We start from the raw sequence: 72,089 nt of genomic DNA, 5'->3' as shown, positions 1-72,089 counted from the left end.
TAAATAAATAAATAAAAATAAAAAATAAAAAAAATAAAAAAATTTTTGTTCTTATAGGCTTGATTCATGATTCTATATTAACTCTCGGAGAGAAGTGCTTTGTCCTTAAAATGACTTTTCTATTTTAGATTGAATTTTTGAGATTTTAGGCAAGGTAATAGTAACTTTAATGATGGATTTTCCTTCTTATCCATACCATAAAGCAATTTTTTTTCCTGCATAAATCATTTAGGCTTGATTTAATGGTGAAATAATTAGTTATGTGTGCTTTAAACTAGTGTAATGCATATTTCAGAACTTTGTTTAATCTATCAAGGCACTTTATAATATGTAAATGCATAAATTGGGGGAAATAAAAGGTTGAACTTGAAAATTGCTCCGCTATTTTAGTTAAGCAAACTAACCAGGGCTCTTCATGAACTCCATGTCGATTCTCAGGCTAAAAGCTAGCTAGGATATGAGCAAGGTACTTTTCTGAAGGTGACGGTTGAGAAAAAAAAAAGTGATAACTGTGATAAGAGAGAAGTACCAATTTCAAATAATTAAAAAAAAAGGGCATTTCTATCTCCCTTAAGATTTGCAAAGATCTATAATTGTTGTGCCTTGATAAAATTTCCTTGTATTTTGGTATGTATTGACTTAAAATTTTATGAAACTTTAATTGTGTGAGCTTAATTGATTTCAATCCTTTTGTTTTGTGTTGGAGAATTATTGATATAGTTGTATGGTGTTGATGAAATTTGTTGTGATGCTTACTATCTGACTTGCCTCTTCTTTCAAACTTTTAATCTTTCATTAGAGAATGTTGTGATAGGGTGAAGTTAAGGAACTTCTAAGTGGAGATTGATTGAGAGTTTAAGTCATGCTTGAGGACAAGCATGGAATAAGTGTGGGGGAATTTGATAAGTGCATAATTTATTAATTTTACTTTCATCACATTTAATGTTTCTAGGATATCTTTATGTCTAATTTAGTTGATTAAACTATAATTATCTATTAGGCATATATTTAGAGAGTTGTTGAAATAATTGTGTTAAATGGAGAAATTATTAGCATTAGCATTAATTTGGCTCTTGCTGCATTTTTCAGGATTTTGGTGAAGTCCCAGAACATAGAAGTGTGGAAGGAAGCTTGGAAAGGTCGAAGGATTGAGAAGCATTAAAGAAACAAAGTACACGGGTCGTGTAAACACAACCACAGACCCGTGTAACATTCTGCCAAAAGAAATCCAGAGAACCGAGGAAGAGACAAAGTACGCGGGCCGTGTAACTTGACCTGTGTAAATCTTGGAGACCCATGTAACTTTCTGTGCCATTACGAAACCTACCCACTCAGCTCCAGTAAGTTACATGGCCCTGGGCCGTGTAGTGATACACGGGCTGTTTATCTGTCGACAGTTAGTTTTCTGATTTTGCTCCAGTTGAAGTTGATGTGGCCCGACCGTAAGTGCATGGGTCGTACAAGTAATATAGAAAAGATATCGTTCCCACGAGGAGTTGTATTAATGATCAAATTTTTTATATGAAAATTGCCTAATTTGAACTATTTTTGAAATTAAAGTAATAAATTGATAAATATTGAAGTATGAAATCTATATGTGTAAAATTAATAATCTATTCAACAATGTAATGATTTAACTAAATTTGCATCAAATTGAAATAAGCAAATTGAAATATAGCAACATTTAAAATGGCAAGTAATTAAATTCAATTAAAAATTAACAATGATAAAAAGGGCAATTCCGGAGTTTGGGAGTTCATATTCAAGCTATTTTGGGATTTTTAAATTGGTTATCCAATCTTATGGAACTTACGGGTTTTAAGGAGATTAATTCTTAAATCCTTTGAATACCCTTTCGAGTGGGACAAAGAGTGCCTTAATCAATCTAATCCTACTTTCGTGGAGTTAAAATTAATCAAGACCCATTAAATTCCTTAATTAATCTATAAATCATCTTAATCCTTAGTCTATTTCTAGATCTAAGTTAATTAAGTCCAATTTCTTAATTATCTATCACAAGGTTTTCTCCTTTCGGTGCTTCAACCATGGATTAAGAACAACAATTAATGGGATCCTACACAAAGCATGTCATTGAGCACACAAGTAATGAATAAAACTTATTAAAACCACAAAATATGGATTACCCAATCAAAATCCACAAAATATCTCAAATATTACATCCCAACTCTAGAATCTAATGAAAACTACTCACTATCCATAATATTTACAAGAAATTCTGAGTTAATATGGAAATAAATCTTAAATCTAAGCTAAGAACTAATAAACCCAACACAAGAAAGGTAGGTAATAGGGAAAAAGGGAAGAAAACTCCAAATTTGGTCTAGAAATAGAGAGGTGATGTTTTGCTCTCTATTTTCTGACTCTTCCCCTGCTGCTGCTCCCTTTTATGTCTCCTCTTCCCTTTCTAAAATGAGATAAGGGCCTATTTATATCTTTTTTTGACAAGTAGCCCTAAAATAGTGTGTTTGAGGTATAGTTTTCATGAGAGAATCTTCTGCTAGCTCATTATGAAGACTTTATGAAACTGTATAAGTAGACTGCATATGTTATGCAGTCCCTTATGCAGTTTTCGGTAGGTTTCTGGGCCCTCTGTGTGAAGTTGCATAAGTAAGGAGTAAGTCTGCATAAGTCATGAAGTGACTTATGCAGATTTTGGCAGGAATGGAAAAATTGCTTCTTCTCCCTGTGCAGAACTGCACAACTTATGCGGCAAGTTATGCGCAATTTGGCCACTGCATACTTCAACTTTCAAACTTGTTTTTGATATCTTTGGCTGTGGAAATCACTCATCACTGGCATTTCTTTTTTTAGTCCCTCAAAAATACCATTTTTTCTACAAAATAAAGTAAAATTACAAATTAATCAAAAAATTGACAATCATGAAAAACTATCTAAATAACTAATAAAATTAGCTAAAAGTGACTAACAATCAAATAAAATGACCATGAAATTAAACCTAAATGACTATGCAAAATGCATGTATCAAGTACCCCCAAACTCAAGTCTTTGCTTGTCCTCAAGCAAACTTTAAAATATAATACAATTTTTTGGGGTACCTTGTCCAAAGAGCTATGAAAATCACTTATTAAAGTAACTTAACATACCTTTAGCCATACCAACAATTCATATACTCATCCTTCAAGATATAAAGAATCTAATGCTTATCCAAGCTTTCACCGCTTAGCCATCAAGTCAATTATCATCCAAAATTCCCAAACCAACCAATCAAAAGAGAGAATCATGCTCAAAAGGAATTCTAGAACAATCAATAGCCAAAGTGTCTCTATATAGAATGATGGAATTTAATGAGTGAATGGATAATTTTTCAATCCCATAGGCAAATTCCCTACTCCTATCTCCACTAATGTAGTAAGTACTATCAAGAGATCAAAAGTCTTTTTAGGAATGTAATGGGGCTATGGGGTTCAAAATGAGGCTAAGAAGAAAAAGGGTAAAAAGGATTCAAAGCATGAGAATATTTTCAATCTTGAAAGCATAAGGTACACTTCTTATTACTCTTTTATATATATATATATATATATATATATATATATATATAGAGAGAGAGAGAGAGAGAGAGAGAGAGAGAGAGGAGAGAAATACACTATGAGAATTTTCAAGTGTTAGCATATTTTACAAAATATGTGTCTTGTATATGTTTCGTCAGTTCATCTAAAACTAATGTAAAAAGGTAAGGGCTTATGGCTGATCCTTGGTGTAATCCAATTGAGATCGGAAAATCTCTTGGTGCATGATGTTTGCGGATGATATTGTTCTGATAGATGAGACACGAGAAGGAGTCAATAGGAAGCTAGAACTTTGGAGAAGTGCTCTAGAGTCAAAGGGTTTTAAGTTAAGTAGAACGAAGACAGAATACATGCATTGCAAGTTCAGTGAAGGCTAAACTGGTGATAGGGAAGGAGTTAGTTTGAATGGAGTGGCACTGTCCCAAAGTAATCACTTTAAATATCTAGGCTCAGTCCTTCAAGTAGATGGGGGATGTGAGGAGGATGTTAGTCATAGGATTAAAGCCGGATGGTTGAAGTGGAGACTTGCCACGGGAGTTTTATGTGATCGTAAGATTCCCAATAAATTAAAAGGAAAATTTTACTGCATGACCATACGATGGCTATGCTATATGGTAGTGAGTGTTGGGCACTGAAAGAGTCCTACGCATCTAAGATAAGAGTTGCAGAGATGAGAATGTTAAGGTGGATGAGTGGCCATACTAGACTAGATAAAGTTCGTAATGAAAGTATTAGAGAAAAGGTAGGAGTGGTGCCAATTGAAGATAAGTTGAGAGAAGGGAGATTGAGGTGGTTTGGTCATGTGAAGCGTAGACATACGGAGGCTCCAGTTAGACAAGTAGAGCACATTAGGCTAGAGGATAGAAAGAAAAAAAGGGGTAGACCTAAATTGACTTGGAGGAGAGTAGTACAGCATGACTTAGAAGCATTACACATTTCTGAGGATTTAACCCAAAATCGTTCAGAGTGGAAAAAGCGAATCCATATAGCCGACCCCAAATTTTTGGGATAAAGGCTTAGTTGAGTTGAGTTGAGTTGAGTTGAGCATATTTTACAAAATACATAAAATGGAGGGACACTTTGATACTTTAAACTTGTATCTTGTTTTTTCTCTTGATGATTGTCCCTAAAAATGCTACCCCCAAACTCATTTCCTTTAATTACTTTGGGTGGATTTCTTTCAATTTGAATGACAATAGTGAAAAGTATGTATACTAGCACTTTTACCAGATGACAAGCATTTCTTCTCCCTTTCATTATTATATTTTTTTTCTTTTTTTCTTTTTTTCATTATGAATATAAAGTGTAACTAATATTATAAATAATTATTGTCATGAAAAGGGTTGGAGTGTTTGGTTCATTGGCTAGGTAGCAATAAGGGTTTCAAGAAAAATTAGGAATATAAAGGCTCAAAGGGGTTTGCAAGGGTTAATTTTAATTAGGGAAAAGGCCAAAGGTTTAAAATAAGAAAGTTTAAATCAAAGAATGCCTAATCATCTCTCTTTTCAAGAACAAGCTGGTATTTCGCCTTGAAAGGTTTAGAAAATTTGTTCTAGGATTGGTGAGACATTACTTGACTACCTTATATCCAATAACTCCCTCTAAACACTCCAATCTCTAAAAGGACTAGTTGGGTGGCTTTTTGGCTAAGAAGATATAAGCAAGGAATTAACACTTCAAAACTTTGCATCTCTTAGGAAACTTTCAATCCACAAACCCAACTTAAGGTAAGTCAAATCACTCTCATAGGCAACTTTTCATTACTCAAGGGATTTGGCAAAAGATTTTATTTCATGGATGCATGATTTCTAAAAATGAGCAATGCATTAACTAAATGGAGGAAATCTATTTGTGTGCAATGTGTACAATTTCTAAGTGATGTATAATGTATATGTGAATGTGTTATGTATATGTATGTATGGATGTGTATGTAAAATATTTACAATATATATATATATATATATATATATATATATATATATATATATATATATATATATATATAAATGGAATGGGATGAGATGTTCCTATACTCAAAATATGAAGAATATAGCAAAAATCAAAATGCACACACCCCCAAACTCAAAATTAGACATTGTCCTCAATGTCTAAGGCAGTACAGCATGAAAACTCAAAGCAAAGAGGAATAACTAGGAATAGTTAAATTTAAAAGCAAAAGAAAGAGTTACCTGGTATAGAGCAGTGTTTTATCATCTAAAATGTGAATTCAAAAGATGATGATGATGCATAAGAAAGCTGCACAGGTTATGCAGAATAAATGCTTTGCAGAACAAGTGCATAAGGAGAGTGCATAAGCTGTGCAGTATGGCATGAGTTGCATAAGGGACTGCATAGGCTATACAGAACATTTGCATAAGGAGTTTCACAGCCTGTGTAGTATATTGAAAAGCTGCAGCATAATGATATATCAAGGAAAAACTTGCAAACACTAGCAGAAGTATGTAAATATATACAGTGTATTGACAAGTATGCACAAAGGGCCAGCAAAGGCAATGAAAAGCAATGAAGAACCAAAGGAATAGCCATCCAATTGTATTTCAAGAAAATAGAATTCAAGATAGACTAAAATTATTTCAGCACATCTAAAAAGAAAAGCTCCTAGAAGTTGAACAAAAGAAAGATAAAAACTAATCTAATTCTATGATTTTGCCCTTGTCCAAAGGTGTTGCTAGAGGACTGGATGGAGCTGGTTGCTGCTGAAGGGGTGGTTTTGGAAGAGGTGATGGAGGTGGAGGTGGCATTTCCAGAAAAGCCATGAGCTACTTCATCATCTCTTTTAACTCTTTCTGCTTGTCTCTGGTTTCCATAACAAGATCAAAGAGTTGATCATGACGATCTTTAAAGGTATCTAGACCAGATTCAAGCTTCCTATCCACAAAATATACATCATCACTAAGCCTCTCAAGATAAGTGAATAAGGCTTTAGTGTTGAAAGGAGGAGGTGCTGTGGATGAAGAGGGTCCAACTGCAGATGGTGTTGGCTATGCAGATTCTGCTGGGGTATCTTGTGCAGACTGAGTAGGTGGTGCAGGTTTAGCAGAATGTTGTTGGACTGCTGATACAGATTATGCCTCTAGTTGTGCAGATGGTCCTGTATTTGCTATTGGTTGTGCAGTGTCAGATGATGGCAAACTGAATCCAGTTTTGGATAAGTGAGTAGCATCAAAATATAGAGTGTCTGAAAGTGCTGGTAGGGGATGCTCTTCAAGATCAAAACCAAAATGTTTAGCTATAACAGTTATGAGCCCACCCATGACTATATCACCTATAGATTTGGTAGCAATGTGCAACACATGTTCACAGAAGAAGTAACCAGGAGATATTTTGACTTTGTGAAAAGCATACCATAGCATGAACAAGTCAGATTTTCCATCAGCACCAGAACTAGTCCCTCGGCCCAAGATAGTGCTAGTAATAAGCCTATGGATAAATCTAAGTGCTGGGTCTATATTTGGGAGGTCTTGGATCTGCCAGCATAAAAACTCTGAGATTGGTTTGTAATACTTCTCCAAAACTGAACAGCATTCCAAACCCCTTTATTTGCTACCTCTATGCTTGTATATGGGACCCTAAACAATCCATCAATAGCAAACCTAAAGATACTGTGAAATTAGTCTAATGATAGCTCTCTATCTTGCCCCAAGCACCTAAATTTCATAGTTGGCTTATAATCTATCTCATGTAATTTCAGAGTAGCAGAGAATGAGGAAATAAATTCCAAAACTAGGGCTGGATAAACTAATTCTTGTTTATGCACAAATTCCATCCAACCTAGACCATCAAAGTAGGCAATAACATTATCAAACAAACTAACAGATTGGAGAGCATCTGCAGAAATATACCTAGTGGGTTGCACTTTTCTGTCCTTTAGCCTCTTAAAAGTTGCCTTATGGGTTACATCAGGAAGAGGCCAAGGTAATTTGGATACCTGTGTTGCCGCTGCTGAAGGTTACTTCTTACTAGAGGAGGGAGATTTGGCTTGTGGGGTAGAGGTAGAAGCACCAACCCCTTGTCATGTGAAAGCAAAAGTTCTAGGGATTTTGGGTGTAGGCTCTAAAAGTGGAGTAGCAGATGGGTCTTTTCATTTTGCTGGAGGTGGTACAGAGACTATAGGTCGGGTTGATTTAGATCGGATTCTCCTTTTATAGGTGGATATAGGAGGAGGTTGAGGGGTTTGTTGTGGAGGAGAATCGGGATTGGGGGCTTGCATTGCTAGGGGCGTGACTTGGAGAGGAGAGCCTTGAGGGGAAGGGATTTCCATGGTGGTAGTCGTCAATAGTGGGAATGAAGGAGGGAAGAAGAAAGTAAAAGAGATAAGGGGAAGTTAGGGTATCGGTCGGCGAAAAGGGGTGTGGGGAGAGGGATTGATGCCGAGAAAAATGGAAATGAGGGTGGTTATGAACAGTAATGACGGGAAGTGGGAGGTGGGAAAATGGGTAGTGCAAAAATTTTGATTTGCACAGGATGTGCGAATTTGTGCATAAGGGGAAAATGGGTGTGCATAAGTTATGCAGGTTCTTATGCAAGTTTCGGCAAGAATAGGAAGTCTGAAAAGTTGGTCATGGAAAAGTGCATAACTTATGCACTCTTTTATGCAAGTTTCGACAGGAAATGGGAATTCTGAAAAGTTGATCATGCAAAAGTGCATAACTTATGCACTCTCTTATGCAAGTTTCGGTAGAAATGAAAATCCTAGAAAATTTGGTTATGCAATAGTGCATAAGCTGTGCACTTGGTTATGCAAAATTCGGCAGAAATGAAAATGTAGGATTTGAAGTTATGCAAGAGTGCATAAGTTATACACACACTTATGCAAGTTTTGGCAAAAATGAAAATTGGCAAAAATTTGGTTATGCAGGATTGCATAAGTTATGCACGCCCTTATGCAGATTTCGGCAAGAAATGAAATGGCAAAATTTTGGTTATGCAGGATTGCATAAATTATGCAAGAGCTTATGCAGGTTTCGGCAGAAAAGAAAAATGGCAAAAAATGAGACCTGAAAACTGCATAAGTTATACAGTTACTTGTGCACATTTCAACAAGATTCAGATTATAATAAAAAATGTTTTGGAAGTTTGAAAAATACACTAGAATGAAGAAATGTAACCCTGTGAAGCATAAATCATGAGAAATTATCATAAAAAACACATCAATATATGCAGAATCCATCACAATTGCACCATACAAGCTTGTAGAAGTAAGTTCTGCATAAGAGACATATGTGAATTATGCCATTTCAACTCAAACCCTACAAATTAACATTCTAGCACATTAAAGCTCAATAAAAATCTGCACAAAATTGCACTTATCCATAAAAGAAAATAGACTCTCCAAGTTATGCTAAGAAAATGCAGCATGTGCACATTCAATCACACAACTCAATTAAGTTCAAAACCACTAAAATGACCCACTTACCATCATATTAACATGATAAGCACAAATACATAAAAGGTACACACACAACCTCAACAAAGAAGCAAATAGCATATGCTGCAGACCCTTTTGCTGAATTTTTTTTTTTCTGCATAAGCCAAGAAGGGGTCCTGCATAAGAAGCAATGAAAATAAACCAATCTTTAGAGAATTAATGGATAAAATTTCAGATTAAGAGTAACTCCCCAGCAGTGCAACAGCCTTCATCCATTGAAATACATCTACAAAAGACAAAATTCAACAATGCCAAAAATTGAATTTGGGGAGATTTAAGACAAAAACAAAAGTAATACAAATAAAAGTAAATCAACAAAAGCAAAATAAAAGAACTTGGGATGCCTCCCAAAAGCACTAATTTATAGTCCTTAGCTAAACTCTTGTCATGCATTTCACTAAAAAGGAGGTGTGGGATCAGAGAGCTTGTAACAGCTTGCTCCCTTTATTGGGTCTCCAGTTATGTAATGTTTCAATCTATGCCCATTGACCTTAAAATTCCTAGATTTTTCACTCCAAATTTCAATTGCTCCATAAGGGAAAACTTTAGAAACTCTATATGGACCAGTACACCTTGATTTAAGTTTTCCTAGAAACAATTTCAATCTTGAGTTGAACAACAAAACTAAATCACCTTCTTTAAATTCCTTTTTCCAAAGATGCTTATCATGCCAAACTTTAGTTCTTTCTTTATAAATACGGGCACTTTCATAGGCATCCATCCTCAATTCTTCAAGCTCATTAAGTTGCAATAGCCTCTTCTCACCAGCTTGCTTGAGATCAAAATTCAAGGTCTGAACGGCCCAATATGCTCTATGCTCTAGCTCCACAAGTAAATGACAAGACTTAACATACACCAACCTAAAGGGAGTAGTTCCTATAGGGGTTTTGTAAGTAGTCCTATATGCCCATAAAGCATCATCTAGTTTGATAGACCAATCTTTCCGAGAATTGCTCACTGTTTTCTCCAAGATATGTTTGAGTTCCCTATTAGAAATTTCAACCTGTCCTGAAGTTTGAGGATGGTATGGGGTAGCTATCTTGTGCACTACACCATACTTCCTCATTAATCTCTCAAATTGCTTATTACAAAAATGTGAACCCCCATCACTAATCACAGCCCTTAGAGCTCCAAATCTACTCAAGACAAATTTCTTCAAGAATTTCACTACCACCTTAGCATCATTAGTTGGAGTTGCAATAGCTTCTACCCACTTTGACACATAGTCGACTCCAACTAGAATGTATTTATTACCATATGAAGGAGGAAATGGGCCCATAAAATTTATTCCCCATACATCAAATTATTCCACCTCAAGATTATCATTTAGGGACATTTCATCTCTTTTTGACAGATTTCCACTCCTTTGACATTGATCACATTCTAACACAAATTTCCTCACATCCTTGAAAAGGTTTGGCCAAAAGAAATCAGCCTGCATAATTTTACTAGCTATTTTAGAGATTCCAAAGTGTCCTCCATAATCAAAAGCATGGCAATGATGCATAACACTTTTTATCTCCTCATCAGGAATACATCTTCTTATTAAACCATCACAACATCTCCTAAAGAGTAAAGGATCATCCCATCTACAAAATTTTGTCTCATGCAAAAACTTTTTCTTTTGTTGCCATGTCATTCCTAAAGGTAAAACTCCACAAGATAAATAATTCACCAAGTCTGCATACCAAGGTAGTTTAGCAACAAGAGAGAAAAGTTTTTCGTCCAAGAAAAACTCATCAATAGGGACTTCATCTATTTCTTCACCATCCAATTTCAACCTACTAAGATTATTCGCAACTACATTTTCAGCTCCCTTCTTATCTCTAATTTCCAAATCAAACTCTTGTAACATCAGAATCCACCTAATAAGCCTAGGTTTAGCCTCCTTTTTATAGAGTAAATACCTAATGGCAGCATGATCTGAAAATAGAACCACCTTTGAGTCAATAATGTAAGGTCTGAACTTTTTCAATGCAAAGAAAATCGCTAAGATTTCCTTTTCAGTTGTTACATAATTTGTTTGAGCCTCATCCAGTGTTCTACTAGTATAATAAATAACATAAGCCCTTTTGTCCTTTCTTTGACCAAGAACAGCTCCAATTGTATAGTTGCTAGCATCACACATAATTTCAAAAGGTAGACTCCAATTAAGTGGTTGCATGATTGGTGCAGTGATAAGAGCTTGCTTCAACCTACAAAAGGCATCCAAACACTCTTGGTCAAATACAAATGGTGTGTCATGACTTAACAAATTAGACAAAGGTTGGACTATTTTAGAAAAATCCTTAATAAAGCGTCTGTAGAACACGGCATGTCCTAAAAAACTTCGAATTCTTTTGACATTGGTAGGAGGAGCCATCTTCTCTATCACTTCAACCTTGGCATTATCAACTTCTATTCCTCTGTTAGACACCAAATGTCCAAGCACTATCCCTTCCTAAACCATGAAATGACACTTTTCCCTATTTAACACAAGGTTAGTATTTGCACATCGCTGCAAAACTTTAGAAAGGTTAGCCAAGCATATGTCAAATGAAGATCCATAAACAGAAAAGTCATCCATAAAAACCTCCATTATATCTTCAATGAAATCTGAGAAGATTGCCATTATGCACCTTTGAAAAGTGGCTGGTGTATTACACAACCCAAATGGCATCCTCCTATAAGCAAAGGTTCCATATGGACAAGTAAAAGTGGTTTTCTCTTAATCATTTGGATGGATAGAGATTTGGAAAAATCCTGAATACCCATCTAAATAGCAAAAATAAGAATTCCTACCTAGTCTTTCTAACATTTGATCAATGAAGGGAAGTGGAAAATGATATTTTCTAGTGACAATATTTAATTTTCTGTAATCTATGCACATTCGCCAACTAGTCATTGTTCTGGTGGGAATTAATTCGTTATTTTCATTTTTGACCACTGTCATTCCACCTTTTTTAGGGACAACATGTACTAGACTTTCTTAAGTACTGTCTGAGATAGGATATATGATCCCTGCATCAAGCAACTTCAAAATTTCTTTTTTGACAACTTCTTTCATATTTGGGTTTAACCTCCTCTGATGTTCAATAGATGGCTTACAATTTTCTTCTAAAATAATTTTGTGCATGCAAAAGTGTGAACTTATTCCCTTAATGTCATCTATGGTGTATCCTAAAACTTTGCTAAATTGCCTCAACACTCTTAACAGCTTGTCAACCTCTAAAGTGCTCAGGTTTGCATTTACAATTATTGGATAAGTGTTATTGGGGCCATGAAATTCATACCTAAGTTGAGAAGGAAGTTGCTTAAGTTCTACCTTAAGTGCATCTTCTTCCTTGTATGATGGTTGCTTAGATTCGACTTTTTCCTTTTGTGTGAGTTAAAAAACTGGAGTAGAAATGAATGGTGGACTACCCTCTAAATGTTGAGCATATGTAGCCACATGAGGGTTGTCATAGTTTATGCTTCCTCCATGAACCAAGCAATTTTCAAGTGAATCTTTCGGATATCTCTTTCTGAAGTGTTCTTCAACCAGCTCATCAATGATATCAATTCTCAAACAAGTATTAGCTTCAGAATGATGCTTCTTCATGGTGTTATTAATATTGAAAACCAATTGATCCTCACCAACTCTAAGAGTCAATTTTTCTTCCTTAACATCAATCAATGCTCCTACTGTAGCTAGAAATGGCCTTCCCAAGATATTAGAATCCTCTTCCATGTCCAAGATGACAAAGTCAACAGGTATATAGAACTTCCCAACCTTCAGAGGCACATTCTCCAAAATCCCTTCAGGATAATTAATTGATCTGTCAGCTAACTGAAGAGAAATGTGGGTTGGCTTAAGATCTCCCATATTGAGCTTCTCATAAATGGAAAGGGGCATAAGGCTAACACTACTCCCTAAATCGCATAAAGCTTTTATGGAACACGACTCTCCAATATGACATAGAATTGAAAAACTTCCTGGATCTTTAAGCTTAGGAGGAAGTTTCTTCTGGAGTATGGCACTACATTCTTCTGTTAAAGCTACAGTTTCATGGTCTTCAAGTTTCCTCTTGTTTGAGAGAATTTCTTTTAAAAATTTTGCATAAGAGGGCATTTGTGAAAGAGCATTAATAAAAGGCACATTTATGTAGAGCTTCTTCAAAACCTCTAAGAACTTTCCAAATTGCTTATCAAGCTTGGCTTTTTGAAATCTTTGTGGAAAGGGAAGTTGTGGTTTGTAAGGCTCTGGAGGTATATACTTCTCTTCCTTCTCTTTAATTTTCTCTTTACCTTTTTCTGCACTTTCTTTCTCACTTTCTTGTTTTTCACTCTCATCAATTTCTTTCTAATTTTCTTTCTTCTCACTATTTTCACTTTTCTCATTATTTATAACCTTCCCACTTCTTAAAAAAATAGCTTGACACTGCTCTCTTGGGTTTTTTGATTGACTTGGAAGTTTTCCAAAAGACTTGGTACCTGAGGAAGATGCTTGTTGTGTAATCTGATTTTCCAACATTCTGTTATGTGTTTGCATCTGTTCTAGCCTTGCTTTCATCTCTCTCATCTCTTCATCATACTTAGTTTGGTTAGCAAGAATCTGTTGTAATAAAGCTTATGTGGTGGAACTTTGCTCTTGCTGTTTTGGTGGAGGATTCATGTTTCTCTGCTGAAAATTAGGCAATGGCTGCCTATGTTGCTGATATGGAATTCCTTGTTATTATGGTTGAAGATTCTGATTTGGGACTTGACTTTGCTGATTTTCCCATGTAAAGTTGGGATGATTCCTCCAAGCTAGATTATAAGTTTGAGAGTAAGGATTCCCCATTTGATTGTTTCCATAATTACCAATATATGCAGCTTGCTCTCCATAGTCTACTCCACAGCTGGTAGTTCCTTCTGCATAAGCAACTTATTATGAACTTCCAGATGATGATGATGAACTAACCAACATACTTAAATCTTCCATCTTCTTAGCCAAAACATTTGTAAGTGCATCAAACTTTGTATTAATCATGTTGAATAGATCAAGGTCATACATTCTAGCAGCTTTCCTCTTTTGAGTTGGAGCTGGTCCTCTTGAACTACTCCAAAGATGAGTATTCTTTGCAATTTTCTCCAATAGCTCATAAGCTTTATCTTCATGCTTCATAATAAATTCTCCTCCTGTTTGAGCATCAATAATCTGTTAGTAGTATGCCCTAGAGCATATCATTTAGTATGTATCTTGTACATCTTTTATTAATAAAAGGCATTTCCACTTTTCCATTTACATAATATATTTATGTGTAATAGAAAAGGTCCATTGATATTTTGTTAGAAATTCTATTCTTAAGTTGTTAAGAATATGAGTGACAATATCTCTAGCACATAGTATCATAAATAGGTTCACAATCAAGGATACTTCATAATAAGGACATGACTTATCCAGAAAGATTGTATTCATGTTTGTTCCTAAGTTATTTATATAAGATATAAATAAGATGGAATGGTGAGTCTCATGCCATATAACAAACATGATAGGCACTTATACATGATAAGTAGGCCGAACCAGTGACACTTATGACAAGCACATGGAGTTTACTCTTGTCAATGTATTGTCATAAATCATATCAGTGCATATAATCTCTAGACCTGAGATAGCACAGTTATCTTGTATATAGGTGGTTTGAGTTTGATACTGCTTTCATACTTGTACTGTGTATGGGTATATGGGCATGTGTTGGCTCCTACTAGTTATATATGGAGGTAGGACTTGATCAAGATGGAATCTGTTCCTTTAAGTAAATAGGGATAAAATCCTATGTTCATTTAATTGTTCTTGATGTTTCAAGTTCTTGGCCAGGATAGATAGATTTAAACAGAAAAGAGTTTCTAATGAGAAAATCTTTTAATCAAAAACTGGAATTAAAAGAGAACATAATATTCATAGCAAATGGGGTTTGACATAAACCATGACTCCAGCTTGAATTGGGATTTTGTAACAGAGAGATTCTAGTGCATGGTAACATATGATTATAGGTTCATTTAAGGTAAACCTTATTACTGATTGGGTGGCCATGGTATGCTATGCTAGGTGTTAACCATGGTCTATTAGGTGCATAAAATGATTTAGAGAAATCATTTATGGTAAAAAAGAGTTCTGATGATATTAAGAGTTGATATCATATCTCATTGTCAATTAGTGATGAGCCTAGTAAGTCACACACATACACAAGTAATCACCAAATTAAATATGATTTAATTAATTAATTAAAGAGTTTAATTGATTAATTAAATAGGTTTGGTTTGCAATTAGATTGCAAAGTCCCTAGCATGACTTGAAATCAAATCTAGATTATTGGATGTATAGTATAAGTTAAATTTATATTTAAAGTGTTTAAATATGAATTTAATTAATGAGAAATTAATTAATAAAGATTAATTAATTGATTTATATTTGATATAAATTGATTAGAAGAAGAGAAATAATTATTTTGGGTTGAGAACTCAAAATTAAGACACAGGGGCATTTTAGTCATTTCACAGGGTGACATGTGGCACCATGAGATGGTGACACATGGCACTATACATAAGTTTGCCAAATGTCTTTTAATCATGTAAGATGATTAAAATTAAGATTAAATATAGGTTTGACACTTGACACAATGTGATTGGGTCAATTAAACCTAGAACCAATCTAGAACCAATCAGAAAGTGACATGTGGCAAGGGTTTTAAGTGGTGACCTAACTATATAAGTGTTATTATGAAAAAGAAAAATAACAATCAGCTGTTGCCTCCTTTGTGCCGCTACCCTTGAGGCTCCCATTCTCTCTTCTTCTTCATCTCTCATCTATTCCAAGAGATTAGTAAACAATCTCTTGAATTAAAAATACTAGAAATCGTTTCTAGTGTCCTATTTACATTTGATATCTCTTAAAAGGCAAAACTTGATTTTCTAATTAATAGAAAAAGCTTTAGAAGCTGTTCAAGGGCTGTCATAGGTAATCTTAGTGTGGACAAGCTAGAGGGACAACATCTAGTGTCCTAAAGACGTATCCCAAAGGCACAAATATGCTGCAGTGCATCAAGAGGTTAGTGTATTTGTTCTTGATTTAATCTAGGGTTCTAAAATTAATCTGATTAATTCTAAAATCTTAAATGGCAAATAAAGATCCATAAACATATTAAAAGAGTTTTAATATGCTGTTTATCATTGAAATCAAATAGATAAAAATAAATCTTGCATGATGCATGTGACCCTAAGTGAAAATTTTGAATTCAATGGTATAAACTTGTGTTTTTCATGCTTTCGCTCCTTCATAATCCCTCTAATTGCAGGAGTAACATTGGTGTAAAAATTCTGATTTACCATCCATTTTGGAATGGCATGATGTTGACATTGTCTCTCTAATTCCTTCCATCTCATCCATGATTTATAGAGAGTTTCATCTTCTCTTGGTCTGAAAGCTGTCATTTGATTCCTCAATTCTTGAGTTCTTTTAGGTGGAAAATATTGTGCAAGAAATGCATCAGTGAGTTGCTCCTAATTTGTAATGGAGTTGTGAGGTAAAGAATCAAGCTAATCCAATGCTCTATCCTTCAAAGAGAATGAGAATAGCTTCAATCTTGCTGCATCATTAGATACTCCAGGTTGTTTTTGCATATCACAAATCATAGCAAACTTCTTTAGATGTGTGTGTGGATTTTCAAAAGGATGTCCCCCAAATTGGGAATTTTGAATCATTTGAAGAACCCCAAAATCCATCTTGTAGCTATTTGCATCAATTCTTGGTCTTACTATACTCTCTCTCAAGTCATCAAAACGAGGAAATGCATGATCCATCATACTTCCCCTAGGCACATTAGCATTTACAACTTCTTCACCATGAGCTACATGTTCATTGTTTCTATCATTTTCAGCATTACCACCACCAATTCTAATTCTCTCATCAGCCATGTCTGCTTCAATTTCAGTTTCTCTCAAGGCTTCTTTCCTTTTTCTGGTTTCTTTCTTGTTGGCTCTACAAAATTTCTCAATTTTAGGATTAAACAATAAGGATGTGTCACTTGTGCTTCTAGCTCTTCTCATAAAAGATTAAGAGTACCTAAAAAAGAACAAACAAACACAAAATGAAAAGATAACAAAGATAAAACTATAAACAACTAAAATAATCAAGAATTCAATTTTAAACAAACAACTCTCTGGCAACGGCGCCAAAAACTTGATGTGGCCCAACCGCAAGTGCACGGGTCGTACAAGTAATATAGAAAAGATATCGTTCCTATGAGAAGTTGTGTTAATGATCAAATTTTTGATATGAAAATTGACTAATTTGAATTATTTTTGAAATTAAAGCAATAAATTGATAAATATTGAAGTGTGAAATCTATATGTGTAAAATTAATAATGTATTCAACAATGTAATGATTTAACTAAATTTGCGTCAAATTAAAATAAGCAAATTGAAATATGGCAAGATTTAAAATGGCAAGTGATTAAATTCAATTAGAAATTAACAATGATAAAAAAGGCAATTCCGGAGTTCGGGAGTTCATATTCAAGCTATTTTGGGATTTTTAAATTGGTTATCCAATCTTATGGAACTTACGGGTTTTTAGGAGATTAATTCTTAAATCCTTTGAATACCCTTTTGAGTGAGACAAAGAGTGCTTTAATCAATCTAATCCTACTTTCGTGAAGTTAAAATTAATCAAAACCCATTAAGTTCCTTAATTAATCTGTAAATCCTCTTAATACTTAGTTTATTTCTAGATCTAAGTTAATTAAGTCCAATTTCTTGATTATCTATCACAAGGTTTTCTCCTTTCGGTGCTTCAACCATAGATTAAGAACAACACTTAATGGGATCCTATACTAAGCATGTCATTGAGCACACAATAAATGAATAAAACTCATTAAAACCACAAAATATGGATTACCCAATCAAAATCCACAATATATCTCAAATATTACATCCCAACTCCAGAATCTAATGAAAACTACTCACTATCCATAATATTTATGAGAAATTCTGAGTTAATATGGAAATAAATCTTAAATCTAAGCTAAGAACTAATAAACCCAATACAAGAAAGGTAAGTAATAGGGAAGAAGGAAAGAAAACTCCAAATCTGGTCTAGAAATGGAGAGGTGACATTTTGCTCTCTATTTTCTGACTCTTCCCCTGCTGCTGCTCCCTTTTATGTCTCCTCTTACCTTTCTAAAATGAGATAAGGGCCTATTTATATCTTTTTCTGACAAGTAGCCCTGAAATGGTGTGTTTGAGGCGTAGTTTTCATGAGAGAATCTTCTGCCAGCTCATTATGAAGCCTTTATAAAACTGCATAAGTGGACTGCATAAGTTATGCAGTCCCTTATGCAGTTTTCGACAGGTTTCTGGGCCCTCTGTGTGAAGCTGCATAAGCAAGGAGTAAGTTTGCATAAGCCATACAAGGACTTATACAGATTTCGACAGGAATAGAAAAATTGCTTTTTCTCCCTGTGCAGAACTGCACAACTTATGCGGCAAGTTATGTGCAATTTGGCCACTGCATACTTCAACTTTCAAACTTGTTTTTGATATCTTTGACTGTAGAAATCACTCCTCACTGGCATAATTTCTTTTTTTAGTCCCTTAAAAACACTATTTTTCCTACAAAATAAAGTAAAATTATAAATTAATCTAAAAATTGACAATCATGAAAAACTATCTAAATAACTAATAAAATTAGCTAAAAGTGACTAACAATCAAATAAAATGGCTAAGAAATTAAACTTAAATGACTATGTAAAATGCATGTATCAGCAGTTTTTTATAGAGACTCTAAAAACCTAATCGTAGACCATTTATTATAAATAGAGAGGCAGCAGCCAACTCAAGGAACGAATTTTCGAACGCCTCCACACCTTCAGATCCGACGATTTAGCAACCTCTCCATTCGTCTTTTATAATTCTTTTTTATTTTTTCCTTTATTTTTCTATAAGCCATGAACATGAGTGGCTAAGTTTTTAATTCACTTCAAGGAATTCAAGTTCTTTTGCTGGATTTGTGAGATCAGGTTCTTAATTTAATTTATGTCTTTTTGAATATCTATTATTTTCTGATTTCTTTGTCTTTGATCTATTGAATGATTTGCTAAAAAGGCATATTAGTTAATTGTTTGATGAGATCAATTGCTAGTTCATCTTCATAATCCGTAATTATTGTGTAAGATTGAACATGAGTAGTAATTAGGTTTTATTGGTTATGATCCCAGTTTTCGATAATAACCTAAAGAAACAATAGGGTGGATTAAATGATTTATGCTTCATAAATTATTGTTCAGCTTAACTACTTCCTTTTCTTAAAGTAGTTATTAATTTGATGAGGATTGCTTAATACCAACTCAGTTAATAATTAGAGTCAATAAGAGTGTTGGGCTCGAATTGATGAGTATAGGGAAGTCAGGGGTTTACCTCGCTGTTTGGTATATCTACATTACGTATTCAATAAGAGATAATTGTATTTCTTTTTTCTATGATCAAATCAATGCATTAGAATGCGAATTATCTTGGACTGAAGTTTGTTTAGATTGAGATTTTAATATTTAGTTCTTGAATTTCTGATTTCTTCTAATTTTGTGTTACAAAACACCCCGCAATCTTTGTTTCCTTTACACAACTGCAAGAAAATTCAATAATTCAGTCTCTAGGGTTCAACCTGGATTTACCACTTACTGCAGAAAATATTTCATATTTGGTGGTTTCAGTTAATTTAATTTCTGATGGATTCGACAACCCTCCAAATATAAATCCTTAATACCTAACCTATATAATATAATAATATAAGATTAAAAAATAATAATCATTAAAATTAAAAAAATATAAAAAAATTAATAAAACAACCAAATAAATATATTAAGCCAAAAATAAATATACAATTAAGTTATTCAAAATTTATATAAAAGTTAGAGATTATTGGTTTTGACGTAGATATATCTTTGACAAAAAAAATACTCGTAAATGTATAAATAAAATAATTCTTTTAATTTGAATGATATAAAGGATAGAAAGTTAAATGAAAGGAATAAGAAAGAAAAAGAAAATATATTGTACCATAGAAAGAGAGAAAGAGCAAAAAATATAAATTGAAAAAATTCCTTCTAATTTGAAATAATATGATAGAAAATTATTAAATTGAATTATATTAATTTTGGAATAATAGCTACGGATGATATTTTAATTTATAAAAATAAAAATTTAAATAATTAATTTTTAATTGAACTTTTATACTTATTCAATAATATTTAAGCATTTTTAATACTTCAATTCAAATAAAATAAATTATAATAATTGAAAATTTGAGGGCCAATTAGTTATTAAAGATTTTTTTTTATATAAATTTTTAGAGGAATCAATAAAAATTTTGAGAAACTAACTAATAAAAAAAGAAAAATTACTAGCTAATGTTTGGGTCCAAGGCTCCCCTTGCCAGCCCTTCCTTTCTCCATTCTTAATTTGCATGACCTTATAATGGCGCAAGCAAAGCAAACGACACAACAAACCGTAGCTCCATAATTGTACAATCGTTGGATTGTTAGTTGGAGTTCCGTCTTGTTCCATTGGTAAATCTTGAGATGAACTAAGTGCGCGTAAGTTTTGAGAGAGATTATTAGGTGAATTCAATTTATAAGTACCATTTTTTTTTAAATATAGTATTATTTTTTTAAAATTAAGAATTTTTTTTTTTTTTTTATATTTAAGGAGACAATATTTCATAGTGTTGTTAGTATACACAATAATTAGCCAATTTTCAGATGGATATTGATAAAGCTTGACCAATTAACTTCTAAATATTTTGGTATCTCCATAACGCAAATATAAATAGACAAAGTTCCTAATCCTTTGAAATTTCTTTGTACACTTCACCATAGATTATAGTCTAAGTTTCCAAGGGATTTCCTCACCACACGATGTTAGCTTCCAAGGGAGTTCATTATGCTTTAATTTGGCAGAAGCAAATATCCATTTTAATGTTGTTTTCCTACAAGGCAAAAGCACAGACGAATTTAAAATCATTGTATTAAAAGGTTAAATTTAATATTTTATTTTTTATTATGAATATAATAATTATTTATATCTTTTATTTAAAAAAAAGTAAAATAAAAATATAATTGTATAGAATTGATGTATGATCATTAAAATAAAATGTTGAAATTGAATATAAAAAATACTAAATATTAGAATTTAAAAATTATTTATATATTTTAGTTATCCAACTTTTGGTGTAATTTTTGTTTAAAATTCAGTTATTATTGATTATTTGTTTATAATAATAATAATAATAATAATAATAATAATAATTGAAGTAAGACTGATATTATAATGTGTAAATATTTTTTAAAAAAATTTATAAATTTTGTAATAAAAATATAGTATAAAGGATATTATTTAATTAATATTTTAAATTTTTTTGTTTGAATTTTTTTATATAAATTTTAAATTTCCGTAAAAATCAATTATATATATATATATATATATATTATAATTAACAAATTTATTTAGCACTATCTTAAAATAACATAATATTAATAATATAATTTATAAATAACATGGTGAGTGGTCCTACATTTAAGGGATCTTACCTCAGAATGGTACCGCCCATTATCCAAGAAACTACACGGTTTGCGCTTGGCCCAAGGGTCCCACAAAAGTTGACAGAATAGCTGAACCGAGGAGCAAGGCGTCATTAAATTAATCCAGTGTCCTCCTGCCTAACATGATTAGCTCGCAAAATTTGACTACTTTACCCTCTTTGGCTGCTTGCTTCCTTTCCAGAATTTCATGCTCAGGATCTCATAAATTGTTTCATGTGGGACAGGGATGGATGGAGCTGCGTGATCTCAGATGCAAGCAGCCAAAGAAAGTTAAAAAAAAGTCGAGATGAAGAAAAATTGGTCTAGGCAAGCGCAAGCCATGTTATTCAAAGCAGTCCTTTTGGTGTGCCTCTTAGTTTGCTTAGCAGCTTCCCAAGATCTCAGTTTCCGCTACAATGGCTTTCGATCCGCCAATCTAAGCGTTGATGGTATAGCTGAGATCACCTCTAGTGGCCTTCTGAGGCTCACCAATGACACAAAGCAGGAAAAGGGTCACGCCTTTTTTCCGAACCCAATAACTTTCAAGAACACAAATGGCTCTGTTTTCACCTTTTCTACTACCTTTGTCTTTGCTATTGTACCTGAAATTGCGAGTATTAGTGGTCATGGGATTGCCTTTGTGATTGCACCAACAAAAGGGCTCCGTGGATCTCTTCCCAGCCAGTACCTTGGGCTGTTTAATAAGACCAACAATGGTAATGATACCAACCATGTTTTTGCAGTGGAGCTTGACACCATCTATAGCAGCGAATTCGATGATATCAATGATAATCATGTTGGAATAGATATTAATGGGTTAACGTCTGAGGAATCTGCCCCAGCAGGATATCATACTAATTCCAGCGGTAGGCTCGCAAACTTGACCCTTGCTAGCAGCCAACCAATGCAAATTTGGGTGGAATATGATGGTACGCAGAAGCAACTTAATATCACTTTAGCTGCGATTAATATGGGTAAACCCAGTATTCCACTTTTGTCTGTAGCTCTTGATCTGTCACCATACTTGCTAGATACCATGTACGTTGGTTTCTCATCATCCACAGGCTCTGTCCTAACATCTCACTATGTATTGGGTTGGAGCTATAATATGAATGGCCAAGCTCAAGCGCTAGATCTTGCTCAACTTCCTAAGCTTCCACGAATTGGACCTAAGGAGAGATCAAAATTTCTAACCATTGGGGTGCCCACAATTTCTGTAAGTGTGGTTTTCATAGTAATCTCAGGTTTAGTTTATTTCATAAGAAGGAAAAGGAAGTTTGCAGAAGTGTTTGAAGATTGGGAGCGTGACTATGGGCCTCACAGATTCAAATACAAGGATTTGTACATCGCCACTAAAGGATTTAGGGACAAGGAACTATTGGGTAGTGGTGGATTTGGTAGGGTTTATAGAGGAGTGTTGCCATCCTCCAAGATTGAGATTGCAGTAAAAAAGGTGTCCCATGAAACAAGACAAGGAATGAAGGTTTTTGTAGCAGAAATTGTTAGTATTGGTCGGCTTCGTCACCGGAACCTAGTAACGCTCTTGGGCTATTGCCGGCGCAAAGGAGAACTACTTTTGGTCTATGATTACATGCTCAATGGAAGTCTGGACAAGTACCTGTATGATCAACCAAGGGTTACCCTGAATTGGAGCCAAAGATTTAGAGTCATAAAAGGTGTAGCTTCAGGGCTGTTTTATCTGCATGAAGAATGGGAACAAGTTGTGATTCACAGAGATGTCAAGGCTAGCAATGTCTTGCTAGATGGTGAATTAAAAGGTAGATTGGGAGATTTTGGCCTTGCTAGATTATATGACCATGGAACAGATCCTCAAACTACCCATGTTGTTGGTACTCTTGGTTATCTTGCACCTGAACACACTCGAACTGGAAAGGCCACAACAAAGACTGATGTGTATGCCTTTGGTACCTTTTTACTTGAGGTTGCTTGTGGTAGAAGGCCAATAGAGCGAAGAGAACAAGCAGAGGATGCAATCTTGCTTGATTGGGTGTTCTCCTTCTGGGTCAAAGGTGAAATTATTGAGGCCAGAGATCAAAATTTGGGCCCAGATTATATACCAGAAGAAGTGGAATTGGTGTTAAAACTTGGTTTGTTGTGTTCACATTCAGTGCCTGAAGTTAGACCAAGCATGCGCCAAGTTCTGCAGTTCTTAGATCGGGATATTCCTCTTCCAGAATTGTCATCGCTTGGCCTCTCTGCGAGTGGCCTAACATTTGCACACCCTGAAGGTTTTAGCGATTACGCCATGTCCTATCCTTCTTCCATGAACATGGCATTCTCGCATTCATCTTCTGTAGCAGAGTCCCTTCTTTCAGGGGGCCGCTGAATTTCTCTCTCTCTTTTTTTTTTCAATTTTATTTTCTCACTTACTCTTCCCTTTTCATCTTGCTTGTATGTATTTGCAGAAAATAAAGGTCATTGCCTTCCTGGCTTTATAGAAATTAGGGAACAAAATAAAAAGGTGTACAGCAACAGCATTTTGTTCTACCGACCCTGTGATATATATTTCCTCAAAATATTCCTGTAAAATTTGCAAATAAATTACTGCTAAATTCCAAAGTTAAAATTGATTAAAAAAGAAAGCGAACCGAGGAGTGGCTTTAAAAAATACCAAAACCATGGAGGCTTTGCAACAAATTGAAAATAAACTACGATCTTTTGAGCTTCTCATACCAAGTAGCACGCTACTAGCATTTTTTTGAAATAAATAAGCTTGCACATACACACATATAGAGAGTAATTTTTTATGTCTACTTGGTTGACCACACATGGCAGCAAATATAGTTCAAATGATGAACTCAAATCTCTGACTCATGAAAACTATGAGCACTTCTTAAAAGCATTTCATGATAGCAAGCTTGTTCTTTCTGTATTAGCATAATCAATCGTCCCACTGAAATTAGTGATTTGGTGATTCTTAGGGATGGTATAGAACCATGTAAAATGGCATGACTATCAGACTCTCCCCTGTACTCTTGTTCTTGAATACGATTATCAAAATTCTCAGGGAGAAAAGCATCGCCTTTCAAGTATTTTAGAACTTGCGACATCTTTGGCCCAATTTCTGCAAGATTATGTGAGCAAATTAGTCCAAGTTTCAAAACTAGTTCAACCTCCTCTGCATTGAAATTTTTGTCGAGTTTGGGATCTGTAGTACTCAAGATCTTCCCTTCTCTCAAACATTCATATACCCAATTTACCATAATCATCTCTTCTGGTGATGCGTGCGGCTCTACTGGCCTTCTACCGCAAGCAACTTCCAAGCAAAATACCCCAAATGCATAAACATCAGTGCTCGTAGTTGCCTTGCCGCTTCTAGCAAGCTCTGGTGCATTGTAGCCCAAAGTGCCGACTATATGAGCATCATGTGCATGCTTGCTACATCTTGCAAGCCCATAATCACCCAATTTTCCATTTAATTCACCATCTAATAACACATTGCTGGCCTTAATATCTCTATGAAATATAACTATTTCGTTTTCTTCATGCAGGTAAGTAAGCGCTGAAGTTATGTCTTTAATGATTTTAAATCTTTGATTCCAATTAAGAATATCCTCTAGCTTATTAAACAGGAATTTGTCAAGACTGCCTTTAGGCATATGATCATAAGCCAAAAGAAGCTCACCTTTGCTTCGACAATAACTGAGAGCTGGGACCAAATTGTGATGTTGCAACCGACCAAGTTGTGCCAATTTCCGCAATAGATTCTCTGATTCCTTGTTTGCAATTGCGAGAAATTCTCTTCACAGCCACAAGGGCATTTGACATAGGCAACACCCTTTTATAGAACTATCCAAATCCTCCTTTTCCAAGAATCTCCCTCTCACAAAAACCATTGGTGGCGACATAGAGCTGCTCGTATGAGAACCTATGACATCCAAAATCCACCTCTCAGTCTTCAACTATCTGTGTGAACTTGGCCTTCTTTTTATTCCATATAAAGACGAAAGTGACTATTATCGCCACCAAAGTCACTCCTGTTATGGATAATCCAACTACCAATGCTACTTTTCCCTTTCTGGTTATCTTTTTACTAGGTAAAGATGGAATGCGAGATAGATAAAGCTCTTGAGCTTGCTCATCAAATTGAAAGCTCCAACCTAGAACATCTAGTTGGTCTGTGGAGGAGGAAAAACCCACAAACATTCGGTCCAAGATGATCGGTGAGATATCAATATCCAAAGACGAAAGTGGAAGGTTAGGCTTGCTTGTATGAATTGGAGACAACGTAATATTAAGTTGATAATTAGTGTGAGTCTGTTCACCTTGTCGTATTCTCTTCCTATTTCTGATTATGGATGGGCATTTTGAGTGCGTTTTGGTCCGCATCTCACCTTTGAGGAATTATTAGGTGCACCCGGTGCACATACACCTTCTCTCACAATCATGTGGGACTCACTTTCTCTCACAATCATGTGGGACTCACTTTCTATATAATAGTAAGGATCCACTTTCTATGAGAGAGGGAGCACTATCTTTTAGTGCACCGGGTGCACCTAATAATTAGCCCTCACCTTTTGGTATCTTATTCCCTAAAAGTCAAAATCGCTCATAGTGAAAATTGACATATAGCTGCCTGTTTGGTCTTTTTTTTATCTGATCTTTGGACTTATCATGTGACAACATCACATGTTTTGCTTGATTGGAAAATATAATACAAACATTTTGAAAAAATAAAACAACTTTTTCAGGAAAAAAAGACGGACGGCCCTTACCTTAGAAATTCAATTCATTTTAGATGATTTTATTTTATGGTCTTTTTATCATTTGATTATTTATTTTTTTATATAGAAGAGTTTTTTTTTTTTTCGTTTTATATCTCTAATTTCTAAATTACTTTGAAGGTTTTTTTTTTTATGTAAGAGATAATTTAATTTATTTTAAAATAATCTAAAAAAAATTATCATGACACTATTTTAGTAGTCATTAACAGTTAGATATTAGTTATCAGTGATTAGTTATTTATATAGTTATTTAAATTAGAATTATTCAGTACAAATAGCTATTAAATTAATTATTAAATATAAAAATAATGGTATCATCTTGTTAATTCTAGTTTAAATGCTCCATCAACTTCTAAAAATTAGGAGAATAACTTTTCTAAACCACTCTCTCAACTTCTAAATATTAGTATAAATATTATACCACCAAACAGTATAAATAAGAAAGATAATATTTTAACTAAAGTCAAAATATTAAATATTACTTAAAAAATTATTACCACATAGCATCTAAGTCCTTCAGAACTCCTAAATGCTAAGTGAACAAACGGAGAAATAAACATAAAAAAGCAAATAAAAAAAAAATAGTTCATCCTCCAATAATTTTTTTTTTTGAAAAACCTCTGTTACTTTGAATTATAGAGTGGTTTTTTTTAAGAAATAATTATAAATTAATTAACTAATAATTTTAGGATCATATTTTACTCATTACTCATTGGTTTCTTTCTTGTAATATTTTTTTTTAATCCTCCTTGAATTTCCAATGAAGCCATATTCTATGGTGTCACCAATTTGTTGCAGCACTAAATGGTACAAATATAGACCTTTTTAGTCAGCTGAAATTTGCCTATAACAAAAAATAAAGATCTGAAAGACAAGTAAAATCCAACAGATCTCTGGTTGTAGATAAGAATGGCATTCAAGATAATTTAATATAAACTAAGGGAATTCCAAATCTCACTTTAATTCATTTATAGTTAAGGACTTAAAATCTAGATCTGTTAATGACTAAAAACCTAGATCTAAATCAATTATCGTTAATTTTAATTTTATTATATAATTATTTAAAATTTTAATATAAATTTAAATTACATTTAATGTAGTTAATTAAAAATTTTAACATTAACAAAATTTTAATATGATTTTAAAAATATAAAATATAAAAAATAAAAATTAAATATATTATTAAAATAAAAATATAAAAAAATAATTTGAGAATGATAAAACTGTGATACCGTATCAGTATATTAAAATAATATATAATTATAATTTTTTTTTAAAAAAAAGTTACCAAGTAATTATAATTTTTAAAAATTATTATGCATAAATATTTATTTATTATTTGTTTGTCATGTAGATTATTTTATCATAAAACGATGACAAAATAATAGAGGGACGGTTAATTGGGTCCCAACAATATCTTGCAGAATCTCATAGATAAATGGTCTTTTATGGGGTTTAAGCAGTAACACTCACCACCTAAAATTAGAAATCAACAATGGAGTCCCTTTTTTCATTCTCAGCCAGTGCCATGGTCATCATACTATCCCTCATAACACCGCTCATCTATTTGTTTTGGATATCAAGAAAAGCATCCAATAAGCAGAGACTACCACCAGAAGCCGCCGGTGGATGGCCTGTTATTGGCCACCTCCATCTCTTAGCTGAGTCACAGCAACCTCACATAATCCTCGGAAACTTGGCTGACCAGATGGGACCAATTTTCACTATCAAGCTTGGTGTGCATCGCGCTTTGGTAGTAAATAGTTGGGAGTTGGCAAGGGATTGCCTTACAACGAACGACAAAGCTTTTGCCAATCGTCCTAAAGCTCTGGCCATGGAAATATTGGGCTATAATTATTACATGTTTGGCACCAGCCCATATGGAGAATACTGGCTCCAAATTCGCAAGTTTTTAACCCTTGAGGTTCTCTCAAATCATCGGCTAGAGAAGCTCAAACATGTGCGAAAGGCGGATGTTGACCCCACAAGCTCAAAGGAGCATAGATTTTGATAATATCAAAACTCAATTAGAATCAAACTAACATTGTTTTAAGTGCTGTGCATCTCAAAGAAAAAGTCACAAGGATTTCATGATGGATTCGTGCTTCTGAAGAAAGGATGATACTCTAAGGATAACAGAGGACGAATCAAAGGAGATAAAAGAAGAAAATATTACCTTCCAAGGCTGCATTGAAAATCAGAATTGAAGGTACATATAATATAGAAGTTAAGTTTTATTTTTAGGATTACTTGTGAAAAGAATTGAGGAGTAAAAGTCAATGATGCTTATTTTCAATCCCTCAAAAGATTTTTCTTTTAAATATCATTATTGGCCTAAAAAGTGTTTGACTATGATTTGGTGTAAAGTTTTATAGTTTTGAAAGTTATGCAGAAAAGTTTTCCTGGTATACTAACTGGTTTGCTACTTATTTTAGCATGCTAACTGGTTTGCTATTTTCTCAAGTATGCTAACTGTCTCAACTCTGCACAACATCGCAGAAAATGACAAAGTAACGGCTATTTTCTTGAAATTCGTATCTGTAACGTTCAAATGAGTTCTCCAATGGTAAAAAACATTCCAAAGCTATAAATACACATACCTTTGGCCATTTTGCACTTAATGAAAGTCCCTATACTGTTCAAAATCATAAAAGCTTTCATTTAAAGTGCTCAAAGTGTTTTATTGCTCATCATTGGCTTATTTACTCAACTCTTCTTTATAGATTCTGTTGTATTGAGTGAGAGTGAGTTTTAAACACCTTATTATCATTTATGAGAGGTCATTCAAGCACCTAGTGAAGCTTGGTTGTGAAAAGTGTTTGGGATAACACTTGGTAGAAGTGTGAAGCTACTTGTAAAAGCTTTGGTGAGAAGATTTGTAAAGGGCTTTTGTCTCTTGCCTTTAAAAGAGAAGAATAGTAAAGTGAAGACTCAAAGTGGGATCTTTGAGAGAGTGGATGTAGGCTAGTTGAAGCCGAACCACTATAAAAATTTCAGTGTTCAATTTCTCAACCCTGCTATTAACATTTATGCATTTTAACTTTATGATTGATATGCTTTTGCTGATATGAAAGTTGATATCATTTGCTGGTAATATTGCTGCAATATGAGAAAATCAGTTTACTGCTAAATCTGCTTTTACTGCTAAATCTGCTGATATCTGATTTAATCTGCTTATTGTTTAATCTGCCGGTTAGTATATCCGGTATCTTGCTCTGGTTCTTTGTGTTAAAAACTTATCCAGACATCGATATCTCTGCTGAATGTTGATATAATTTGTTAGATCAAGATTATCGATTGCATATAGCCTAACTTTGAATCAACTTGTCAATAGAGCTGTATTGTTCATATTTCACATTAGTTAATTGAGTTGAACCTAGCTGCAATTTTCAAAGGTTTTGAGCAAGAACCGAAAATTGTTTTTAAAGTCCAATTCACCCCCCTCTTGGACATATTTTGGGACATCAATTTGGTATCAGAGCTTGTCTCTCTTGCTTGAGGATTAAACCCCTTAGAGTGATCCATACACATGGCTAGTTCATCTAGAAACTCAGCTGGTATACCTGCCCCATTAGCTAAAGGTTATTCCATCACTAGACCACCACTTTTTAATGGCACAAATTACTCCTTTTGGAAAACTAGAATGAGAAACTTTATACAATCTGTTGACATTGATGCTTGGAGAATAATTAAAGATGGTCCTTATATTCCTTATAAAACCAATGAAGGAACGGTACAAATTCCTAAAGCTGAAGTTGAATTTGATGATAATGATTGGAAGAAAATTTCTACAAATGCCAAGGCTATTAACATTCTTCATTGTGCTCTTGATATTAATGAGTATAATCATATTTCAGGATGTCAAACTGCAAAAGAAATTTGGGACAAACTAGAAGTCACATATGAAGGAACTGATGTGGTGAAAGAGTCAAAGGCAAACCTCCTCATCCGTGATTATGAGTTGTTTGAGATGAAACCTGGTGAAACTATTGCTGAGATGAGTACCAGATTTACAGATCTTGTCAATCTACTTAAAGCTCTTGGAAAGAGATTTGAGGAACAAGAGCTTGTAAAGAAAATTATGAGGTCTCTTCCAAAGACGTGGGAAGCAAAGACTACTGTTATTCAAAACACCAAGGATTTCAGAAAATACACCTATGATGAGCTAATTGGTTCTCTCATTGCACATGAGATGATCTATAAGAAAGATGAGAAAGAAGGTGATCAAAAGAAAAAGAAAGGTATAGCCTTCATATCCGAAAAGGTAGATGAGAAAAAGAAAAGTGTTGCTCTTAAAGTTAGTTCAAGTGATGATTCAAGTGCTTCAAGTGATGATGATGAAGATATGGCTATGATAGTCAAAAGATTCAAAAGAGCATTTAGAAAAGGTGGAAGCAAATACAAGAAGTTCACAAAGAAATATGCTCCAAAGACTCCAAATCATCCAAGTGAAATAGTTTGTTATGAGTGTAACAAACCAGGCCACATTAAGCCAAAGTGTCCTACATTGAAGAAGAAAAACAAGTTTAGAAAGGATAAAAGCAAAAAGGCAATGGCGGCAACATGGAGTGATAGTGACTCTTCATCAAATGATGAAACAAGTGACAAAGAAGCTGCAAACACTTGTATGATGGCAATTGAAGAAAAAGGTGAAAGCTCACACATTGAAGATAGTGAAAATGAGGTAAATCTTGAACTTTCTAATGTTGATGAATTAGAACTTGCATTTGTGAAAACATATGATAAATATAGAACTTTTAAAAAGAAATGCAAAATTTTGGTTCATGAAAATAGTGCTTTAAAATCAGAAAATATTTCCTTGAGTATGGCTTCAAAGGAAAATGAATTTTACAAATCACAAATGAAATTATTTAAGGAAGTTAATGATGAGCTACAAAGATCAAAAGAAGTGTGTGAACAACTTCTTGAGAAAAACAGAATTCTTGAGGCAAAAGTTGAGTCTTTGACAAGAGATTTAACTAAATTTACAAAAGGAAAAGAAACACTTGATATACTTCTTGGGAATCAAAGATCCACAAATGAAAAATCTAGAATTGGTTATGATCGATTTATGAAGTATGAAAAATACAAACAATTTTTTGTTAAAGCTACATCCTTTTCTCAACCAAGTATTACATGCTTTTATTGTAATCATAAAGGTCATATGATTAATGCTTGTCCTATTAGGAAAGGAACCTTTAAGGCAAAGAAAGTATGGGTGCCTAAAGGAACCCTACCTAATGTTACTAACACTCAAGGACCCAAAGTTGCTTGGGTACCTAAGAACAGTTAACTGATTTCAGGTCTGTCTAAGGAGTATGCTGGAAACAGAATATTGGTACATTGATAGTGGCTGCTCTAGGCACATGACAGGAAATAAAGGCAAGTTTTCCTCTCTTACTTTAAAAGAAGAAGGTTATGTCAAATTTGGTGATAAAAGTAAAGCTAAAATTATTGGATGTTGAACTATTGGTAAAAATCCTTGCATTGAGAATGTTGCATTAGTTCAAGGATTAAAGTATAATCTTTTAAGTGTTAGTCAACTTTGTGATAATGGTTTTAAAGTCATTTTTACTTTTACACATTGTGAGATTCATGGAAATAATGTTATGTTTGCTGGTGCTAGAATAGATAATATTTACCTACTTGATTTAACAAGTCTTGAAGAAAATTGTGAAACATGCTTTATGACTTCAGATGATAGTGCATGGTTATGGCATAGAAAATTAGGACATGCTAGCATGAGTACACTTGCTAAACTCTCTAGAAGGAACCTTGTTAGAGGACTTCCAAAGCTAAGATTTGAAAAAGAATTTCAATGCAAAGCTTGTGCACTTGGTAAGCATACAAAATCATCTTTTAAATCCAAAGATGTTGTAACTACGTCTAGACCATTGGAATTATTACATCTTGATCTTTTTGGTCCAATCACACCTAGAAGTCGAGGAGGCAAGGCATATACATTTGTTATTGTTGATGATTTTTCAAGATTCACATGGACTTTCTTTCTTGCTTATAAAGATGAAACCTTTGATATATTTGAAGCTTTTTGCAAAAGAACTCAAAATGAAAAAGGATATTGTATTACATCTTTGAGGAGTGATCATGGAAAAGAATTTAAAAATAATTTGTTTGAAAATTTCTGCTCTCAAAATGGTATTTATCATACATTTTCAGCTCCTAGAACTCCACAACAAAATGGAGTTGTTGAAAGGAAAAATAGATCCTTGCAAGAAATGGCAAGAACAATCTTTGAATGAAAAGCAGTTTACCAAAATATTTCAAGTGAATTGTAAATACAGCATGCTATATTTTGAACAGAGTTTCCATTAGAGCTATTATAAAGAAAACTCCTTATGAACTATGGAAAGGAAGAAAACCCAATATTGCATATTTTCATGTCTTTGGTTGCAAATGTTACATTTTGAATAACAAAGACAGCAATCTCAAGAAATTTGATGCTAAATCTTGTGAAGGAATATTTCTAGGCTATTCAACAAATAGCAAAGCATATAGGATTTTCAATAGAAAAACATTGACCATGGAAGAATCAATGCATATACTTTTTGATGATGCTAACACTTCCTTGCAAAGGAAAGATTCTTGTGATGATGAAATTGAGCAGATTCTAAATTCAAAGAATTAGAATAATGATGAGCTTGAATCAAAAGAACTAGTGGAGGATGATCAAAATGACAAAGATGAAGAACTCCCTTGCTCCACAAATATTGAAATTCAAGAAGACTCCCAACCAAATGTGGAAGAACTACAAATTGAGGAACCTCAACATCAAGATATTCCACAAGAATGGAGGTACCATAGAAATCATTCCAAAGATGACATTCTTGATAGTCCATCACAAAGAATGATGACAAGAGCTCAACTTAGAAGATATTTTGGTAATATTGCTTTTGTTTCTCAATTTGAACCCAAAACATATGATGATGCTCAAAATGATGAAAATTGGCTTTTTGCTATGCAAGAGGAATTAAATCAATTTGAAAGAAATAAAGTGTGGACACTTGTTTCTAAACCTAAAAAGCATTCTGTTATTGGAACTAAATGGGTATTTAGGAATAAGATGGATGAAAAAGGGCATGTAATTAGAAATAAAGCTAGACTAGTAGCTCATGGATACAACCAAGAGGAAGGTATTGATTTTGATGAAACTTTTGCTCCGGTTGCTAGAATTGAAGCTATTAGAATGTTGTGTGCATTTGCATGTTTTAAGAATTTCATGCTTTATCAAATGGATGTTAAAAGTGCATTCTTAAATGGATATATTGATGAAGAAGTTTATGTAGCTCAACCTCCTGGTTTTGAAGACCCTCACTTTCCAAATCATGTTTACAAGCTTACTAAAGCTCTCTATGGATTAAAGCAAGCTCCTAGAGCATGGTATGAGAGACTTAGTAAATTTTTGCTTCAAAATGATTTTAAAAGAGGAAAAGTGGATACTACTCTTTTCATTAAGAAACTAGGAAAAGACATGCTTATTGTGCAAATCTATGTTGATGATATTATTTTTGGTGCAACTAACCATTCTCTTTGTAGAAAATTTTCAAATATGATGAAAAGTGAATTTGAAATGAGTATGATGGGTGAACTTACTTTCTTCCTTGGATTGCAAATTAAACAAATGAGAGATGGAATTTTTATAAATCAGTCCAAGTACATAAAGGATATGCTAAAGAAGTTCAAAATGGAAGATATGAAAAGTATTGGAACTCCCATGAGCTCAACAATTAAATTGGAGAAAGACGAAAAAGGTAAAGAGGTAGATAACAAACTTTATAGAGGTATGATTGGTTCTTTACTCTACTTGACAGCATCTAGACCAGATATTCATTTTAGTGTATGTTTATGTGCAAGATTTCAATCATGTCCAAAAGAATCTCATCTTATAGCTGTTAAAAGAATTTTTAAATACCTCATTGGCACTCACAACATTGGCTTATGGTATCCAAAATGTGAATCATTTGATCTTATTGGTTATAGTGATTCAGATTTTGCTGGTAGTAGACTGGACAGAAAAAGCACTTCTGGAACTTGTCAATTTCTAGGTCATGCATTAGTTTCATGGCACAGTAAAAAACAAACCTCTGTTGCACTTTCTACTGCGGAAGCTGAATATATTGCAGCTGGAAGTTGTGTTGCACAGATTTTGTGGATGAAACAACAACTTGAAGACTTTGAAATTAAATTTGATCACATTCCCATAAGATGTGACAATACTAGTGCTATAAACCTATCAAAAAATCCTGTTCAACACTCTAGAAGCAAGCATATTGAAATTAGACATCATTTTATTAGGGATCATGTTCAAAATGGTGATATTCAAATTGAATTTGTCCCTTCTGAAAAACAGCTTGCTGATATTTTTACAAAGCCACTTAATGAGGAAATTTTCTGCAAAATAAGAAGAGAACTTGGTATGATTGATGCTCTTGATTAAGTTTTGATGCATTCTCATGTTTCTATATGAAAATGAAGTGATAAATGTTGATTTGTAGTGTTAAAAATGCATTCTGATATTTCTGGTGCAATTTGAAAAATTCTGGGTCATATCAGATATGAACAGTATTCTGCAGAATTTGATCACAGTGGCATACTGATCTGTTTGCTAATTTTCTTGTTTGCTAAATGCTTTACCACTGCTCCTAACTTTTCGTTGGCAAACTGGAAGTCAGGTCTGATTGCACTAAAACTCCGAAAATATTTTTTTTTTCGAGCGCCTATTCTGCATGTTTAAAGAGCATATTACTTAAATACCCCTCTATTTAGAGCATTGCATCTTTATGTGATTTAAGGGCAAAATGGACTTTTGATACATTAATTAGCGCGGGAGTCAAATTTTTTTTGGGAACCATAAATTTTTTTCTCTGCAACTCCACTGATACACGGTACCCATTCTCTGCTAATGTCTACAGTTGAGTCTTTTCAGTTTTAAAATTCAAAATCACTTCTCTTTCCGTCGCTTCATCTCCCAAAACCCAAACGAACGCGTCTTCGCTCCATCTGCAAACCCATTCCATTCGCAAGCTTCCAAAACCATCGTCTCCCTTCATTGCTCTTAAATATTTCCGAAACCCATTGGCTGTGAATCGATTAAATCGATTGTTTCAAGTTAGAAAATCCCCACATTCTTCATTTCTATTATTTCTCTAAATCTGTTGAAAGAAACCATTTGCTGTTGGATTTTTTTTTTTTTTTGCGCTTGATATCGATTCGCACTTTTTGTCTCTACAAATCTCAGGTACAAAATCTAAAACTTTTATGGAATCTTGTTTTACATTGTGTTTGAGCCTGTCCCGTTTGCTTTGATTTCACAATGTGCTGTTGGATTTTTTGGGGAACTGTTCTGTTTGTTCTGCTTTCATTTGTTTGTTCTGTTTATTTTTTTTATATTAGCATTACGTAAAAAATGTGGTATATAATCATAAATCGATTGCCATGGATTCTCAAAAACCCGAGTACCTGCTACTGTTTGTTCTTTTTTTTTTTTTGACATTGTGCTAAGTTGTGCTAGAAATATGTTGATGTGCTTCGAATGATTATATTGGCTGCTCACATCGTTGAATTTGTGAACTCAGTCATTTCGGCCTAATTTTCTTCTGGGATTGGTTATGGCGCGGGAAAAAGGAAAAGGCAAAGCAAAAATCCCCACATATTCATCATCTTCGGACTCCACTGACGCAAGTGTTCCTGCGTCTCCTGCTCCACAAAAAGATGCTCCTCTGGTAATTGGAAAACCAAAAGAAACACCCAAGAAAAGAACCAGTGAGCCTGTACAAGAAAAAGGAACCAAAAAGAAAAAGACTTCAAAAGCTCCAGTTGTGCATATGGAGAGGGCCATTCATGAGCCAAGGTATATCCACTGGCCTGCTTTTATTGAAGTTTCTGTTCCTTTACAATCCTTATTTGAATATCAAAAATGGGATAAATTGTGCTCTGACACTGAAGGAGTATATGTGGACTTAGTTCAAGAATTCTATAAGAATTTAAGGGTTGATGATTCTGACAAAGATGAGTCTTTTAAGGTGAAAATGAAAGGGAAAGTATATGAAGTGACTGTTGCTAGATTAGCCAAAGCCCTAGGAATCCCAAACAGTGGGAATAAAATTTGTTCTCACAAAGATGTTTTTGCTGTTGGTGGATTTAACAAAAGAGATTTTGAGGCTGAAGTGTTTAAAGGGGAAGTAAAGGATAAGACTAGCATTACCCATGCTCATCAACACATTAAAATTCTTCATAGTTTTATCATCTATGTGTTGAATCCTAGAACTGGCAGTCCAAACTATTTGAGTACCCTTGATCTCTGCATAATTTGGCATATTGTGAACCAAATTGAATTTAATCTTGCCTATTTTATGCTGAAGCAAATCATGAAATGGAAACCACCTTACAAGCTACCTTATGCCCATCTTCTTAATGGTCTGTTTAGAGACTTTGGGATACCTTTGGAAACCGAGAAACTTAGGACAAATATGATCCCAATTACAAGTTTGCAAAAAGATGATGATGGCAGAAAACTTAGATTTGAACAAGGTGCTAGTTCCAAAGATAGTGCAAGCGGTACTTTTAATGTTGAGGGAATTCTGGAGGAAGTGAACAACTTGAGGGAATTTGTTGAAATGGAACTTGGAGAGCTACAGAAATTTAGAGGTTTTCAAACCGTTCTTATGAATGCTCTTGATTCTAAAGTTGATGGCACTTTGATGTTGATGTACAAAATTGTGGAAGAATTGTTTAAGATCAAAGTTCATTTGGGTATTTCAACCACTGAGGCTGGAGAAACCAGTAAAGCTGCTACTGGTTCGGTTCCTCAAACTGAAAAAGAAAAAGAGGACGAGAAAGGAGAAGAGGAAGAACAAGAAGAGGAAGAAGAAGAATCAGAAGAGGAAGAAGAAGCAACAAAAGAAGAGGAAGAAGAAGAAACAGAAGAAGAAGAAGAGAAAGAGGAAGAAAAGGAAGAAAAGGAAGAAGATGAAGCTGAAAAAGATGATTCTGATGATGGAAGTGGTGATGGAGGCAGCAAAGAAGGAAGTGGGAAGGAAATGAGTGACTCAGAATCTGAGACAGAACCTCAGACTCCTGCTCCTGCTGCTCCTGGAAAAGGAAAGGGAAAAACAGCTCCAAAGGAACAAAGCAGTAAGCAGAAAGAGCAAACTGGCAAACCATCTGGCAAACCATCTGGCAAAAAGGCTAAAACTAGCAAAAAGTTGACAGCAGAATCTGGTACTACTGCTGCAACTGAGTTAGCAGCTGGCCCTATTATTCCCTTGACACTAGGAACTGAAATGGCTGCCGAAATTCTTCAATCCTTGAGTGATAAACCTGTCAAGCCAAAGAAGTTGAAGATGGCTGCTCCAAAACCAATCAGAAGAAGCTCTAGGCTGAAAGGATAAACTGGATTTTAATTGCATTTTGTCTAACTGTCTGTCTCTTGATTTACTACTCAGTTTGCTACTTTTAGTTTTTCTGAACTTTAAATTAGTTTGCTATATCAGTTACTGTTTTGAATGTTTTCTTTACTGCTCTTAGACTGAATTTTGACATGCATGTTTTCTCCCATATTCTTTTGATGCTGACAAAAAGGGGGAGAAAAGTAATGGATGAGTAATCTTGATGGTATAACTTGTGGTTGATATAGTTTGTGATTACTTGTGGTTGATATAGTTTGTGAATAGTATATTGTTGATATAACTTTATGGTGTGCATATTGTTAATATAACTTGTGAATGATATACAATTTGTGATTAGTGTGCATATTGTGCATATTTAGTTAGTATCTTTAGTCACACTTGACTCCTTAAGAAAATGCTTATGAATATTTCATTGAAATTATTAAGGGGGAGTTATTTGTGATTAATTGTTGATATAAGCACATACATAGGGGGAGTTATTTTCACATATACTTTCATATACATACACACACTTGTTAATATTTACAGGGTGATTCAATTGAGTTTTGTCATCATCAAAAAGGGGGAGATTGTTGACCCCACAAGCTCAAAGGAGCATAGATTTTGATGATACCAAAACTCAACTAGAATCAAACTAACATTGTTTTAAGTGCTGTGCATCTCAAAGAAAAAGTCACAAGAATTTCATGATGGATTCGTGCTTCTGAAGAAAGGATGATACTCTAAGGATAACACAGGACGAATCAAAGGAGATAAAAGAAGAATAGGTTACCTTCCAAGGCTGCATTGAAAATCAGAATTGAATGTACATATAGTATAGAAGTTAAGTTTTATTTTTAGGATTACTTGTGAAAAGAATTGAGGAGTAAAAGTCAATGATGCTTATTTTCAATCCCTCAAAAGATTTTTCTTTTAAATATCATTATTGGCCTAAAAAGTGTTTGACTATGATTTGGTATAAAGTTTTATAGTTTTGAAAGTTATGCAGAAAATTTTTTCCGGTATGCTAACTGGTTTGCTACTTATTTTAGTATGCTAACTGGTTTGCTATTTTCTAAAGTATGCTAACTGTCTCAACTCTGCACAACATCGCAGAAAACGACAAAATAATGGCTATTTTCTTGAAATTCGTATCTGTAACGTTCAAATGAGTTCTCCAACGGTAAAAAACGTTCCAAAGCTATAAATACACCTACCTTTGGCCATTTTGCACTTAATGAAAGTCCCTCTACTGTTCAAAATCATAAAAGCTTTCATTCAAAGTGCTCAAAGTGTTTTATTGCTCATCATTGGCTTATTTACTCAACTCTTCTTTATAGATTCTGTTATATTGAGTGAGAGTGAGTTTTAAACACGTTATTATCATTTATGAGAGGTCATTCAAGCACCTAGTGAAGCTTGGTTGTGAAAAGTGTTTGGGATAACACTTGGTAGAAGTGTGAAGCTACTTGTAAAAGCTTTGGTGAGAAGATTTGTAAAGGGCTTTTGTCTCTTGCCTTTAAAAGAGAAGAATAGTGAAGTGAAGACTCAAAGTGGGATCTTTGAGAGAGTGGATGTAGGCTAGTTGAAGCCGAACCACTATAAAAATTTCAGTGTTCAATTTCTCAACCCTTGCTCTTTACATTTATGCATTTTAACTTTATGATTGATATGCTTTTGCTGATATGAAAGTTGATATCATTTGCTGGTAATATTGCTGCAATATGAGAAAATCAGTTTACTGCTAAATCTGCTTTTACTGCTAAATCTGCTGATATCTGATTTAATCTGCTTGTTGTTTAATCTGCTGTCAGTTAGTATATCTGGTATACTGCTCTGGTTGCTGTGTTAAAAACTTATCCAGATTACTGATATCTCTGCTGAATGTTGATATAATTTGTTAGATCAGTATACTGATTGCATATAGCCTAACTTTGAATCAACTTGTCAATAGAGCTGTATTGTTCATATTTCACATTAGTTAATTGAGTTGAACCTAGCTGCAATTTTCAAAGGTTTTGAGCAAGAACCGAAAATTATTTTTAAAGTCCAATTCACCCCCCTCTTGGACATATTTTGGGACATCAGCGGAGGTTACAGTAGCCATCGAAGGATTATACCAGCAATGGATCAAGAACAAAAATGATTCGGACTAACTTTTGGTGGAGATGAAGAGATGATTTTTCGAAGTAAATCTAAATGTGGTATTCAAGATAGTTGTAGGGAAGAGATTTGTAGAGTGTAATAAAGGCGATGAAGGTAGAGATAGTGATGATGACTGGAGATCAGCACTGAGAGATTTTTTCAAACTCATGGGGAAGTTTGTAGTGTCAGATGCGTTTCCATTCCTAAGGTGGCTAGATTTTGGCGGGGATGAGAAGGAGATGAAGAAGACTGCAAAAGAGCTGGACAATATAATTGGAGGATGGTTGCACGAACACAAGCAGAAGAGAGCTTCGGGCGTGGTATATAAGTGGGGAGGAGAAGACTTCATGGATATGTTATTGTCAATCCTGCAAGACGCAAAAGAGCTTTCTAACCGAGATGTTGATACTATCAACAAATCTACCTGCCTGGTATAGAGATATTTACATGAACATATTAAATTAGTGAAAGATCGATGTTTTATTTGTTCTGAATGCTACAGTTTCTCTGATTCATGCAGGCTATAATTCTAGCAGCTTCAGACACTACATCGGTGACGCTAACTTGGACTTTGTCATTAATACTCAACAATCGCCATGTCCTAAAGAAAGCACAACAAGAATTGGACACCCTTGTCGGTAGAGAAAGGCAAGTGAAGGAATCAGACATGAAGGATTTGGTTTACCTTCAAGCCATCATCAAAGAATCGTTTAGGTTGTATCCTGCTGCTCCATTATCGGTGCCACACGAATCCATAGAAGATTGCAGTGTAGGAGGCTATCACATTCCAGCAGGTACACGCCTTATTGTAAATGTTTCAAAAATTCATAGAGATTCACGAATGTGGTTGAATCCTTCAGAGTTTATACCAGAGAGGTTTCTCACAACCCACAAGGATGTTGATGTTAAGGGCCAGAATTTTGAGCTACTACCATTCGGCAGTGGAAGAAGAATGTGTCCTGGAGTCTCATTTGCTCTTCAAGTTTTGAACCTTACACTTGCTACTTTGTTACATTCTTTCGAAATTGAAACTCCTTCAGGCCAACCAGTTGATATGAGTGAGAGTGCTGGAATGACCAACCTCAAATCCAACCCTGTAGATGTTCTTCTTACGCCGCGCCTTCCTCCACCCCTTTATGCTGCTACCAATTAATAAATGACGCCAACTATGGGGAAATTCTTCTCTGGATCCATATAACTGCTATATGTATGCGGGTAGACTTTCTTCATTAATTATGATAAATTTTATATGGTTATAAAAAATTATTATCTAATCGTGTATTACTTGCTAGAGAAAATTATGGGTGGTGTTATTTGGACTCTATCACCTGATATTTGCACCCCACATAAGCTTTCTTTAAGGGAAAAAAAAGTTTAATTAACCTTTTATTCATGAAAAAATTATTTAAATTTAATTAATTATAAATTTAAAATATAAATATACCATATTTATTTATGGTTGTGTTGTGTTGATTCATGCAAATTCGATACACAGTTATATGCTGAATTATTGTACTGTTTTTTTTTTTATTTTTTTATTGTTGCATATCAAAATGTTTATAAAGAGAGGATAGCATATTCAAATTCATAATATTTATTGAAATGTTAAATAACTATATAAATTATTTGACTCACTTAATTCATAATTTGCTCTTGAAATTGACTCCACTGTAAATATTTTTTTTTTTTGAAAAAACTCCACTGTAAATATTATTAAATTATATTTATTGTATTAATATGCAATAAAATATACTTTGGATGATTTTCATAAAAATATTTCGGTTTAATTGTTGTATTAAAAATTTGACAGGCTTTGATATTATCACTAGTGGAGAGCTCTTAGTCTAAATTAAATATAATAACACTCATATATTGAGATAGAAATATTTTCTTATGGCTAACAAATTTTAATATGGTACACTTTTATATTAAATTAAATTAAATAGACAATAATAAAAAATCAATGATTTAATATTTTTTATTAAACTGGTATAAATTTTCCGAAGACAAACAGACAAGCCAAAATCGATTATCTTCACGTAGATATAAAATTATTATAAGACAAAAAGATGGTGGAAAAATAATCAGATAAGAAAATCTGACCACGGAAAAAAAAACAAAACAAAGGATAAGAAAATCTGACACCTATCACGATAATCACCATCTACACTAACAAAACGGCAATGATAATTGAACCATTAAAATCATTTACCGAAGTCATGATTGTCTGAAATTTTAATTAACTGTATGAAAATTAAATAAATTGATTAAAATGAACATTAAATTTGAAATATAATTATAAAAAATATAATATTTTAATCTTTTTTCAAAGATAAACATTTTAGAAATGATAAAAAAAATTATAACTTTAAATGATTTATATATGATTATATATTGTTAAACAGAACTTTCTGTGTAATTTTTTCTTAAGAACATGTTAAAAGAATTTTTATAATTATTTATTTTTTAAAATATTGCTATATATAAAATATTTTTTAATAAAATTATAAACTATAATATAAAAATTATTTAAGAATTTAGTTAAATATATTATATATTATTAATAACTATTTATTATTTTATATTTAAATAGTTATAAAAATAATTAATATTTTATAAAATAAATAATTATTTAAATATAAAATTTAGATTTAAAAATTAATTTAGTAATAAAACAAACTTTCGTTAATATAAAATTATTTTTTTTCCTTTTGTATGCCACGTCTAATTTTGTTAATATTTGAAGATTAGAAATAGGAAATTATTTTTAAAATTTTTGTAACAACCAATAATAAAAAAAAAAAAAGAAGAAGATGGGACTTGGCGTGCGACAGTGGATTTCCACTGTCACTGTCAAGTTTTTTTTTTTTTTTTTTTTAAAAGTCAAAAATCGGGAGGAGGACCCCCCAATTTCTCTTCCCTCCTCTCCTCCCCTCTCTTCTTCTTCTTTCCTTCTCCGGTGACTGGCCGGCGATCTCCCAAGCGGCTCCCCAACCGGTCGGCGTCCCTCCAGCGACGGCGTAACCACGGCAGCGGCAGAGGAGAAGAGAGAGAAAACGCGCGCCTGATGGGCGTGGCTTTCGGTCGGTCGGCTTCATCCGACGTCCGATCGAGGCGATTCAGGTGGCGTTGGAAAGCTTGTTCCGAGAGCTTTCTTTTGATACCAATTTTGCAAAAAATGGAGGTCGGATGAGTAAGATATGGAAGAGAGAAATTTCAGGTTTTTCAAGCTTTTTCGTCAGATCTAGGACTATCCGACCGTTGGATCGACGATCCGAGAGCACCTATGGACTGAGGAAGATGAGAGGAACTTGGTGGTATGATCAAATCCTGCAAATGTCGCTGGCGACCCGCAGCCGGCCACCGTGCGCGGTGGTTCCGGCGGTGGCTCCGGTGGGCTATGGAGATGATTCAACTTCCAGAGGCTTCCTCATAAATTTTTTGAATTTTTGAGACACAGATAAACTTCGGGTAAGACTATTTTCATTATTTCTCTGTCTGCGGAGCATAAATACAGTGTTTCTTAAACAGGAAAAATTAGAGAAAAATTCTAAGAAAAATATATAATGAAAATAAAATTATTTAGAGGTATTCTATGGTGTTTGTTAAATTTTTGAGTGATTGTAGAATATTTTTGAAAAACATAGATGGATTTTAGTTAGATTTTTAGCATATGGGCATATAAGATTATTTAAAATTAAGATATTTAAATTTTATATGATTGGTTGAAGCTTGAGGATGGAGGTTTAAATATGTGAATATTGAATTGGGTTGAATTAAGAATATGTTAGTTGTTGGAAACTTATGGAATTGAGTAAAATTCTTGAATAAAATATTCATGAGTGATTAGAAAATTACAATTTATTTTGAAATAGCCTTATAATATTATTAAGGACCGCGGGACAAAATTTTAGAATTTTTAGAGCATGTTTGAGTAGATTTTTACAAAATATTAATTATAGGGACTAAAACGTAATTTTTAAGGTTTTGAGTATTGCTTAGTTTGGAGGGCCCAGGAGGGGCCATATAATGATGATGAGATATTAGTTGAATTTAGAAGTGTTATTTGAGCCTTTTTGCAAGTTGGGTAGGTCCCAGGTATAGGGGAAACTCTGCCGGATTTCCGGCATAAATTAGGATGTCTATTGCCTCTTTAGAGTTTTATTCTAACTTAGTACTAATAAATTTATAATTTAATTATTAGGTGATCGAGATCGGCTATTTTTCTGCATCCAGCAGCCACAATAGTCATCGGTGTACTGTGAGTAAAATATTAATTTTAATTATAATTTCGATATTATTATATGTTCAAGTATGCTCATGCATCACTTATATGTATATATATCTATGTAGTTAAATTCTAGGCACGTTTTATGTTGCATTCACTACTGTTAAAGTGCCATGTATGTTGTTGTGGTAATTTTGAGCAGTGTGTGTACGTTAGCGTGCGTGTAATGTGGTGTTGGCTATGGACAGGACGGGTAGACACTGCTTGAGTTCTTCACTGGGACCCCAATTTGGTTTATTAAGCGAAAGTCCGGCTTGAGTTCTTCGCTGGCACAGGTTGGATTTAAGAGAGCTGTATAGGGGATCAGCTCCCATATATTATGATTGATATTACTGGGTGTGTGAGTGCTCCAAATTACTTTTTTGCTGTTATGATGTGAAATTATTGCTGATGTTGCATCTCACTCTACAGGGTGTATTAGCTTTAGATAATTATAGAGATTATGGTTAAAATTGATATTTTACTCTCTGAGTCGAACACTCATTCCTGTTCACATATTTTTCCAGGCCACAGGAGGAGTTCTTTTACAGAGCAACCTACTTTCTTCCTTGCAGGTTTAACGTCGGTTATTTAATTGTTTTATTATTTTTCAAAATTTGAAATCTAAAACTCCGCATGTGTTAGCAATAGTGTGAATTTAAAATTTTGAGATTAATAAATGAAGATTTGTGTGGTAATTAAATAATTTGTAAGTGGTGGTAACAGGGTTGAGCGAGGCTCCCCTTATTTTAGTTTTTAATGGTTATCAGGTTGAGTTGACCCGAATAAAAATATTTCATTTTATTTAATTTTATTTACATGTTGGGCCTAAGTTTTTGGGCCTTGGTTATGGATTTGAGAATAGTAAGGCTTATTACGGGCCTCGGGGGCTTTATGCCGGCCCAGGTCCTAGTGCCGATCCGGCCTATAGGTTGGGTCATGACAAAGTTGGTATCAAAGCTTAGGCTCCAGATTCATGGGAAGTACATGTCTAAAGCTTTAACAAGAGTCCAATTAGGAGTTCGCATGCGGAGTATAGGATTCTGTTTTGTCTTTTCTGTAATTCTTTGTTTCTAGATTCTGCGTTATACCTTGGGAAATATAAAAGTGCCTCAGTTAGTGTCTTGATTTTCGTGGAGTATATAGAAATGTGAAATAGAGTTAGCAGACATGCTGAGGTCTATCATGAGGATAGGTGCTCCAAGAAATGCTATGTTTCTGTCTGTATGGGTTTAAATGGTGTGCCCATTTCATCTAAGGCACGAGTACATAAAGGTGAGTCTTGAAAGTACAGTTGTCCTAGATAAGGATGAGGATACCACTGCTGGCAGTTATCAGTGGATGACCCAGTCAGAATAAGTTTATGACAATAGTAGATTCAAGAGAGATAAGAGATTAAGAGACCTAGTCTATCAGGACGTATCGTAGTAACTATAAAATGTTCTCGATGTCTGCTCTGTAAGCTGCAGATTACAGTACCGACATAAGCTTATTGTGTAGAGCTACGTGCATCCCCGTAGTGCTCCATAATGAGGGCATTTGCAGATGGCTTCTATTTTGGTACAGTTATGCCAGAACAGAGTTCTATATCTGCAGAGGAGTTGGGAACTCTTGGTTAGGGGTCTAGAGTTAGAATATTGAAAGGTCACAGTTGGGTGATAACTAGAGTTAGTGACTCAGTTACCCTAACATGAGCTACAGTTACATCAAGAATTGCTGAAAGGCTAGCGGTTTCAGTATAGTCATAAATTAAAGGTAACACCTATAGGGTGAGGCCATTTGGTCTTTGATATGGGGTCTTAGAGAGTTTTGGCATTGTAATGGGCCTTTTGCTTAAAGTTTAGTGAAAACAGTATCTTTCTTGTGTAGCAGCAGGGCACAGGGTACGATTTTTCTCCCCAAGGGAGACAGGATGCTATGGATGATGTTCATAGCCTGTGAAACAACGCTTTAAAGGGTTTGCAGTATGATAAGAGAGGCATTAATTTGACATGGTTTTGGGCAAGGTGGTAAATGTAGTACCTTTATTACAGCAAGTTAGGGTATAGTCCTATCTTTTCAGAAGGGATCAAAGGTTATTACTAATAATGGTGACCAACAAAATAGTGCCCCGGATGGGATTGTAGAGTGTGGTAGAGAGTAGTTGGCTCGGGTATCCTGCAGAGGATACAAGTTCCATTATAGGAATCATATATAATTATATCATGATGGATGTAAATCCTTTGAATTGAATGACAGGTTTGGGTGCCCAGAATCTTAAGTTTTGACGAATTGAGTAAACATAATATATATATATATATATATATATATATATATATATATATATAATAAAATAAAATAATAACAATAATGATAATAATAATAACAAATAAATAAAATTGCTGCAGAATCAGTTCTGGAGGTAGTAAGGGTATTATATAAGCTAAAGGATAAGAATAGAGATCATACAATAAAAGTATGACTGTAATTTCCTGAGTTCCTTTCTAACTTCATATTATTCAAAACAATAGTATAATCTAATTATAACAGTATTGAGAGTAATAAATTAGTGAAGATAAATCACAGAAGGCCAATGGATAGAGAAAGTACAGAATGAAAGTTTGGACAATTGATTACAGATGCAATATAATCTAAATGCCAGTAGAAGTACTAGCTAGAGTGGTCAAAGGACCAAATCTGAGTAGCACAGATATGTGATAACGTGGTAGAGACTCTGAAAGATATAGTTAGCAAGTACAGCTATCATGTTAGGAAGAAGAATGGAACCAGAGATAGAATAGTCAAGTTCTATTTTGGGTAAGACAAAAGAAATAAATGAAAGGACAACCTGAAGGGCGCATAATAAAAAGGAACAAAGTTAAGATATAGGGTAGGCTAAGGGTTATTCTTGACAATGTAAATGACAAGGACGGAGAACCCAAAATAGGACCACATTAGAGAGAATAGTGATGGAGATATGGAATCTAGTAATGTGATACTCATAGCATGATGTAGTTGAGGTAGTGCCAGGGGCTAAAATATAGAGCTTGGAGTTACATGATCGGATCATACTTTATCTATTCCCTATTCCTAAAGTGAAGTGGATAGCAATGGGGCAAGATTGTTTTAACTTGTTAACAGTATCAAGAATATTAGGCGAGGAATACAATAAAAATGAGCAAAAGCTAGAAGTGTGCGATGATATTGCGGACTATCTAATTAGGCAGAGAAAAAGAAGTTAATAAGTAGTAAGTTGAATAAAAGTCAATCTAAGGGATCAAATAGGTATGATGAGTGGAAAGAATTATAGAGAATGACACATAGGTTTTAGGTTAGACTTTTGAGATAGTGAGAAGGTAGTTAGAGGTTCGTTATGAATGTCAGGCAAACATTGTTAGTGTGATCAATAGAATCACTTTGCAGTGAAGTAATAACAACAGAACAATAGTAGGGGTAGAATGAAAAGTGACAAGTATGGGTGGTAATAAATCACTAGAAAGTTCAAGGATCAAATTAATGATCATAGATAAGGGTGGAATTAGTGTTGGAAGAATCTATTAGTAAGAGAAATCTTTCAAGATTCAACAAAAGTTAAGAGCACAATATAAATGATGATAGATATGAATCATAGATCGAGTATAAGTAAAGTTGATAAATTATAAAATATTATGTCAGGAAGGACAATGATACGGTAAAAGGTTCATGCAGATGATACCTTATAGGTAGAGCACAATTGTGCTAGGAGATGATGAAATTTGGAGAGAAAAACCAAGAAACATAGGTGAAACGTTATAATATGACGATCAAGCGTAGTTGAATATAAGAGGATATTTTTCTTTCTTTTCAAGTTTAGCTTGTGCTTTTGGTTTTAGAGGGTTATATATGGAATAAAGACTGAATCAAGGAGACCTAGTTATTTAAGAGTTTGTTAGGCACTAATTCATACACAATTTCCTGATATGAGAATGACAGTAAGTGCATACCTAGTGTTAAGTATGAAAGGACGATTAGAGTAATGACAGGAGTTAAATTAAGTTAGCTACTAAGGCTTGCAATTGTTTTAAATTATGAGCTAGAGGAAATACTAATTGTGGATGAGTTTCAATATATGAAATTGTTGCTGATGGGTAATTTGAGATTGAAGTTTGGAAAGTTGTGGGCAGTATATGTGATTATATTAAGGAGAATAAACACGTGAAGTATTTTGTTTAGAATTAAGGCATGGCACACATTTCCCATAGCCGTGTTAGTTCATATGGAACTTATAGTTTCTGGAGCTCCTATCCATCCAGGATAAGCAATTTCCTACTAAGGCTGGTAGGGAATGATAATGTTCTGATAGTTAAGTTGGAAAAAGGGGATACAAGGAGAATTTTCTATGGTTAATTACAAGTATTATATAAGGTGAAGAATGTGCTAGTAGGAGTAAATCGTAAGGTTAGAATTCTTGAAGTAATGAAACTAGTAATCAAGATAAGACTAAGAAATAAAAAGAAAGTTAAAGTTGATGATGGGAAAGACATCTTTGAAGAAAAAGGTGTAAGGGTGAGATAGGACTAAAATTAAGGAATAAGTACAGCAAGTTGAAAAGATATCAACAATACCAGAAATAGGAAAAGGGAAGTGGATAAGATGCAAAGGACAAGAAGAAAGCTCGATAGAGCCAGTTATAATGATGAGGATAAGAAGGAATAGGTATGCTAGGAACACACTAAGAGATGTTTAAAACAAGTTATTATGAGATGATGGATTAAAGGAGTAGTAGAGCCTCGATCTAGGTGCCAATGTGTCAGAAGTAGGCCACATACTAAGAAGCTTTAGGAAAAAGTCTAGATGTTCTCATTCTAGAGGAGGAGTGAGAATTGATAAAGTCGCATGGATTGAGTTGTCAGGGAATATAAACACATTTGTCATATAAGAGAGGAGACCCAGTTTGCTTTCCAATATTGATAAATGATACACTTGACCTTGGAGGGAACTCTACATAACTAGTTACATAAGATGGATAGATGTTGGTCTAAGTACCTTAGTAATGACACAAAAAGAGATTAAAAAATTTGAAGTATCATGGGAGTGAGAAGATTTATAGGTATTGACCATTGAGGTTATAAGAAGAGTGAATATCTCGAACAAGATGCCTAGATTAGGTGCTACAGGAAAGCCACTCATAGGATACCATAGATACATAAGTTATGTCATTGGGGAAACAGAGATTATTGAAACAAAGGAATGAGGGCTGAAGTCACCAAGAGACACGTTAGGGCGTAATAAAAGTGAGGTAAGAGCCAAAGTTAGTTAAAGTTATCAGAGATCAAGTCGAGAGTAATAGAGTTATAATGAATACCTGAGATGTCAAAAGAATGGTCAGTGAATAGCCAAGAGATAAGAGCATCTCTAAAAAGAGATGATGACAAATAGGACACTATAGTAGAATCAGAGAGCAATAGAATGTCATATATAATATACGAAGAGTTTGAAGAATAAATGTTTTACCAATCTTTGCATAGCTGGAGGAGTAATGATTACACTTGTTCTAATAATCTTCTTTTCTTTATCTCTTGTTTATTCGAAAATTCGAGGACGAATTTTTCTTAAGGGGAAGAATGTAACAACCAATAAAAAAAAAAAAAAGAGGATGGGACTTGGCGTGTGACAGTGGATTTCCACTGTCACTGCCAAGTTTTTTTTTTTTTAAAAAAAAAAAGGGTCAAAAATCGGGAGGAGGACCCCCCCCCCCCCCAATTTCTCTTCCCTCCTCTCCTCCCCTCTCTTCTTCTTCTTTCCTTCTCCGGTGACCGGCCGGCGACCTCCCAAGCGGCTCCCCACCCGGCCGGCGAACCACCAAAAACGGCCAGAACCACCAAAAACGGCCGCAAGAAAGGGAGAAGAGAGAGAAAATGCACGCACAGTGGGCAACGGCTTTCCGGCGCAATTTCGGCTTCATCCGACGTCCGATCGAGGTGATTCAGGTGGCTTTGGAAAGCTTGTTCCGAGAGCTTTCTTTTGATACCAACTTTGCAGCAAATGGAGGTCGGATGAGTGAGATATGGAGGAGAGAAGTTTCGGGTTTTTCAAGCTTTTTCGTTAGATCTAGGACGATCCAACCGTTGGATCGATGATCCGAGACCACCTATGGACTGAGGAAGAGGAGAGGAACATGGTGGTATGATCAGATCCGGCAAATGTCGCCGGCGACTTGCGGCCGGCCACCGTGCGCGGTGGTTCCGATGGGCTATGGAGATGATTCAACTTCCAGAGACTTCCTCATAAATTTTTTGAATTTTTGAGACAAAGATAAACTTCAGGTAAGACTATTTTCATTATTTTTCTGTCTGCGGAGCATAAATATAGTATTTCTTAAATATGAAAAATTAGAGAAAAATTCTAAGAAAAATATATAATGAAAGTAAAATTATTTGGAGGTATTCTATGGTGTTTGTTGAATTTTTGAGTGATTGTAGAATATTTTTGAAAAACATAGATGGATTTTTATTAGATTTTTAGCATATTGGTATATAAGATTATTTAAAATTAAGATATTTAAATTTTATATGATTGGTTGAAACTTGAGGATGGAGGTTTAAATATGTGAATATTGAATTAGGTTGAATTAAGAATATGTTAGCTGTTGGAAACTTATGGAATTGAGTAAAATTCTTAAATAAAATATTCATGAGTGATTAGAAAATTACAATTTATTTTGAAATAGCCTTATAATATTATTAAGGGCCGCGAGACAAAATTTTAGAATTTTTAGAGCATGTTTGAGTGGATTTTTACAAAATATCAATTATAGGGACTAAAACGTAATTTTTAAGGTTTTGAGTATTGCTTGGTTTGGAGGGCCCAGGAGGGGCCATATAATGATGATGAGATATGAGTTGAATTTAGAAGTGTTATTTGAGCCTTTTTGCAGGTTGGGTAGGTCCCAGGTATAGGGAAAACTCTGCCAGATTTTTGGCATAAATTAGGCTGTCTGTTGCCTCTTTAGAGTTTTATTCTAACTTAGTACTAAAAAATTTATAATTTAATTATTAGGTGATCGAGATCGGCTATTTTTCTGCATCCAGCAGCCACAATAGTCATCGGTGTACTGTGAGTAAAATATTAATTTTAATTATAATTTCGATATTATTATATGTTCAAGTATGCCCATGCATCACTTATATGTATATATCTATGTAGTTAAATTTTAAGCACGTTTTATGTTGCATTCACAACTGTTAAAGTGCCATGTATGTTGTTGTGGTAATTTGGAGCAGTTGGCGTGCGTGTGATGTGGTGTTGGCTATGGACAGGACGGGTAGACACTGCTTGAGATCTTTGCTGGGACCCGGTCCTTCGGGGTAGACACGGCTTGAGTTCTTCGCTGGGACCCCGATTTGGTTTATTAAGCGAAAGTCCGGCTTGAGTTCTTCGCTGGCACAGGTTGGATTTAAGAGAGTTGTATAGGGGATCAGCTCCATATATTATGATTGATATTACTGGGTGTGTGAGTGCTCCAAATTACCTTTTTGTTGTTATGATGTGAAATTATTGCTGATGTTGCATTTCATTCTACAGGGTGCATTAACTTTAGATAGTTATAGAGATTATGGTTAAAATTGATATTTTACTCTCTGAGTCGAACGCTCACTCCTGTTCACATATTTTTTCAGGCCACAGGAGGAGTTCTTTTACAGAGCAACCTGCTTTCTTCCTTGTAGGTTTAACCTCGGTTATTTAATTATTTTATTATTTTTCAAAATTTGAAATCTAAAACTCCGCATGTGTTAGTAATAGTGTGAACCTTATTAGAAATCGTGTAAATTTAAAATTTTGAGATTAATAAATGAAGATTTGTGTGGTAATTAAATAATTTGTAAGTGGTGGTAACAGGATTGAGCGATGCTCCCCTTATTTCAGTTTTTAATGGTTATCAGGTTGAGTTGACCCGAATAAAAATATTTCATTTTATTTAATTTTATTTACATGTTGGGCCTAAGTTTTTGGGCCTTGGTTATGGATTTGAGAACAGTAAGGCTTACTACGGGCCTTGGGGGCTTTATGCTGGCCCAGGTCTTAGTGCCGGTCCGATCAATAGGTTGGGTCGTGACAATTTTACTTATAAAAGTGAATTTTAAATTAAGCATTTTATAACATGATGTTATAATCTTTTAATTTAAATGTTAACAAATTTAAATTTTTTTAAGAAAATAAAAGATAGAGCTTTTATGAAATGAAAATAGAATATAAATTTGTAATATAAAATTTCATACTACTATAATTTTATATAAAAAAATTAAAATAAATTATTTATAAACAAAATATTTGATTTAATCATTTAACTAGAAGTAAACTCTATTTAGTGGTAATCGATCAAATTTTCGTGAAAGAAGAAATAATAAATTTTCATAAAAGACAATGCAAAACATAGATATATCAAAGGAATAAAATAAAATAAACGTAAATTTATTTAAAAAAATAGAGATATACAGGTTATTGAATATATATATATATATATATATATATATATATATATATATATATATATATATATATATATATATATAATTGAACTGAAACTGGCGGTTGATGAATTCTTGAAGTTCAAGGGATAAGCACAGAAGGCATGGTCAATTCCTGTAGAAGGTAAAGCGATTGTTGCTTGGAGCTGCCAATTTGCCGAAGAGAAATAGCGTTAGATACAATTTGACAAACATAGTTGGGAATTGATAATTAGTGTGAGTCTGTTCACCTTGTCGTGTTCTCTTCCTATTTCTCATTATGGATGGGTATTTTGAGTGCATTTTGGTCCACATCTCACCTTTTGGGATCTTATTCCCCAAAAGTCAAAATAGCTCATAGTGAAAATTGACATATAGCTGCCTGTTTGGACTTTTTTTTTTATCTGATCTTTGGACTAATCATGTGACAACATGTTTTGCTTGATTGGAAAATATAATGCAAACATTTTGAAAAAATAAAACAACTTTTTCAGGAAAAAAAAAAGAAACTTTTTAAGCACAAAAAGACGGACGGCTCTTACCTTAGAAATAAAGGGTGAAAAGATTTAACTTTTCTTCTGAATTACTTGACAAGTTCTAAAATGCATTGATATATCAACGTACCAAATCATTTAGTTTGGCGTTTTCTTATGAGCGTGTCAAAAAATTATTTGCATAGTTTTTTTAGCTTTCTCACATATAAATGGATTGCAAATGTACCTAAAATGCTAGAATCTCAAAAATTGAATTAAAGTACGTTTAAACTTTTAATCAAACAATTATGTATTGAAAATAAAAAATAAAATTTTCTAAAGATTTCTTGATATTGACCTGCCATTAATTGTGTTTTGACATATGGGGGCTTGATGTGTCTTATCAATTTTGTTAAAATTATAAAATTTAAATACTTAAATGTATAAGAATAAATTATTTTTAATAAAAATAATAATATATTAAAATATGATAAATTATAGGGATTTGAGATGGGCCATATCTTCAATCCATACAATATCAAACTCGGTATGAGATTGAATAGAATTCATCAAGTTTAAAGTGAGTTGAATTATGTTCGAAAATTTTTTCCATCCCTACTATCCTTTCATAAATTGAACTCTTTCTTATCCATTGATCTCCCCCGGCCCATCATGTCCATCATCATTTGCAAAAACATAACATAACAATTACAGCAAAAGTTAATTAGGAGGACATACTTTCATCTGGATCAAAGAGCTTAGTACTGATAAACATTAGTTTTTGGAGCAAGAATTTCTTAGGCTACTACTTCTATGTCGTCTTCTACCTAGTTCTTATATGGGACAAAACTACATAGTTTTAATTAGTTGTGTGCTTTTTTCTTTAAACAAAACTATTTAGTTTAATTTTTTAAAATAATATTATGTAATTTTTAACGAAAAAAAATCTTTAAAAAAATTAGTTTAATTAATGAAATATTTGATTTCTGATATAAATTAATTATAAACACAAAATAAAAATAAATGTTGTCATAAGAAAATTAAAAATAATGACAAAGATAAAAATTATTTGTAAACTTCAATTTAGATAATAAAGTGCCTAAATAATCAAATGGATTATGAGGATAAAATATACACAAATAAAACTTAAAACAAAGAGAGAATATACTACTAATTAATAAAAATAAATAAAATGAATAAAATAAATTATTTTGGATCAGAAGCGCTAGCTAATTATCCTTTTTTTTTTAAATTAATTATAATTATATTTTTATTATTTAAATTAATTTTAATATTTATATAAATTTAAAATTCTTAATACTACTTATATTTAACTTTAATTAAATATAAAATTTTATAAGAAATTTTATCTTTTGTAATTTTGATTTAAGTATTTTTAAGTTTGAAAAAGTTTTTGAGAATTAATGTTATGACTAGGATGATAGTGAGTTGCGAATGCGGAATGCACTTCAGCATCGAAAAATCACTATAAAATAAAAATGAATTAGTAACTAATGGAATTGGTTACTAATCCATTAAAATCAATTGCTAATTGATTTAGCAATCGATTTTGTCGGTTGCAATGAGGCTGGTTGCTAAATCGATTAGCAACCGACTGATAAATTAATTACTATTAGCAACTACAAATTAGTTATAAATAGTAATAAAAAATCAAATCAGTTATTAAATTAATTTATATAAAAAAATAAAATTTTTATCAAAAGAATATCGGTTGCTACTAATAGCAACCGATTTAAGCAATTAAAATCCATTGCTAAGAGCAACGGATACATAATCAGTTATAAAAATTCAGTGCCTTTAATTTTGTAATTTTGCAACCATTTTGTAAACCGATGACCTCTCATCAAATTCCAGTCTGGATTGTTTTTGGCAAGACATATGGAAGCTACAACTACCAAAATCTCAGTTTTCATTTGGAAATTAATGAGTGAGTGTCTTCCTTGCAATGAACTTCTGAATATGAAAATGTCACATATGCCAAAAGAATGTTACGTTTGTAGTGAAATTGAATCGTTGAAACATCTCTTTTTCCCATGTCCAAAAGCAGTCGAAGTCTGGATTCATTATTCAGTAAGGTGAGATCGAATCAATTATCAGGGTCATCTGTTAAAGACTTATGATAGGAAACTTGCTCCTATGTTAGAAAACACGAAAATGGTGATGATTTGATTCATATGTTGTGTTTCATATTATGCCAAATATGGAAGGGGTAGAATCTCTTTATCTTTCAACAACAGAGGGTAACCTTTAATGAGATCATTGGATTGGTAATTAGGCACTTTGATGAATACAACCAAGTGAATCAATCTCTTCGAATGAATTCTGCGTCTCCACCCTCACATGGCTCTCAGTTCACCTTGCCTCCAAGGGATAAAATAAAAATCAACTTGCCATAGCTGTTGCAACAAAAATTAATACAGAAGAATAAAGAACATTTTTATTGAACAAAAAGAAACTCTTTACACAACTCTATAGACAATCTTAATTAATGTGCTGTTTATATAACACTTAGATCTAAAAAAATAAAATAAGAATCTCATCTAAATCTCAACCATTAGTTTAGATTAGATCACTACTTAAAATTTGAAATGCAACAATTTAAAAATGAAGACTAAATCAAATATGTTTGAATTAGATTTTAACATTCTCTTTCTTAATTCAAATATGGACTCAAAACAATTTATTTATTTATTTGATTGGAGCCCTTCTCTCCATCTGGCAATTTAGGTGTTAGAACACTTCTCTCCAGCCGACAAATTTGTTTGTTAGAACACTTCCCTCAAACTGATAATTTTGGTGTACTTCTCACCATTTATTGATGCACTTCTCACCAACCTTTGCTTCTGATTTTCTTGGAGCACTTCTCTCCAAACTTCAAAAAAGATATTCTTCCTCTTGTGATAAATTTGCTTCTCCATTTTTAAACCTGCAATCTTTTAATAAATGCCCAAATTTTATGCAATTAAAATATTGTGGTTTGCCTTTATGCCAACAATTCTTTTCTTAATGGTTAAACATTTTGCAAATACCACATTGTGAAAATTTTTTCTTTGTGGATGACTTGCTGCTAGAAAGGCTCCCTTAATTGCTCCTTCTTGTCTAATTGCTCTTCTTTGCCTCACAACCTGCAAAGCATCGATTAATTATGTAACAGTTATTTGTGAAAAATTTGCATGAACCTCAAGTGAGGAAATTTTTGGCTCAAACTTCTCAGGAGGCTAACAAATATTTTTTCTACAATTCTTTTGTCAAGAAATTCTTCACCAAGCAGTTTGATTTTGTTGGTTATGCACACGAGCTTAGTACAATAGTCTTTGACATTTTCAGACTCTTTCATTTTTTGAATCTCAAATTCTCTTTTGAGATTTAAAATTTGCATGAACCTTATTTGAACATTACCTTCATACTCCTCCTTGAGCAAATTCCAAGCTTCTTTTGCATTTTCACAAGCCATAATTTTTATGAAAATGTTTTTAGAAACTGAATATTCTATACAAGTTTTTGCCTTGTATTTCTTAGCTCTCTCCTCATTGTGAATTTTTATTTAAGCAAGAGTTGAATTTTTTGGTAGTGAAGAGGGATTAGTATTATTTTCTACTGAATCCCATAAATCAAAAGCTTGTAACTATGACTTCATTTTGATAGCTCATATTTGATAATTTTCCCCTGAAAAAATAGAGGGTGAAGACAAGGAGAAATTGATTGAGGCCATTGGTGAATCAAGGACTTAAAGGTTTGCCCATAGGATAACTGAGACTCTGATATCAACAAAAATTAGTACAGAAGAATAAAGAACATTTTTATTGAATAGAAAGAAACTATTTGTACAACTCCATAGACAATCTTAATTGATGTGTTGTTTATATAGCACTTAGATCTAACAAAATAAAATAAGAATCTCATCTAAATCTCAACTATTAGTTAAGATTATATTACTACTTAAAATTTGAAATGTAACAATTTAAAAGTGAAGACTAAATCAAATATATTTGAATTAGATTCTAACAGCAAGGGATCATACTAGGAATCCATGTGGTTGGTCTCTTAGAAGATATCAAGGGATTGTAGACCCTCTTGTGTTGGAAAGTCTGGCATGTAGAGAGGCTTTACAGTTAGCTGCGTCTAAAAATTTCAAGCAAGTGATTTTTGAAGGAGACTCCAAAATGGTTATCTCAGCTCTACGAGGAGGGTTAGTCCCATTGGAAATTTCCAACATGCTGCAGGACGTAATCAACCTTACTCAAGCTCTACAGGAGGTATCTTTCTCCTTTATTAGAAGACAATGTAATGTGGCTGCACTTAGCCTTGCCTCTAAAGCACTGAGAGACGAGTCTTTCTTTGTTAATCCTCTTACCCAATGCTCTTTTCTAATATCTGAAATGCTTGTTTAAGTCTATCAATGAATTATTACCTTTGAAAAAAAAAAAGAAAAAACTAAAGAGAAGAGTTTAAGATAAACTACAGTTTGTTAGGGGTAAGTACAAAATAAATCTTATGAAATATATTCCAAGCACTCAGTCTTGTCTTAACTGTCCATTATCTGCTTACTTTTTCTTATATTTATCTCTTAACCACTCATATTTATCTATTAATTTATTTTCAGATCTTTAATTAATTAAATTAAATTAATGAAATAAAACTAATTCAATTAATTTTATAGAAAATTAATTTAATTAATCTTAAGTTTAAAAATAATTAATAATTTATAAATTAATATATATATATATATATATATATATATATATATATATATATATATATATATATATATATATAAAAGAAAATTTTAAAAGTTTGGAGGCGCTCCTACTTGCTTTCTCTCTCCACCACTTGAAATAATCCTTTGAAATGATTAATTTTTTTTCCTTTGTTTAGAACAAGCGAGGCAGCTTTTAGGCTTGTCGTTTGTTTTTAAACACTGCACTTAAGTTAACGAACTCTTTTCTACTTTAGAAGATACCAAACTCTTTAAAAAAAAAAAAAGGCCCAGGAATCGGAAAAACTTGGCATTAAATTTGAATTAAGTTTGATGGAACAACAAGGGAAGTACCATAGTAAAGAAAATGGTAAAATAATGGGATTGATTAATATTTCCTGGGGTTTCTTTTCCATGGTCATTTAATTTCTCGACAATTAAGCTCCCTTGTAACATTTCAATGCCATTTTTTTCTTCCCCAATCAAAATCATAAAAACTAATATGTGTCAATCTTCTCTTCCACGTGATAAAGAAAGTTATAAAATAATCAAGAATGATAAAGACCTTCAAAACTGAATCTTCATCAAGCCCAGCGATTTCTTGTAACCATAAGAAAGTTTAAAGAAAAATATTATTGTTAAGGATTCTCTTGAATGATTAAGAAGTGCCTTAGATCACATTTGTATATTTATTTTATTTTTAATTAAATAGTTAAATAATATTTAAATTTAATAATCTAAATAATAATAAAATTTAAAATTGACGTGTATTTTTATACTTAATTATAATTCTGTGAAACTGATAACGCTCTCATCATTATATCATCTATGACAATTTTGTGCACTTGTAAAAATTAGCCTATTAAATTTTTGACACCATTGGCGTTATATTTTCTTTATAAAGGCAGTAATTTGAATCCTATTTTTTAAAGAGCTTATGCAATAATTATTAAAAAATTATTATGTATACCTAATATATCATGTCATACGTATAATATGATGCTCCAAATAATAAAGTTAACAATCACCAGCATAATTCATAAATAATTTTTGTTTTTAAAAAATAAAGAAGTGCAGTATCAGAGTAAAACTAATTAATTAACAACTTAATGAATTTGAGGCTAACTTGTCTTCGTTTTATTAAATTTATACATTAAACCATATATATGAAGTGCATATTAGACTGTGCTATAATTTGATCACTAATTATTATGTCAATGAGTAAAATATATATATATATATATATATATATATATATATATATATATATATATATATATATGCACAGAGTGAATTGATCCTATTTTATGTTTTCAATCTGCCGCTAATCAAAAGTCGTCCTGTAACTTAATGGCATCTGACGTCAGAATTATTAGTACCCAAGAAACTTCAATGTTTGTGCTCGCGGCATAACTGACAGATTAGCTGAAACGTGGAAAAAAAGGTCAATGGAATTAATGTAGTGTTGCCTCGTGGAATTGACTACTCTACCCATTTTCGCTGCTTGCTACCTTTGCGAATTTCATGGTCAGATGCAAGCAGCCTAAGAGGGTTAAAAAAAACATTTTAAAAGAAGAAATTTGGTTTATGCGAGGGCAAAAGACATGTTATTCAAAGCAGTCCTTTTGGTGTCCCTCTTGGTCTGCTTAGCAGCTTCCGACGATCTCAGTTTCCTCTACCATGGCTTTCGATCTGCTAATCTAAGCCTTGATGGTACGGCTGAGATCACCTATAGCGGCCTTCTGAGGCTTACCAATCACACCAGGCAGCAAAAGGGTCACGCCTTTTTTCCACACCCAATAACTTTCAAGAACTCAAATGGCTCTGTTTTCACCTTTTCTACTACCTTTGTCTTTGCTATCGTACCTCAAATTGCAAGTGTTATTGGTCAAGGGATTGCCTTTGTGATTGCACCAACAAAAGGCCTCCCTGGATCTTTTGCCGGCCAGTACCTTGGGCTGTTTAATGAAACCAACAATGGTAATGATACCAACCATGTTGTTGCAGTGGAGCTTGACACCATCTATAGCTATGGCAGTGAATTCGGTGATATCAATGATAATCATGTTGGAATAGATATTAATGGGTTAAGGTCTTCTGAAGCTGCCCCAGCAGGATATTATACTAATTCCAGCGGTAGGCTCACAAACTTGACCCTTGCTAGCAGCCATCCAATGCAAATTTGGGTGGAATATGATGGTGCAACAAAGCAACTTAACGTCACTTTAGCTCCGATTAATATTGGTAAACCCAGTATTCCACTTCTGTCTGTAGTTCTTGATCTGTCACCATTCCTGCAAGATACCATGTACGTTGGTTTCTCATCATCTACAGCCTCTGTCCTAACATCTAATTATGTATTGGGTTGGAGCTATAAGATGAATGGCCAAGCTCAAGCACTAGATCTTACTCAACTTCCTAAGCTTCCGCGAATTGGACCAAAGGAGAGATCAAAATTTCTAACCATTGGGGTGCCCACAATTTCTGTAAGTGTGGTTTTCATAGTAATATCAGGTTTAGTTTATTTCATAAGATGGAAACGGAAGTTTGCAGAAGTGCTTGAAGATTGGGAGCTTGACTATGGGCCTCACAGATTCAAATACAAGGATTTGTACATCGCCACTAAAGGATTTAGAGACAAGGAACTATTGGGTAGTGGCGGATTTGGTAGGGTTTATAGAGGGGTGTTGCCATCTTCCAAGATTGAGATTGCAGTAAAAAAGGTGTCCCATGAAACAAGACAAGGAATGAAGGTTTTGTAGCAGAAATTGTTAGTATTGGTCGGCTTCGTCACCGGAACCTAGTGACGCTCTTGGGCTATTGCCGGCGCGAAGGAGAACTACTTTTGGTCTATGATTACATGCCCAATGGAAGTCTGGACAAGTACCTGTATGACCAACCAAGGGTCACCCTGAATTGGAGCCAAAGATTTAAAGTCATAAAGGTGTAGCTTCAGGGCTGTATTATCTGCATGAAGAATGGGAGCAAGTTGTGATTCACAGAGATGTCAAGGCTAGCAATGTCTTGCTTGATGGTGAATTGAATGGAAGATTGGGAGATTTTGGCCTTGCTAGATTATATGACCATGGAACAGATCCTCAAACTACTCATATTGTTGGTACTTTTGGTTATCTCGCTCCTGAACACACTCGAACTGGAAAGGCCACAACAAAGACTGATGTATATGCCTTTGGTGCCTTTTTACTTGAGGTTGCTTGTGGTAGAAGGCCAATAGAGCGAAGAGAACAAGCAGATGATGTAATCTTGCTTGATTGGGTGTTTTCCTTCTGGGTCAGAGGTGAAATTCTTGAGGCCAGCGATCCAAATTTGGGTCCAAATTATGCACCAGAAGAGGTGGAATTGGTGTTAAAACTTGGTTTATTGTGTTCACATGCAGTTCCTGAAGCTAGACCAAGCATGCGCCAAGTTCTGCAATTCTTAGAGTGTGATATTCCTCTTCCAGAATTGTCATCGCTTGGCCTCTCTGCGAGTGGCCTAACATTTGCACGCCCTGAAGGTTTTAGCGAATTTTCCATGAACATGGCACTCTCGCATTCATCTTCTGTAGCAGGGTCCCTTCTTTCAGGGGGCCGCTGATTTTCTTTCTTTCTTTCTTTCTTTTCTTTTTTTTTTTTTTTTTATTTTCCTTAACTTGATTTTATTTTCTAACTTAATCTTCCCTTTTCATCTGGCCTTGTATGTATTTGCTGATAATAAAGGTCATTGTCTTCCTGGTTGTATGGATATTAGGGAACCAAATAAAAAAGTTGTACAGCATCAGCTTTTTGTTCTACCAAACCTGAGACATAGATTTCCTCAAAATATTCCTGTAAAATTTGCAAATAAATAACTGCTAAATTCCAAGTTAAAACCGATTAAAAAAGAAAGCAAACCCAGGAATGGCTTCAAAAAATACCAAAACCATGGTGGCTTTAGAACAAATTGAAAAAAAAATTCTACGATCTTAATTTTGAACTTTCCTATCCCAAGTAGCAGGCTACTAGCTTTTCATCTAGGGCCAGTTTTTTTTTTTTTTTTTTAATTTAGCTTACGTTATTTGTACTCGCTATTAGTGTTTATAATTTAATTTTATTCATATATAATTTTTTTTATAATTTTTACTATATTGTATAAAATTAATATCACTTAATTAAAAAAATATATAATTTATTAAATATAAAAATTTTGAAAATTATAATATTTTAAAATATTAAATTTTATGAAATTTTATAATAAAAATTTAAAACAATTTTTAGGTTAAAAACTCTATCTTATAATAATAACAATAATAATTTTATCCCTGCACATTTTTCAATTACTCTCTTTATAATTTACATATAAATATTAAATGTTAAATTACATTTAATATTAATGTTAATTTAATTAATTTTATAAATAAACATTTATTAAATTAAAAATTATAAAATATCTATTAAATTAAAATTTATTTTATTTTAATTAGATTACATTCTAATGGAAAGTTATTTATTATAATTAAATTTAATTATTAATATGTAATAAATAAATAAAAATACCAATAATAACAATGTAATCTCAGTTTAGAGGAATTATCAAACTGAAATAAAAATTCTAATATTACCATAACTCTATGCCAATTTAGTTTTGTAATATATGCATATGATTTATTTAATTTTTATATTATTAATGTGTGATATTAAATTCTAAACTTTTAAAATTTGAAATTATAATTATATTAGAATTATAATTATAGTTGTAATTATAAAATTATAATTTTACATATGAATATTTTGCTATTGATAATTTTCTAATATAATTTTTAATCACAAATCAATTTGAGCAAACAAAAATAATAATTTTTTGAATTATATATATATTAAAATTTTGAATCATAATTGTATTAGAATTAAAATTATTGAAAAATATTAACAAAAAATTATAATAGTCAATTAAATGTAATCATTCATTGTACTATTAAATTGCTAGAGTATTTTAGCCAATCCCAATGCTTCATCTCTTTTGTGTGTGTGTCTGTATAATTCTATTTAATATAAATTAAAAATTAAAAAATTAAAGTATTTTAAACAAAAAAATATATAAAGTAAATATACTGATAAAAAGTTAAATTATATCGTTTAAAAATATATTGTTATAATTATATATTATATATTAATTTTATTATTTAATATAACTTAACTTACTCATATATTTACATAATTAAATAAAGTTAAATGATAATAAAAAAATTCAAAATTTTTATGTTAATTATTAATTTTAGTAAAAACTTTTAATTATATCAATTTAATCAAAAAATCTTTTCTAACTGTTTTCAATTTTAACAATAAATTTAGTTAAAAATAATTGAACTCATCAATTGATAAAAATAATTCAAAATTTTCATTTATTACCAATTTTAGCTGCTCTTTTTAGTTTTATTAATATATTCAATAATTTTAGTATTTTTGTTAATTTTAGCAAATTTCAATTTGATAAAAATTAATAAATTATATACATAATATTATTATATAAATTTTTAATTTTTTTTCTCTCTTTCTTTCTACTTATACTTTTAATTCACATCTTTTCTATCATTTTATTTCAAATTTAAGGTAAAAAAAAAAAAGAAATAAAATAAAATAAAAATAAAATATGAGCAAATAACAAATCAAAGTAAAAGTAATTATAATTTTTTAAATGATAAATAAATTAATGAAAATAATATTTTTATCAATTTGAGAATAATAAAATTGATATAAAAACAAAAAGATTAACTAACATTAACAATGTATACAAATATTTAAATTGTTTTTATCAATTAAATAATTTAATTAGGCTAATCGCTGAAATTAAAAGTAATGTCAAAATTTAAAATTAAATTGATAAAATTAAAATATTTGGCTAAAATTGAAAAAAATAAAGGTTTTAATTTTTTTTTTGAATCATTTTGATTTTTTTAGTCATTCATCCATTAATTAATAATACAAAATTTATATAAATAGACAAAAATTTGAAATAAATAAACATTTAAATTTGATATTATCATTTTTTTATTATATTTTAATATAAAATTAAATTTTATTTTTATTTTAAACAATTAATTATTCAAATCAAGTCTAAATATTTTTTATGAATAGTACTTTTAAAAATTTTTAATATATTTATAAATTATAATAGTTTATTGATATAAAGAATAAAATTAATTTGAAAATAAGACTAATTAATATAAAAATTCTAAGCACTTTTTTTTAATTTTATTTAAAATTTTTGTTATTTTATTAAAATTGTAATATTAGTATTAGTTTTATTTCATTTACTTAAATTGGTCAAAATTGAAATGCAATTATAATAATGTCATTAAAGGTTTCAATAATTTCTTTAATTTATTATATTGAATAATAATATGAGAATATAAAATTATTTATTTTTATTCATAATAAAAATGAAATAAATGAAAATATATTTATATATAAAAATAAATTTTAAGTTTGATTAAATTTATATTTTTATCGATATAAATAATTAAAAAAAGCTATAAATTTATAACTAAGTGTGTGATTATCTGCTTGAATTAGATTAAAAATTCAAATTCTTAATTCTAATACTTAGGTAATCCTAAGTTTTTATTTAATTATATACTTAACTTTTTAGTAATATCTTTGTAATTTTATTAATTTAATAATTAATTTTTAAATAATAATTTGAAAGATATTTTTTTCTCCAATTATTCCCCTCTTTTCTAGTTATATATATATATATATATATATATACATATTATTGAAAAAATAATAAAATAATAAAATTATAATTTTGATAGATTTTAAAACAACTAAAATAAATTAATATGAATAATATTCCATGTTCAATGTTTTTTTACTAATTTTATTAAAATAAATTGAATAATTTTATTAAATTAATAATAGTTATAGGATTATAATTATATAATTACTATATTAATAACTATAATATTTTTTTATTATAATTAGAATTATTATTAAAATAATATTAAAATTTTAATTTATAAATAATTGGAATATTAGAAATTAAGATTATTTGGTATTTAGTGACAAATATTTCGACACTAAAAGTTATTAGTGACAATATAATATATTATAGAATTGGTATCATTAAGGATTTAACAACAATTTTTTTGTCACTAAAAGTTTAGCAGTAATAATATTTGCAAGCCACTAATTGCTAAAATAATCAGCGACATATCTTTTTATCGCTGAATAGTATTAGCGATGAATTTATATGGATTAACAGCAATAAAATATTACTAACGACAAATTATTTATTTGTCATTATAAATGCAGTTTTTTTGTATTTTTAAATAATAGATAGATTAATTATATTTTTTATTTCTTAATTTCTTATTTTAATTAATTATTTCTTATAAAATTTTATATTTAATTAAAGTTAAAAATAAGTAAGATTAAGAATTTTAATTTTATATGAACTCTAAAAATTAAAAATTTATACAAACTTTAAAATTAATTTAAATAATAAAAATATAACTATAATTAATTTTAAGAACGAATGGTAATTTAGGCAAAGTTAATGTTCCTTTTTCATACATGTATATATAAATATAAATGTAGATCAATAAGCTTGCACACACACATATACAGAGTAATTTTTATGTCTACTTGATTGACTACACATGGCAGAAAATATAGTTCAAATGATGAACTAAAATCTTTGACTTGTGAAAACTATGAGCACTCCTTAAAAGCATTTCAAAATAGCTAGCTTGTTCTCTCTGTATTAGCACAATCAATGTCCCACTGAAATTAGTAATCCAGTGATTCTTAGGGATGGCATAGAACCATGTGAAATGGCATGACTATCAGACTCTGCCCTGTACTTTTGTTCTTGAATATGAGTATCAAAATTTTCAGGGAGAAAAGCATCGCCTTTCAGGTATATTAGAATCTGTAACATCTTTGGCCTAATTTATGCAAGATTATGTGAGCAAATTATTAGTCCAAGTTTCAAAACTAGTTCAACCTCCTCTGCATTGAAATTTTTGTTGAGTTTCGGATCTGTAGTACCCATGATCTTCCCTTCTCTCAAACATTCATATACCCAATTTACCATAATCACCTCTTCTGGTGATGCATGGGGCTCTATGTCCTTCTACCGCAAGCAACTTCCAAGCAAAATACCCCAAATGCATAAAAATTAGTGCATGTAGTTGCCTTGCCGCTTCTAGCAAGCTCTGGTGCTATGTAGCCCCAAATGTCGACTATATGAGCATCATGTGCATGTTTGCTACATCTTGCAAGCCTAAAATCACCCAATTTTCCATTTAATTCACCATCTAATAACACATTACTGGTCTTGATATCTCTATGAACTGTAAATATTTCTCTTTCTTCATGCAGTTAAGGAAGTGCTGAAGCTATATCTTTAATGATTTTAAATTTTTTATTCCAATTAAGAATAACCTCTGGCTTATTAAACAGGAATTTGTCAAGACTGCCATTAGGCATATAATCATAAGCCAAAAGAAGCTCACCTTTGCTTCGACAATAACCAACCACCCAAACCAAATTGGGATGTTGCAACTGACCAATTGTGCCAATTTTCGTAATAAATTCTCTAATTCCTTGTTTGGAATTGTGAAATATTATTTTCACAGCCACAAGGGCATTTGACATTAGCAACACCCCTTTATAGACCTTTCCAAATCCTCCTTATGAAAACTTCCTCTCACTAAAACCATTGGTGGTGACAGAGAGCTCCTCGTATGAGAACCTATGACATCCAAAATCAACCTCCCAGTCTTCAACTATCTCTGTGAACTTGGCCTTCTTGTTATAAATACAAATTAAATCATTATAGATTACATGATTAGAGAATATGTGTGCCTAGAAATACGCTTGTATCCATGATTTTCTATGAACAATCAAGAATAGAAGTGAAAGGGTAGGTTCACAGCTCTCAATATTCACAGCCTTCAAATTCTATCTGAATTCTATTTGATATTAAATGGGGTTATCAGTATATATATATATATATATATATATATAGGACTAAGAGTTGGGACCTCTTCTTTAGTGGGCTTATGGACAGCCTGACCCATTACAGGCTTGCCCAATCACATGACCCAATCCATTTAGATATTGCTAATTACTAAACTTATTATTTAATATCATTATTTAATTTATCAATGAGCCTAACAATTGATTATTGGTAATCCATATCCAAATACAAATAAATAATTTAATAATCTCCTACTTGGATAGCAGTAATCAATTTATTAAACTAAAAGAACAGATTAATAAAATACAAAACAATATCCAATAACAAGTAAGCAATTTAACCTATAAAATCCAGTTAATGAAATGGCAAACAAAATAACATTGAATCCGATAGGGAAAATAATATTATATATATGTGTCAACAAAATCTCAAAAATAAAAACTGAATTTAAATAGAATATGTGACAAGATATGTCCAAAAATAATGGTCTAAGCATTCCATATAAATGCTAACCCAAATGTTACATAAAATAGACTCCCACTAAACCAAAGTATCATCAAAAGTTTTCACTACACCCATATGCGCAACATGCTTCTGAAAAACACTAATGGGCAAAGCTTTGGTTAATAGATTCGTAATCATTCTGTCTGTAGTACACTACCAAAAAAGTGAGTATAGGGGACAATTTTTGGGGACCAATATTTTTTATGGTCCTCAAATCATAATTTTTTTATATTATAGGGGACCAATATATTTTTTGTCCCTAATTGAATTACTATTTAAAATTGGGGATGACTTTTCTATCATAATTAAAAAAAAAAAAATCTCAAATATAGGAGACAATTATATATTTCATCCCTGAAGTGTGAGTTAAGGGTACAAGTATAGGAGATGACAAAAATTTTTAGTCTCCAAATGTTAAAATTAGAAACATCCTAAGCTTTTTTACATAATTATATAACTATATATTCACTACAAGAATTATAACTTTTAACGACTAAGAATTAACGATAAAATTAAAATTTCCTTGTTAATAATTTATAAATAACGACCAATACTATAAGTGGTCGTAATTGTATTAATTTTTAACTACCATTATTATTCTCTTTTTAAAAAGTAATATATTGGTATTTTTTAATTTAGTTTTTCAATTTTAAGTCTTTGACGAGGGCAATATTACCCTTGTTAATGAATTATTTTATTTCTTTTAGAATTTGTTTTCCTTCTAGCGGGATTTTCTGTGTCATGAGTTCTTCAAATTGGTAACTTCCGCTCAAAACTAATTTCTCCTAATATTGCAGTCTTAACGTGTTCCTTTAGGGTTCTATAAAAGCAAAATTAATCTATTGTTTCTTAGGGTTAAAACTGATTGTTTCCAATTCTCGAAAGGTAGATTTGGAAGGCTCTGCCTGCTGCTAAGTGTGGATTTTGAAGAAACTAAGTCTAGGTTTCAGAGAATTTGTGTCTTTTATGGAAGATGGGCAAGGAAGCTAGCTACAAGAAGTCGCTATTGATTAGGCAAGGAATAGGTATTTACCTATATATATATTTGAATCTCCCTATTGTCTCTTTCTATTCTCATTCATTTTTCTTCACAAAAATGTACAAGCCAATATCCCAATTTGAGCCCGTTTTGATTCTCTCTCTTTCTGATTTTGGGAATTAGAAAGAGACCCACCTAGCTAACGAGGTTATTTGTGATCCCTTTGTGGAGATTTTGAATAGTTTTTTTGTGTTTTGGGGATTCATAGAACTCCATGAGTTTTCATCCAACATGTTGTGGCATGGGTTATTGAGTGTCAGGTGCAATTGAACTTCCTCTTCAATTTTCTACTATATATTATATTTAGATGTAGTTCTTCTGTCATTAATCTTCAAAGTGTTTGTTTTTTTGTCAAAATATATCTCCTTTTGATATTTGTTCATATGGAAGTGCTGCTTCCTGGTTATAATATGCATTTTTGGTGCTAACAAGAAAATAGTAATAGCTCGTTGAATTTTTGTTTCTCTAGGTAATTGTAATAGACTTGTTGAATTATACCCTTGTCCATTTAGGTGTTGTGGTTGTATGAAACAACCCAACAAGTCATTGAACTAATAAATTTGGAGAAGATTAGACTAATATAGTTCTTTTTATAGCAAGTGTTTAAACTCTTTATTTGTTGAACAACAGGCATACCTCCAATCTTGTCTATATTTATATTAACTAGCAGTGTTGGATCCACATGAAAGCCAGAAATTTCGATAGCTCTAATATGTTTTCATTGATTATTTTACTGTCTATTAATATAATATAATATTTTTACAATTGAGAGCTAAGAAAATATTATTTGGTAATGTTCTTTCTGCTTATTTTATGACAACCACGTTAATATTATAATAAAAATGATTGGTTTTCCCTTTTTAATTGAAAAATTTCTGGACTTTGGAAAATTTTGTTATTGCTTGCATTTGAAAAGCCTAGTGAATATAAATATAGATAGTTGTTATAACAGTTTTTTTTCGCTTTTAATTTTCATGCACTTGCTTTTAACTATTTTATATTGTCATGTGCCAAAGACAAACTATGTGACTATGTGCACATGTCAAACAAGCCCCTTTTTTAAGCAAATACAATTCTTTTATCAAATGCAGTCTGTACTCTTACAGTACAAAAATTTTGTAAATATTAACAGGCCTATTACCTATCAAAACCAAAATCCAAAAAAAAAAAAAAAAGAAAAGAAAAGAAAAGAGAAGAAAGAGAGACCCTTCCTTCTCATTGTGGATTTGTTTTACTATTTTGAACTATTATTTACATTAATTTCCTTGCACATATTTAATAATTCATTTGCTGCCAAGTGATATGTGATATTCTTGTCAGTTTTGGAATAACATTATATGCCATTTGAGATAAAGCAAGTAGTTCTTGAGCAAAACAATTGTTTTTAAGCTTCTAGCTAAACCAATTGATAAGGCCAGTTTGATGTATACATTTATCTATTCAATCTCTAACTTGAATATCATCCTGCAGACACATACAATATGAACTTGACTTTTCAATTTTGGGTTTTGTAGTTAGTTTTGTACAGAACTTTCATTACCACAATTTCTGTTACCAAATCAAGTTTCCAAACTTGTTATCTGCATAAAACGTTAGGAATAATAATAATAATAATAATAATAATAATAATAATAATAATAATAATAATAATAATAATAATAATAATAATAATAATAATAATAATAATAATAATAATAATACTAATCAGTTAATGCACGTACAACAAAATGACAGGACTAAATTGAAACCCTGACATGAAGAGTGTTTAGGATTTCTGGCTTAGAATGGTTTCCCTTCCATATAGTTACACTTACATTTGGGCATAATAAATGTTAACTAAAAAATGGCAGGACCTAATTCTAATCCTTTCTTTAAGGGCTAATTGTCATGTCTTGCCATCATTGTCATCTAGCTCAGACACTGTTTATTCTGAAAATAATATTGCTGATTTTCTTTATTAGAGAAATTCTGTATTGGCAATGCTCCTTTCTCTTTACTAAAACGTATATTGCTATTATTTGGGGACCTTCCATTCATTGCTCATACTCCACATTCATAATTGATCATGCAATACTATTATTGTTAACTAATAGCTAGCCCATTGCCCATGGACACTGGGTTGGATGAGGTTGGATGAGGTTAATCAAATTAATACTAATTCCCTTTTTGCAGTTTGCCAATGCTTATTATTTTATTTTTATATTATCACACTCAAATTCAAGATAAAGCATTATTTTTCTTGAAGGCCTTTATATATTTTTTACTAATTACTTTGGATCATATTAATGGCCTTATGTGCTACTCTTATTATACAATCTATAGTAGCCAATTAGGGGGATGTTGCCAGTGTGCAACAAATAAATCTGCAACTTTAGTACATACTTTATGCTATCATGCCTTTGAAAATTAATGGTAAAATGATAGTAAGCCTTGCTCTTTAGACTATGAAAGCTTGGGTGGCTTCACAAATAGACTAGATTTAAATTAAATATTTTAAAACTTTTTAAAATGGTAGAGGCTTGGCAAATCAGAACCTGCACTCATGCCCATATAGAATTCACTATGACTATATATATATATGAGACATTACTTTATAGGCAAATGTGTTATTAATCTATATGTTGACTTTTATGTAGGCTACAGGCCGTGAAAATTTGCTCAAGTTGCACAACTTAATTAGGAGGTTAGCTGTTGCAAAGGAGAAGGAACTTGCAAATTGTAAGGCTATTTGTAGTTGCAATAATTAATTCCATTTACATAAATTCTGACATAATTATTGCATAAGTGCATCCATGCTACTACTTAGGATTTCAACAATCTAGATGATTTTGTTTCATTGCCTATCTCATTAGTGATATTTCCCAATTAAAATGTGATCTTTTTTTTTATATACACTTTTTTCTTTCACTCTTTCCATCTCTTCTCTAATAATTCTCTTCCAATTTTTAATTGGGCTTATTTCAAAAGTGATAAGAAATTAAAAAGTGAAATGCAACATGAGATTGAAGATATCAACTTCAGAAGAGAACGAAAATCCCTCATAATAATAGCACTATTAGCCATGAATAAGACATCTGTACAATGAATATAGACTACCAAACCTAGTGACCATTTGAGTGGTTTATTAAGGAATGCCTATTGTTTTGCCATCCTTTATGCACATAAAGTAGAAACTAGCATCAATTTGACTCTCATCTTAAACTCTCAGCTATAAGAATTGCTTTAAAGCTGTAGTCAATGCAAACAAGAGAAATCTTGGCATTATCTTTTCCTAGGGAAAAGTACACTATCTACCTCTTTCAAAACCTTATGAAACAATCTAACATCAAATCACCTCTGTGAAATTTTGGACACATACTAGCCTATCGACACTATATTTCTTCACATTTATAGAGTCTAACTCATATTCTGTGGTTTGATAGCAAATACTTATTTGACTTATATTTGATGTCTTTTATTTTTTATTGTTTCCTTTCTTGGAATTCCTTCACATACTTTACCATGTATTAGGGGGAGGCCTTTGTATTTATGTTGTTTAAATAAATAAGTGATTATAAAAAATGTAGGAAAAAAATCAATAAATATAAGAAGTTGGGGGTTCAGATAGAGATTCAAAATTTAAGCACTAATGCTTAAAAAAAAAAAACTAGTAAATGTTGATGTGAGTGAATCAGATTTAAGTGCCAAGCTTTGGGTAGATTTCATCATTTTTCTTACTCTTTGACAGTCATTATGAGTGGGACTTCCTTTTCATGCATTCATTTTTAACTTTATTAATTTAACCCATAATATTTA

The 72,089-nt window shown here is 32.4% G+C and overlaps 2 protein-coding genes, 1 non-coding gene and 3 pseudogenes across 3 annotated transcripts; 4 read left to right on the top strand and 2 right to left on the bottom strand.

The window, feature by feature from the left end:
- The first annotated feature begins 16,336 nt into the window (after positions 1–16,336).
- LOC131178983 (small nucleolar RNA R71) lies at positions 16,337–16,443 on the top strand. Its single transcript, XR_009147990.1, has one exon. It is a non-coding gene; the product is annotated as a small nucleolar RNA R71 (small nucleolar RNA).
- A 5,253-nt stretch (positions 16,444–21,696) lies between these two features.
- Positions 21,697–24,078, top strand: LOC110646279 (L-type lectin-domain containing receptor kinase IV.1-like). The gene has a single exon (XM_021799677.2). It carries the CDS (start codon positions 21,878–21,880, stop codon positions 23,915–23,917), a length of 2,040 nt encoding a protein of 679 aa, XP_021655369.2. The 5' UTR covers positions 21,697–21,877; the 3' UTR covers positions 23,918–24,078.
- Positions 24,079–24,190: 112 nt separating this feature from the next.
- Positions 24,191–25,920, bottom strand: LOC110646283 (putative L-type lectin-domain containing receptor kinase V.2; annotated as a pseudogene).
- Positions 25,921–39,813: 13,893 nt separating this feature from the next.
- On the top strand, positions 39,814–41,139 carry LOC131178698 (flavonoid-6-hydroxylase-like). The gene is made up of 2 exons (XM_058144094.1): positions 39,814–40,296; positions 40,386–41,139. The coding sequence occupies exons 1-2, from the start codon at positions 40,033–40,035 to the stop codon at positions 41,016–41,018; spliced, it is 897 nt and encodes a 298-aa protein (XP_058000077.1). The 5' UTR covers positions 39,814–40,032; the 3' UTR covers positions 41,019–41,139.
- Positions 41,140–59,391: 18,252 nt separating this feature from the next.
- On the top strand, positions 59,392–61,527 carry LOC131178697 (L-type lectin-domain containing receptor kinase IV.1-like; annotated as a pseudogene).
- Positions 61,528–65,539: 4,012 nt separating this feature from the next.
- On the bottom strand, positions 65,540–66,851 carry LOC131178412 (putative L-type lectin-domain containing receptor kinase V.2; annotated as a pseudogene).
- Positions 66,852–72,089: the final 5,238 nt, after the last annotated feature.

Source organism: Hevea brasiliensis, chromosome 3 (assembly GCF_030052815.1).
Source record: "Hevea brasiliensis isolate MT/VB/25A 57/8 chromosome 3, ASM3005281v1, whole genome shotgun sequence".
NCBI lineage: Eukaryota > Viridiplantae > Streptophyta > Magnoliopsida > Malpighiales > Euphorbiaceae > Hevea > Hevea brasiliensis.
The sequence above is the reverse complement of the archived record's forward strand: the minus strand, read 5'-3'. Positions and strand labels throughout refer to the sequence as shown.

What these genes read in the sequence shown, in the direction of transcription:
- LOC110646279 (XM_021799677.2), top strand. Translation starts at nt 21,878, where the DNA reads ATGAAGAAAAATTGGTCTAGGCAAGCGCAAGCCATGTTATTCAAAGCA.
- LOC131178698 (XM_058144094.1), top strand. Translation starts at nt 40,033, where the DNA reads ATGGGGAAGTTTGTAGTGTCAGATGCGTTTCCATTCCTAAGGTGGCTA. An exon ending in TCAACAAATCTACCTGCCTG is followed by an intron (nt 40,297 to 40,385) that starts GTATAGAGATAT and finishes TGATTCATGCAG; the next exon opens with GCTATAATTCTAGCAGCTTC.